Source organism: Mastacembelus armatus, chromosome 20 (genome assembly GCF_900324485.2).
Source record: "Mastacembelus armatus chromosome 20, fMasArm1.2, whole genome shotgun sequence".
NCBI classification, from domain to species: domain Eukaryota; kingdom Metazoa; phylum Chordata; class Actinopteri; order Synbranchiformes; family Mastacembelidae; genus Mastacembelus; species Mastacembelus armatus.
The window spans coordinates 5,704,344-5,761,585 of record NC_046652.1 but is presented as its reverse complement, the minus strand read 5'-3'; the positions used below and the strand labels follow the sequence as shown (position 1 = coordinate 5,761,585).

Here is a 57,242-nt window from a genome sequence, read left to right as displayed (position 1 = left end):
TTAATCCCAGACTCAGACGATAAATTATTAAAACATAGCCTAAATATGCTGTGGGTAGACTAATCATTGAGCTTTTTAAATTTTGAGCATTGCATCATCTTCTTTTAATCCTATTTAAAATGGTCTTCAGGGTTAACATGTCTCATATAGTGTACAAATACTGTATTGTGTGTGGCCTCTAGGAGTTAACATTGTACATTGTACAACACTGCCATCATGCTGACAGAGTCGGTGGTGGTGGTGGGGTCTCTCCTCGCTGCAGGTAGGAGACTGTCGAAAGGACCAACGAAGTACAAACATTTGGTCACATGATTGACGAATGCAGCGAAAGTTGGTGGTCAGCTCCCTTCATAGAGACATGACCTACTGTGCACCTGCATATGGGTCCACATTAGTTTGAGACTTCAGTCTTGGATTTTCCTGATGCTGAATGAGTTTGATATTTGATCATTAACCTACGTTGGGTGTGTCAACTACATGGGGACAGTGTTTTATAATTTCTGCCAAACAGGACATCACACTTTCAAAACCCACAAACATACAGTTGCCAACTAAAGCACAGAACAGCATATTGTGCCTTTGACACAATTTCTAACCTTAGCTTGTGTGTCAGTTCAGATTTATTGGGAGAGCTGATCCAGTAGCCTACTTAATCTAGACAGGCCCTTTAACAGTAGATTTATACTTTTGGTTTATTTTTTAGCTTTTATACTTTTTAAAATTAGAACTTGTTTTTATGTGTTTTGGGAAATTTTGGGGATAGACACTTTGAACTTTTTGGCTTGATAACTATTATACTTACTGATATTAGGGAGTTGATATTTTAAGCTTTTTTGTTGTTAATTTTCAGCTTTTTATTGATATATATTGTGGTGCGTTCATGAGCCTATTGGGTCTACCTTTCAACTTTTTAAAACATGCTTAAACATACACTGACCATCCCCTTCACAACATCCTGATGGAGCAGAGAAGCAGCTGCAGTGGACGACTCACCTCACTGCACTGCAGGACTGAACGATATAGGAGATCTTCATCCCCACTGCCATCAGGCTCTATGACACCTTAGGCACCTAATGGCAGATGATGACTGACCAACATGAACTGCACTGTTACTGATTTATTTTTTAAAACTACTTAAATTTCCATTCAGGGAATATTTCGGGTTTATTTATCGATATATCTATATATTCATTTAGTGGGCTAAGGCAGAAGCTTAAACATTAATGTGTTCATGTGTTGTTAGCAGTTGGCAACAAGCATGTGACAAAGAAATAAAAATAAGACTAATATTTTGTCCAACCAAAAGTTATGAAAGAGAATCTCTTTGGTAGAAAGAACAGAGGAACAATCACTAGGTTAAAAAAGGATTAGATTTAATTAGATTTTGATTGGATTTTATTTCATTAGAAATAATTTCCTCCACACTCCATCATGGAGGGCGCGAATGTGAATGTGGAGGAAGAAGAGGATGAAGAAGAAGAAGAAGAAGGAGGTGGAGTAGGAGAAGAAATTTATTGGCTGAGAGTGCTGTGATGTCACTTCCTCTACATGACTTTCCCCGGGAAGGAGATTTGGCGCGTATTGTCTTGTTGTTGTACTGACCCGCGGTCGCGTTGAGTTGTTATAAGTAATCTTTAGAGGGCAAAGGTTCGAGTCCTGGCTCCGGTATCAGACCCAAACAAAGACATGGACGGTCCGGACGTTGGTGAGTTTTATTCCGCGTTGTTTGCTGGCTCACTTTAACGGAGTTGCATAGGTGGTGGTGAGGTGACATATTAGCTTTTACTGCCGTGCCACAACAGCTGTAGGCCCTTAATACTGCACATATCTTTGAGTTCGTCGACGAGCCAGGGAAGGAGAACACATACAGACGTAGCTAATGTCAGCTAACAATGCGCTGATACCGCTGTTTACCTTCTCAACTGCCTCTGCCATGTTAAAGATACAACTTAGCTATGTATATATATATATATATATATATATATATATATATCTAGATATATATATATATATATATAGATATATATAAGTTATATCTCTATATATAACCTAATCCTCGTGTCATTTACAGAAACAAAACTCATTAACAAGTTACTACAAACCAGCAAATGCTGCTAGGTCCACTACAAAGGTGAGATTAGATGAGTGCAAACCTGTTTCTGGATGGTCATGTCGATGTGTCTCTCTCAGATGATGCCTGTGGTGTGGCGAAGTCCCGATCTAAACGGGAGAAGAGGGAGAAGGTGGGGAGGAAGTCTGCGTTGGAGCAGCTGAAGAAAGCGAAGATGGGCGAGAAGATCAAATATGAGGTCGATACACTGATTATGTACACTGATTATTTCCAATTAGTGCAGTACAGTGAGTGACGAGCCAGGATTTCACAACACACACAGACTTATAAAACTGTTTCAGTGGTGATAATATTTGTTAGATCATGAACATAACTTTATCTAACATTATATTACTGTTAAATAGTGTTGTCTTCCTTCCTTTACATGACAAAAGGTTCCTTTTCTGAAACACAACTCAATTTGTGATAATTACTCTTCCAGAGCATTTCAAGGACATGTTACTAAAAAGTGTTAGACCATCTTAATATGATGATAATAATGTTTGATTTTGTTTCTACTGGTTAGATATTATGCTTATAATTCAGGTTCATACCAAACTACAACACAATATTTTCTTGTGCTGACCATTATAAATATTATACAGGAAAAAAAAAATGATGCAGGCATGCAAGATAAATTCCTTTAATTCAGAGATGTCCACATCTCAGTTGAAGGTCTGGCAACCTGAGCCACCTGACTGCAGAAATCTAGTGTATAATATTTTGGAGCTATCTTGTCCTCTGGATCCACCAAGTAGCCTCTGGTCCAGCAACATGTTTTTGATTTCCAATGTTTCTGGAAAACAAATTGTTGTAATAACAGATGGAAGCAGTCATGTGGGTTGTGTCTATTAATGACAGATTTATTTCAAGTATGAGCTGCCTGCCTTCATTGAATTATGCAAACATTTTCAGTAATTCCATAAACAAGTTGTTTTCCAAAAACAGATGTAGTTTTATATATTGTTTAAGAGCAGAACAGAGCAGTAAACTCATTAGGTTATCTACAAAGTATTAATCAGCATTTTCAGTTGTTATTTGTAAAGCCAGTCAGTCATCTGTATAACAAATCCTGGCTGGCTCCATCTCTGCAAATGTAATCCATTCAGGGTTTTGTGCTGTTGGTTGGATGAAATGGGCTATTTCAAGATGCCATCTTTGGCTATGATAAATTTTAATTTCATAAGTTTTTAGGCATTTTTGGCATTTGTGCAGTTCTCTAAAAGAGAATAGTGTACACTACATGTATCACATATTTATCCATTCATGCTTGTATTGTAGTTGATGGTCAACCAGTGTTAGTTTTTTTCCTCCAGGTGGAAGAGATTACCAGCGTGTATGAGGAGGTGGATGAGGAGCAGTACTCAAAGATGGTACGAGAGAGACAAGAAGATGACTGGATTATTGATGATGGTAAGATGCAGTTTCCTGGATTCACTGCATGAAAATGTGTGATGAGCATGTCTGATGTTTATTTTCTCATCTCTTAGATGGAACTGGATATGTGGAGGATGGAAGAGAAATCTTTGATGATGATTTGAATGATGATGTAGTAGAGAATAACAAAGGTAAACCCAACCACAATTGTGCATTAGAAAACATTTAATATATGAATTTGGACTTGAGAGTGGAACAATAGGTAGTTCAATTGTGTGATTATGTTGTTTGGCTTTGCAGGCAAAGCAAATGCTAAAAGTGCAGACTCCAAAAAAACTGTGAAGAAATCTGCTGTGGCCAAGCCCAACACCATTAAGAGCCTCTTCATGAACAGTAATGTCAAAAGGCCTGCTGAGGTTTGTTTTTGTTGGTGACATTGACTTTCATGTGTGTCTGCTTTTCCCATGCTGTGCCCTGTGCATGTCTACATGTTAATATTCGTTTTACTATATTTAGATAATATGCCTGATCATCTACATGTTGCCCTTTTGCAGCAGAGTTTAAAATAAAACACCAGAAATTGTTATTGCCTTAGCTCCTGCTTTGCTCATGTGTTGGTATAATTTTGTCTCATACAGAAAGATGTGGACCTTTCCAAAGATGACCTATTAGGAGACATTTTACAGGACCTACATGCTGAGGTTGGTACCATACCATCTAGGTTAGTGTGGAACCTCAGCATAATTAAACACAATCCAGTCCAATAAAGTGATTTGCTTAACAATAGAGATGCAGTGACAGCACATTAGAAATGTTGGCAAATGTAATAACAATCAAAATCTTTTGCTTACTGCAGTGTTCAGAATGGGGTTGCAAATGTTTTATGTTTTTCTTAACCTTTAGTTGAGAATATTAATAATTATCAATTAAACATGAAGTTACCCCTGGAGGAAATCATGTCTGTCTCGGTATAAGCCTTGAGCTCATAAAAGTCTTCACTGTCTGTCACATTCATAGACATCTTGTCCTTTTCAGTCAGAGTTTGAGTAACTGTCTGACACACACGATAGTTTGTTGAAAGGACTGATTTCAATTTTCATCTTGTACTGCCGCTGTGGGGTGTTGAGTTTTCAGGTGGTAAAATTACAGCATTGACTTGGTACTTAAATGCATTTTAATATAATTTGGCCTCTCCATTTCCCATGGGCAGCTTGTTCTGTCATTTCTCTCAGCACCAGTAGCTTGTCTGAATTGTGTGTGTGTGTCTTGTGATGTACAAATTACTAGACATGTGAGCTACAGAGAAGGGTTATATAAAACAAACATTGTGCATGTTTTTTTTTTTTAATCTGTTAAATTATCAGAGATTAATGATTATTCATTAATATCCTTCATTCACACCCCTTTCTATGGCTTTCAACATTGTGGTCATGTGCGTTCTGTTTACTCAAATCTTGCTTGAGTTGTGCCTAGGACTTGTTTGGAATTCTCCTGTGGCAAATTGAGCTTTTGATCATTTGGCAAAAAAGTTTAGAAAGGCACACACCTGTGCTAAAAGGTCTCGCAATTTACACTACGTGTTAAGACAGACAAGCCATTGAGTACACAGTACTCTCTGTAGACCACAGTTATTAAATAAAGCAAGCCATAGATTGGGTGAGTGTCTTTTCAATCAAATTAAGCAAGAACATACTTGGTCACAGAAATAGTCAAGAACCCATTTTAAAATTTACAATACAAGGTAATTTGTGTAAAGGACAATGTGCCTATGCAAGAAATAAACCTTTGGCTTTTTAGTTACAGTTGTTTTTTTTTTTTTCTTTTATTTGATATGATATTAGCTTTTTAAAAATTTCTCATTTCTTCTTAGAAATCGGCTGTTCTGACTCCTCCACCAGTGGTCACTTTGAAGAAAAAGAAGTCTCTTGGGTCACCCATGAATCCCTTTTCTATCAAACCTCAGATGCCAAAGGTTTTCTTTGACTCAGTAATTTTATAGTATTTGAAAGTGTTCTGTTAAACTTATGTTTCAGATATTGAGATGATTTTCAAACTGTATAATTGACACTTTCTACATTTTGAATTAGCTGATTTTAAAATATGCCATTCTTTTATAGCACGAGTCACCCTCAGCAACAGGATTAAAGGCCAAAGTTATCAAGCCACCGCCTTCTCACCCACCTCGCAATCCTCCCAATCCACCTGCTTATCCAATGGAGAAGCAAAAGGCTACAGTGGATGAACTGGCTGTAGAGGAGGGTAAGGATGGCAGATACAACATTTTGAAACTGTGCAAGGTTTAACTCTTAATCTATTCTAAAGAAAATGCAAACCAACCTTCCATGATAATGTCTTTCTCAGTGAATGGTACTATGGTGTTTGATGGGGTGGACTTTGATGAGCCAATGGAGGTTGGACTTGAGGAGGAGAAACTTGTATTAAAAGAGGATGCTAAGCCTGAACCTGAAACAGCAGCAGCAGAGATTAAAGTTGAGCCCAAATCAGAGCTTCGGGATCCTGTCCTCTTGTGAGCTCCTCTTATTAATTTGCTGTTTGATTAGGATATATATATTCTGAAGACTTGGGTGAGAGACACTTCTGTAAATTGTCTTTTGCCAGGTCCAGCAGGATCGGAACCTCTTGGGGACAAGAGGAGGAGGGTGGAGCCAGTGAGGCACCAGCAGAGGTACAAGTTGACTCCAGCCAACTTCCACTGTTTGAGGGAGCAGGTGGGGAGCAGGTTTTCAGATTCTATTGGTTAGATGCATTTGAAGACCCTTACAGCCAACCAGGTAAATCACATTTACACAAGGAGGTGAAAATGTAGAGGTTAACATTATAAACCCAATACCCTGTTCAATGCTTTATAACATTTTAATGGAACTGTGGCCCAGGTGTTGTGTACCTGTTTGGGAAAGTGTGGATTGACTCTGCAAAGTCTCATGTCAGCTGCTGTGTTACTGTCAGAAGCATTGAGCGGACCATGTACATCTTGCCTCGTGAATATGTAAGTCTGCCAATATCATTCTGATAGGACAGTTTGTCTGATAGGACAGTTTGTCAGTTTCTGTTGTGACAAGAGCAAACTCTAACCAGAGATATATAATTATCCTTGTGTAAACCATAGGTGTTTCTATTACCAGGGGATTATTTTCTTTTCTGAGCATGTAAAATGGGATAGGAAACCTTTTATATAGAGCTAGATGAATCATTATTTACATGTTGAGATTCTTAGTGTTTCCATCATAAAATTGTAACACTTCAGAGTATAATTTTTTTTTTGTTTGTTTTGTTTTGTTTTGGTTTTTTTTGTTGCTGGAATGTGAAAAGTAAGATCATAATGCATTTACAGTATGTAAATCCATGCAATAGCCAAAATGGTATCGTAGCAGCAGTACTAGATATCGTTCTGCATTTGTATGAGTCAGGTGTGTGTGCACACAATCTTTTAAGGAGTCCTGTTTACAAGGTTGTATTTTAATCACCAGAAAGTCAACCCCAAGACTGGGGAGGTGTCAGACTGTCCTGTAGGAATGATGGATGTCTACCAAGAGTTCAATGAGCTCTCTGAGAAATTCAAGATCATGAAGTTCAAATCCAAGGTCAGTTCCAACCCTAGTTAGACTGTATAATATTTTTGCTTTGATTTTCGGACAGGTGATCTAACATACTTTTAAGTGGCGTTTGTTTTCGGATTCTGCGTTTCTCTCTGCAGAAAGTGGAGAAGAACTACGCTTTTGAAATACCTGATGTGCCCAGTCAGTGTGAATACCTGGAAGTCAGATATTCAGTGAGCATAAGTGGATATACACCATTTCCAGGTTTTCTTGGCACATCACTGCTTTTGTTGAAAACACATGTAATAATCTGGTAAATATTGTTTTTACAGGCTGAGTTCCCTGCACTCCCGTCGGATATTAAGGGGGCAACCTTTTCTCACGTTTTTGGAACCAACACCTCAAGTCTAGAGCACTTTCTTCTCAGCAGGAAAATCAAAGGACCATGCTGGCTGGACATCCAGACCCCACGTAAGGAGGGTGTTCACCCTGTATTTAGTTCATTCTCATAACATAACAAGAACAGGTTCTTTCATATTGCAGTACTAAGATGTATACAAAATTAAGCCTCCTGTTTGACATATTGGAACAGTTGATATGAATGATTTATAACTGTGCAAACAGCTGAAAAACCTCTTATCTGATGAGTCCACTTTGTCTTGTTAGAGCTAAATAGCCAGCCGGTAAGCTGGTGTAAGGTGGAGGCTGTGGCCTTGAGGAGCGACCTGGTCACTGTGGTCAAAGATCTGTCACCGCCACCTTTGACTGTAATGTCCATCAGCCTCAAGACTACCCAGAACCCTAAAACACATCACAATGAGGTCAGAACACAGTCATACACTATAACACATACTTCTTTAGCAAGACATGTGTGGACAGTAATACACTGATGATGCATTATTATTTAGTCATGTTACTTTATTGTGTGCTAATCATATAACTGCTCCTCTATAGATTGTCTCTCTGGCTGCACTTATCCACTACCAGTTTCATATGGATAAAGCTCCACCTAAACCTCCATACCAGAATCACTTCTGTGGTCAGTCATTTCTTCGTCTGTTTTTGCTCTGTTCCCAGTGGTGTTTTATAAATTGAAAATGTACAGGAATCTTTTACATGCAGGAATATGTAATAGAGCTCACTTCCACATTTGGTTCTGTTGAATATTCTTTTGCCATAATGTGAAATGGATATCAAGATGTTCAGTCACTCTGAACACTGGTTGAATGCAGCTATGTACATTTACTCAAATACTGTAAATAAGTACAAATTAGTAGCATTTGTGCTTTACTGCTTCACATTCAAGTTACACCTCTACTTTAGTATATACTAGAGACAAAAATTGTATTGACATCTGTGCTTCATAACTGTGAAAGGGCTCCTGGTAATTTGTCTCACAGCTGTAGTTACATGTTACTTTTCAAATTAAAATTTTCAGGGACTTCTTGTTCAGTGAAAACATACAATTATATAAGATCTTGCAGAATATGATGAATTGCTGCAAATTAAATATCCAGTTTGTCAAGTGTTTAAAACTGGTCCAGTCTTGAAGTTGTTTAAGTTTAAACTATATGAGTAAAGTTCAACATATAATGCATTAATGCTGCAGTAATAGTAATCCAAAACATAATACGTAATAGTATTAGCATTAAGACGAACCATTTTCCTTCATTACTAGTACTTGAAATACATTTTGCTGATATTACTTTGTTTTACGAGGAAGTCCTGTTGAGATCAGATATTGCCGCTTTTATATTTGAATACCTGAGCATGTTGAACACTAGACAGAAAAATGGTATTCTTCGTTTTTTTCAGTGGTCAGTAAACCAGCCGACTGTATCTTCCCATACGACTTCAAAGAGGCTGTGAGAAAGAAGGTGAGCGACTTGTTATAGAGCACAGAAAGAGGAGAAAACCTGTATTGTGCAGCTAATATGTGTTTAGATACAGCAAGAATTTGTCAGCTCTCAGTGTGCTGTGTAGGGACCAAGATAATTATTAAAAGTAAGAAAACTCAAGAGACAAAAACAAGCATGTACATGTAAGAATAAATGTGTTTTTACTGTCTGTGATTTATAACTGTCAAAAACCTCCTGCTAATTTGTAAGAATTTTTGTTTGTTTGCTGCTTTCTAAGAATTTAGTTTTAGTATTTTCAGAAAACTATAGTTTTTATATTTTAATTTGTATTTTTCATTAGAATTCATGTAAGGAATTGAACAGATTTTATTTAGGACACTGATGATGTGCTTCCTTCGCTCTGTTAGAATGGAAAGGTGGAGATCGCTGCTACAGAGCGGACTCTGCTCGGCTTCTTTTTAGCCAAGATGCATAAGATTGATCCTGATGTGCTCGTGGTGAGTAGCAGATGTTGGGAATAATTTTGTTTAAATTTATGAATTAAATTAAAAAGCAGGACCATAGGATTCATATAAAGCAGAGAGCAAATTAAAAGCTACAAAGATAAAATCCAGCATGCACTGTCTTTATTTCCTATAGGGTCACGACATCTTTGGTTTTGACCTTGAAGTGATTCTGCAGCGGATTAACGTGTGCAAGGTTCCACACTGGTCTAAGATTGGACGCCTTAGGAGGGCCAACATGCCCAAATTAGGGGTACAAAAAACTAACATCACCTGCAATAAATCGTGATTGTTTTGCTTCTAAATCATACTGCATGTCACTAAGCATTTCATATGCATTTTGTTTCTTTTAGGGCCGTGGTGCCTTTGCCGAGAAGAATGCAACATGTGGCCGCCTGGTGTGCGATGTGGAGATCTCAGCCAAGGAGCTGATTCGCTGTAAAAGTTACCATCTGACTGAACTGGCTGCACAGGTGCTGAAGACGGAGAGAATAACAGTTCCCCAGGAAGATATAAAAAATCTCTACAGGTAAATACATTTAAAGGGACATTTCATTTAATCTGGAAACAAAGAAAATATGTTAATTAACGGAGAAGTAACTCCCTTGATCTGCTGTAAATGTAAATTTCCTGTTTGTTTTCAGTGATTCTGCTCACCTGCTCTACCTGTTGGAGCTGACATGGACAGATGCTAAGCTGATACTTCAGATCATGTGTGAGCTCAACGTGTTACCTCTGGCCCTGCAGATCACCAACATAGCTGGGAATGTCATGGTAACACACATTACTATTTATGTATTATATATAAAACACTTGTACATCGCTGCAAGAAAATCTGGTTCTAAACAACTACAAATACATGACATATGCACAGGGATGGAAAATCACTGGGTTTTAAATGCTTTGCAAGGTATATTGTACATTTGGAGTAAAAATTCTGAAAACTGAAGTCAAGCAAAACAGTTTACAGACAAAAGAAATACTTGATTCTCCTTTGATTGAAAGAATAATGTAAAGCTTTAAATTATAAATGCCGTTCTAAAGTCTTAGAGTCAGCTTGTTTCAGGGTAAAAACAGTCTAGTGGGGTAGGTTGCCTTTTCAGACTTCACAAGCAACGGGGCATAAGGTGGTATCCTTATACACCAGTGATGCTCAGGCTGGGTCTTACAGATGGTCATGCTTTTTTCCCGTTTGTTAATAGAATTTGCCTTCTGTTTCAAGCACTTTCCTTCATGCTTCTTCTCTGCAGTCTCGCACTCTGATGGGCGGTCGCTCAGAGAGGAATGAGTTCCTTTTGCTTCATGCTTTTCATGACAAAAACTACATTGTCCCTGACAAACCTTCCTTCAAAAAGGCTCAGCTGGAGATGGTAAAAACACACTCATACACACACAACTTTGCTTTTTTTTAATGTACTGTTACATCGTAGACATTTCCTCTTTTTTTTTTTTTTTTTTCCTGTCTCCCAGGTCGAGGGGGAAGATGATGTGGATGCAGGGAAAGGCAAGCGGAAGAAGAAAGCAGCCTATGCTGGCGGTCTAGTGCTGGAACCTAAAGTTGGTAAGTGTTAGTTTTTTAGGTTGAAGTTGTCTTTCTGTCTTTGTTTTTCTCTTCTGAGTGTGTCAGGTTTCTATAACCGCTCTCCATCTTTCAATAGGTTTCTATGATAAGTTTATCCTGCTGCTCGACTTCAACAGCTTGTATCCATCAATCATCCAGGAGTTCAATATCTGCTTCACCACTGTGCAGAGGGAAGTGCACAACTCACAAAAAAATGAGGTGTGTTCAGATATATTTATAGGAGCATATGTAGAGTAACAAACCAACCTATCCAAGTTTCCAGTCTGTTTTTCTTTCCTCACAGAAAAGTTTCCACTCGTTTCTAACTCTCATTACAATGATAACAGGAGGGTGAGCCGGAGGAGATTCCCGAGCTTCCAGATTCCAACCTGGAAATGGGAATCCTGCCGAAGGAAATCAGGAAGCTGGTGGAGCGACGTCGACAGGTCAAACAGCTGATGAAACAGCAAGACATCAATCCTGATCTCTACTTGCAGGTATATACCCATTTGCACATACACACACAACACCCAGAGGTTTTACCTGCGGTCTTAATTTTATAGTTATTTCATTTATGTTTAAAAATAATAATAATAATATATATATTTTGGTGCTGTTTTGACAAAATGGTTATACACCATACATACACCAAACATCAATTTAAAATCTTTTGAGCCCAGATGAATCTTAGGTGAGAAAGTATAAAAATGGTTTCTACACACGGTGATAAGCTTTTCGATGATGTGTGTGGGTAACTGCCTGTCCTACCCATGGAGATAAACGTGTCATTAACATATTACCAGTGACATGTGTAAAATTATAACCCTCCTGTTGTCAACCATTTTTATTTACAATTGAGACACTTTCCAACCTATCAAATTCACGTACCCTAGGCCTTTTCATGGGAGTAGAAAGCCTTAGTCCTGTTTGGTCTGATTTGGTTCTTTCTGTCCTTCAGTACGACATCCGTCAGAAGGCTCTGAAGCTGACTGCTAACAGTATGTATGGCTGCCTGGGGTTCAGCTACAGCCGCTTCTATGCCAAGCCGCTCGCTGCACTGGTCACACACAAGGGTAGAGAGGTGAGTCAAATGCACATCTGCACATTAATGACTATGTAACCTTTATGGATCAGCACTGAGGAGGTCCAGCAGATATTTTCTGATTTTTATTGTCTCTTACATTTATCTGAGAGTCAGCAGGAGAGTATAGTGCATATTAAAATACTTCTGTTTTCATCCACAAGAGGGCACTGCTACATCAAATAACGCACTCCTTTCTGTATCTTCTCATCTCCTGTTACTTTCTATTTACCAAATTATATTTCTCTAACACCCTGTGCCCTCCCTTCTCCTTGAAAACATAATTTCTTCAAGTTTGTTTTGTCTGAGTAAGAAATCTGTTGTATTTTCTGATATTATTAGTTCTGTTTAAGTATTTTCCACTAACAAAATACCACAAATGTACACATGAAACTTGAAAAGTCTGACTAAAGTGTAAAGTCTGACAGCAACACCTAAATAGTACAACATCAGCGTGCATGCTCAATGAAGTGGTGTGAAGAGTTATGCACACTGCATGACTTAAACAGCTAAATCTGGTATTGTAACTGAACACTGTGCACTCACGCACACACACATGCATGCTCTTCCACCATGTCAGTGGTAGTACTCATGTTCATTTAATGAGCTCTAACAGTACACATCCTCAGCACAGGCGTCAGGCTTTGCCTCAGGGGAGTCCTTCATTAAGATCCTGTTACACATTCTTTGTGTTCCCTAATAGAGGGCAGGGCTGTAACTCAGTGTGTATGTTTGTTATTTTGTCAGTCTGTTAGTCTTCCTCGTTGTTCGGCTGACACAGCTACATTGTAAAAGGTGGGCATTTGATTTGCAGGTACAGGTGGGGTTTCCATCCCTCCAGACTTACAGCTTGTGTCTTTGTCAGCCGGAGGTGGATGGGTTAATTACATTTTACCTCCTTGCTTAATTTAATTCAGCTAGCATCACCAGTCTCAGGCAAGTAGGGTAAATTTCCATTTTCTAGAATGGTGCCGTTTTAGCACTTTGCAAGTTGCGTGCAGTAGATTATAATAAATGATTTTGATAGAATTTGCATTCTTGGTTTAAACGATATAGCACAAGATAAAATGATGTTTCATTGCCATTTTTTCCAAATCAGTCAAAACTCCCTTTAAATCTGTGGGGTTTTCCTCTCAACCTTCCCTGAAAATGATTTGCAGAATTAGTTGTAAAAATCAACCAAAATAACACAATTATTTGTCGTGTCTCTAGCCAGTATTAACCTGATGTTGATTTGTTAGGAAAAACTGAACTTAAACCTACCCTTAAGAACATGCTGATGACCTGTTTTACATAAGATATTTTCTCATCCTTATTCAGTTACCCAGTGTGCCAAAGGGACAGTAAATAAATTGGATTGTGTTTTATTAGGACAGTGCATTAGTACAGTGACGAGTGATATAACAGATAGGAGAGGGGTGCGTCAAAAGGTCATCAGTCAGATATGAAGCCACAGTGTACTGATTAAATAGTATGATCCTCAACTCGCTGATGTTGCAGCAGATCCCACTTTTCATGATCTTAGTGTTTTGTTTACTTTGTATCCATGATCCTAGGCACGCATCTATTTTTACTACAGGTTGTTTGTTTGAGACGAGGACAGTTTCAGCATAGCCAGTGGTGTTGAGGATCATTTAGTCCTGTCCAAAATCTGTTTTGAAATTTGCGTTTGCCCAAAAAGTCTGAAAAATTCTGTAAAATATTTGTCATTCTCTTGTGGAAATTACGGTGTAAAATTTATTTTTACTTTATGTTGCAGTATATTTTTATTCTGAAATTATGATCCCACCAAGTGTCTAATACCATCAATTCTCTAAGCAATTTTTTCTTTGGCTGCTCTTCCAAAATAAAGCTTATAAAATTTTTCAAGTGCTCCTCCAAGTGTACATGCACTGACTGGTGCAGGAAATGTAGCAAAGAATGGTTTGGCAAAAAAAAAACAAAAAAACAGTTTAAACAAAACAAAGTAGTTTTATTTAAACTGTTTAGAGCCCTAAAGCTAAATGGCTGTAAGCCAGGTAGTTCTTGGTAGTTTCCGACTGCGGCGAGCCAGAAAGGCCAGCAGGCATTCATGGAGGGGTTTCTAGTGTATTTGTGGGTATTGCCATTTGCACCCCTGCCCCCATTTTAATCGTCTCATTTGCACTCTACTTTCATATCATGATTTAGGAGGCTTTTTATTTTTGTAATTGAAACACGTACACCGACCACTACTCTGTTTGAAGTGTAAATCCACCTCCACCCCCTACACCAACACCTCACCACCCCCCCCCCCCCAACCCCCAGCTTGTTCCCTTCGTATGTTTGGACCAGTGACCGGGTGAATGTGCATGTGTTCTGTGTATTTATTGATTGGCTTAGCTCTCATCTTTCCTGTTGTAATTGAGGCCTATCCCCCCTCCCCTCTACAGTGGTTTCACAGCCGGGGAGGATTCAGGCTTAGAGGGGGATGACAGACCCTTGGCGGGGTCTGTTGTGATCAGATTTGCCAAGACAGGATGGGAAAGCCCCCATTTAGCTCCTCTCCTGACTCTTATGTGTGTTTCCTGAATATGTCATCTATCTGTGTCTGAATTAATGTGTGTCTGTGTGTGTGTGTGTGTGTGTGTTAGTGCCCATTTGTTTGTGTGCACAAGGGCTACTGGCCGAACTCTGCCCTTTGTCGGGGGACCATTTGTTGTGGCCCTCTTCTATCCTGGTATGCATGGGTATTAAGGGGGGGGATGATGGGTATTAAGGGGAAGGTGAAGGTTTAGGATTACATGGCCGAGGGTCCACCACAGATTGATGTCCCCCTCAACCCCTCATCCTTATTTTAGGTTCCTTTGTATGTTCGCCAGAGAACAGTTGGGTGCAGAGAAACCAAAATATGAAACACACCACAACTTACACGCATGTGGTTATAATGGGCTGATAAATGCATTTGTCACACCAGGAGAGCTTTTATTGTCAGTCGACCACTGGGCTGTGGATCCCTGACTTCATCTGACTTCACCCGACAAATTGAGAACATTAAACTAAGAGAAGAATTTTCTGTAAGTGGTGGGTAGATGAGGAATCAGTTGCAGGCAAATCCTTCAACATTTGACTGGTTGTCGGTGTTGATTTCTCATCTTGGTGCTAATGTTGGTAGTAAGAGTAGTTCATCTTTCTTTGTTGTTTTTTGATATAAATTGGGTCACAGAATGAATAGTTTTTTAGTTTCGCCACTCTTGGGTGGGCTTTGTTTTTTGAAAAAAGCGTTTCTCTGGTCTCCACATACAAAATGTGCATGTGTGTTATTGTGTGTCCTCGTAATCAAGTGATGTTAACAACAGTGGCCAGTGGAAGCCACTGATTGTTGTGGAACGCAGATTGGTTTGACCTTTCACCCCTTTGCCAGCAAATCTGACAACCATTAGCAGGTGTGTGTGTGTCTCAGGTTGGAGGATGACTCTTGAAAGCCATTCTGCTGTAATTGAGTCTCTGTCCTTGTGTTTAAAAACAGCCTGACAGGAGCTTGTAGTTGACATTATTGAATGGCACGCAGAGTGAAGGATAGAAGTGGGCTTGGGTAACTGAGCCGAGGGTGTGGACAGGTCAAAGTTTGGTTTAGGTTAAACCCCTGTATGTACATGTGTGCGGCTGTAATGACGCCTGAGTAAATATTGTGGCCCCTAGGGTCCCTTATTCATGTTCTTTATCATTCCTCTGGTCTCAAGAATCACAAATCATTTCCCCGAATTTGACACACGACACTGTGACACTGTTCGAGAAAATATTGTTGCCCCCATTTCTTTCTTACAGGGTCTTAATTGCTCTGGCTGTCTCAGTCATGGCAGTCATTTTTACATTTCCCAGAATTAGACATAAGAATACATAAGCCTGCCTGCACTGGTGTGTGTGCGTGTGTGTGTGTGTACATAAATGTATGCATGCTCGTGTCTGGGGATATGAGGGCTGTGTGTTTCCATGGCTCTGTAGTCCTCTTAAAGAGCTGGCTTTACTCCTGATAGGAGTGGACTTAACAAATAGTCACATGGGAGCAGTGCTGCTATTTTAGCTGCATTAGCTTGACTGTGAGGGCGGACAGTGGACAGGGCACAGTTTCAGCATCTAAACTGCAACTTTAGTAACACCTACTAATGAGGCCATGTGAGACCGGGCTATTGGCACGGATTATAAATGAGAATAGCTTGATCTGACATCTGCTGTCTTTATCATGGTCACTAATAAAGAGTTGTAAATGAGAGGATAATTACTAAATGGTTTTAGTGACTTGTCAAGTAGGAGATACACATGTTCACTTGTGTTAGACCATTTCAACTTCATGATTTATGATCTGATCATTTTGATCCTCTAGTCTTTTTTACTGCAGTGTAGGGCATCAGAAAATTGTGTCATTTAGTTTTGTATTCCAGTTTTGCAGTTGGTTTAAGGTTGTAATGATCAATATCAACTGACAGAAAGTTGATTATAAATTTTTGAGTATTTTGATAATTACATTTTTAGAGTGTGATTTGTCAAGTAAATATACTATTTGTTGTCTGTAATTTTGTTCAATTAGCTGTTTAATTGATAGTTTCAGTCGTGGACAGACTTTAAATGTTTACGTCCAATGTTTCGTTCTGACTGCTCATATTTGTGGTATACTTCCTTAACCCTTAAGAGGGATGGAGTGAAAATACTCTGAACTTACTGTTATAACCGTTATGTGCTGTTATAGCCACAATAGTGGTTAGGTGTTCTATGATGTACAAAAAATACCAAATCATAATCTAAATAGGGTTTTGGCCAAAAATGGTTTTTGGAGCTTTTGGTCAAGTATTTGATTTACATCTGCAATATACTCTGCCTTGACTTTACGGGCGGTAGAGTTGCAACTTACATGAAGGACTTCTAAATTTTAACATAAGTGTCATACATAAGGTACAGTTAACATTTTTATAAAAAATCGCTCTGTATGTAATTGAAGCTGATGTGTGACGGCAAATGCTGTTTATTCTTCTTGATCTACCTGTCTAGCTACATGTTCATTTACCTGACAACATTTTAACTTGGCTTTGGTACATCATGATGTGTCCTCTCCAGTTATTAAAGTACAATATTTTTAATTGGACAGCAGAAGGATTGTTGTCATTGTCAAGTTATTTTCAATGCCGGCGCTTGTGATCTCAGCCGGTTGTATTAAATCAGACACAGCTTTACAGCAGATTGACCCTCCCAGCAGCAGACGTTAGAACACAGTTATGGCATCCACCAGGACAGGTGTGTGTGTGTGTGTGTGTGCGTGTGCGTGTATGTGTGTGTATGTATGTGTGTGTATGTATGTGTGTATACATAAGTGTGTGTGTCTTTGCACTCGTGCTTTCTTGCATGCAAGTGAAATCATTTTAGTGAAAGAAGATTTTCCATTCTTTGTAGGTGTGTGTAGAGGTGTGTACACATATAAGGGCTCACACTAACAAAGGAGAGACTATAAATCTTTTATGCACCTTTGTATGTGAGATTGTGTTAGGAAAAGAGGTGGTCTTTGAGTTTGTTCGTCTATGTGCATACATATTTGTGCTTCTTGTGTACGTGTTGTGTGTATGGCACCCCCCACCTCCAATAGCGGTGTGTTCCTCCACAGGTGCTATTTCAGTCAGCCGACTGTCATTCCAAAATGCTTTTCAGCTGAGTGCTTTTCAAAACAATCGTCAGTGATGCCCCAGGCTCTTTTTTATAACGGCCTTCTGCCGCACTAAGGTTTAACATGCCGCCTCTGATCTGCTGATCGGCTGAGGGGTGTATGGTATGTGAGTACTCGGGTTCAGAATGGGAGCTTCAGGGGGGGCTTGGATGCCCTTTTCTATGCTTATCATTAAGTATGCTTTATATTTATTGGTTCCCTTTAAACTATTAACCATTTGTCCCTTATCCAAGCAGTTGAATTAACACTAATATTCTTATTTAAAATGACAGCGGGTAAAAGACAGGATATTTTTATGTGGAGGTGGGACATACAGTGGGTACGGAAAGTATTCAGACCCCTTTAAATTTTTCACTCTTTGTGTCATTGCAGCCATTTGCCAAAATCAAAAAAGTTCATTTTATTTCTCATTAATGTACACTCAGCACCCCATCTTGACAGAAAAAACCAGAAATGTAGAAATTTTTGCAAATTTATTAAAAAAGAAAAACTGAAATATCACATGGTCATAAGTATTCAGACCCTGTGCTCAGTATTGAGTAGAAACACCCTTTTGAGCTAGTACAGCCATGAGTCTTCTTGGGAATGATGCAACAAGTTTTTCACACCTGGATTTGGGGATCCTCTGCCATTCTTCCTTGCAGATCCTCTCCAGTTCTGTCAGGTTGGATGGTGAACGTTGGTGGACAGCCATTTTCAGGTCTCTCCAGAGATGCTCAATTGGGTTTAGGTCAGGGCTCTGGCTGGGCCAGTCAAGAACGGTCACAGAGTTGTTCCGAAGCCACTGCTTTGTTATTTTAGCTGTGTGCTTAGGGTCATTGTCCTGCTGAAAGGTGAACCTTTGGCCCAGTCTGAGGTCCTGAGCACTCTGGAAGAGGTTTTCTTCCAGGATATCTCTGTACTTGGTCGCATTCATCTTTCCTTCAATTGCAACCAGTCGTCCTGTCCCTGCAGCTGAAAAACACCCCCACAACATGATGCTCCCACCACCATGTTTCACTGTAGGGATTGTATTGGGCAGTGATGAGCAGTGCCTGGTTTTCTCCACACATACCGCTTAGAATTAACGCCAAAAAGTTCAATCTTGGTCTCATCAGACCAGAGAAATTTATTTCTCATAGTCTGGGAGTCCTTCATGTGTTTTTTGGCAAACTCTATGCGGGCTTTCATGTGTCTTGCACTGAGGAGAGGCTTCTGTCGGGCCACTCTGCCATAAAGCCCCAACTGGTGGAGGGCTGCAGTGATAATCTCCCTACTGCATCTCTGGAGCTCAGCCACAGTGATCTTTGGGTTCTTCTTTACCTCTCTCACCAAGGCGCTTCTCGCACGATTGCTCAGTTTGGCTGGACGGCCAGGTCTAGGAAGAGTTCTGGTCGTCCCAAACTTTTTCCATTTGAGGATTATGGAGGCCACTGTGCTCTTAGGAACCTTGAGTGCTGCAGAAATGATTTTGTAATCTTGGCCAGATCTGTGCCTTGCCACAATTCTGTCTCTGAGCTCCTTGGACAGTTCCTTCGACCTCATGATTCTCATTTGCTCTGACATGCACTGTGAGCTGTAAGGTCTTATATAGACAGGTGTGTGCCTTTCCTAATCAAGTCCAATCAGTTTAATAAAACACAGCTGGACTCCAATGAAGGAGCAGAACCATCTCAAGGAGGATCAGAAGAAATGGACAGCATGTGAGTTAAATATGAGTGTCACTGCAAAGGGTCTGAATACTTATGACCATGTGATATTTCAGTTTTTCTTTTTTAATAAATTTGCAAAAATTTCTACATTTCTGTTTTTTTCTGTCAAGATGGGGTGCTGAGTGTACATTAATGAGAAATAAAATGAACTTTTTGGATTTTGGCAAATGGCTGCAATGACACAAAGAGTGAAAAATTTAAACTGGTCTGAATACTTTCCGTACCCACTGTAGGTTGAAATAAAGAAATACTTGAGAGGGTTACAACAAGAAGTTGCACAAATCCCTAATAGAGAGGCCAACATATGTCTGAAGAACAGATGGGAAAAACCGATATCACCAAGCTAAACCAATTACCAGTTAGCATGACATGGTGCACCAATGCGTAGCAAAAGGGTAGAACCTGTGAACAAGCACGCTGGTGCACATGCAACGACATGAGCCATTTTTAACAGCATTACCAATGTCTCAATCTATGTGATACATCTGTGAAAAGTCAAGTCAGAGACAGTGGGAAAGTGCTTTACCATATATGTATTTACTAGTTAACTTAGAAAGATTTATTTATCTTGGACATGTACTGCTGTAGTTGTCGTCTTCCATCACTTTTGTGGCAGGTCTGAGTGATCCAGACTATGGTACTGTTGGTGGGTACTAAAGTTGTAGGTCTGCAAAAACTGCATCTACAAGCTATAGTTTCTTGAACCTGATGGTGATCTTTTAAATGAAATGTGATTACCCCAAGTGTGTCACAGGGATGGAGTATATCAGACCAGAACTAAAAGGCAACTAGTTCTTCAATGTCTACAACAAATGAGCTGAACTACAGGTGTAAAAGCACTTTAACCAGTGCAGTTTTCTTGATGCATTAATATAACAAACCTAAATAGTAGTTGTGCTCAAGGAAATGGTTGACTTTTTGCATGAATTTGGTGGTATGTGGTTGGTGAACTAGCACAAGTGCATCTTTAAGGTTTTCTTCTTTGCATTACTCCTCCACACTGTATTTATTGTACAGCAGTTATGTCTTTTTTCATTTGAGTCTGAACATTACAAACTGACAGCTGTGCTCTCTGTATACTGTGACATGAAAACAAAGGATAAGTTAGCATAGTGGTTATGAATGTAAAAAAACCCAGTCTTTTCTACCCACAAATCTTCTATCCTGATCCTTTGCTCTGCAGGAGCACTTGTCAGTGAGCTGCTCAATTACTGCCCAGTCTAATTATACTGTATTAACACCAAGGAGTCAAGAAATGAAAGAGGCAGGAACATAAGAAAATTAAGTGATGTCTTACGGTGCAAAAAAGAGAAGAAAATATTAATAGGAAGACTTTAACTGATTTTACAAATTTACTCTAATAAAAGGACGGATTGACCTTTACCATGCTGTAGATAATGGACAATAAAAGTTAGACTAAAAAAATGGTTCATAAAATCTAAAAGTCTGGAAGTCTGTCTAACTGTATGCCACAAGGATGTGGAAATACCAAATCTTCACAAATAGGTTGAAGTTTGGTTAACAACCTGGCCTGTTAAATGTCAGCAGGTACTGAGTAACGCCTATGAAAAGTTCCCAGAACTCACTGACATTTTCAGAATTGTTTTTTTCCCCACCCCACACATGAAATCTTAAGAATAACCCTAAAAATTAATAAATAAATAAAATCAAATTGTGCACTGTCAAATAGGTTCAAGTGAAATAAATAAAATATCATTGGTCAAGCTGGAACCAACAAATTTTTTTTGAATCAATAAATGAGGGTAATTTTCTGTTGTTGCAACTCATGTTAAGCCTTTTTGAGAATTTGCTTGATGCAAAGGATGCAGTTGGTTTACTGAAGATAATTACAAAATCTTGGTATAAGATTAGGTAATACAAATCCCATTAAGCTATTTCAGTTGTTAGTCCCTGCATGAGTGGCATGCATGGTGGTGACTAGTGTAGTCATCAGAGGGAAGACAGACACTCTTTTTACACCCTGAGGGTATGTTTTTGCATTGGTTCATATAGTATGTGTGAGCTGGTATGTGTTTTATGAACTGCACTTGCTCACCCACACATAAACACACACACACAAACACACGCCATCAGTTGCACACATTCCAGCGTCATGGTCAAACGACTTGTCTTTCACACAGTTCATTCCTTAAAGCAGTCTGTCCTGCTGGAACTGACAGCATATGGAAAACTTGTCTAAATGAGTCCGCACATCAATTACATCAACGCATTCTCACCTCGCTTGCCTCCCTCTGTCGCCTCACTTTGCTTTTGCTCTGTCTCTCTTTTCCACATCTCTCTATTCATCATGTCTCTGCCCTTTCCTTCCATCTATTCTGATCATTCCAGCCTCCACTTCTGTCTGTCTCCCCTTACGACTCTTCTCCTTTAGTGTTTTATCATAATGAAAAGTGTTTCTGAAGAGCCCTGGGCTCATAATAAAGGTGAGATTTTAATGTATATTTGTTGATATGATGATGTATGCTGTGACACTATAAAAAAAAAAAATTATCAACATTCAGAGGATTTGACATACTGATTATAATGAGGCCTCAGTTCTTTTAGTATCTGCATTCAGGATGATAAGACTGAAAGTAGCACAGTGTTCAAACTGTGCACGGGGCTGTGTTGTTTAATGCACCAGTGAGACAGTGCAGTATGACACCCGGGTTGTACAGGACACCCGGGTTATGAAACCGATCTATGAATTTGAAGTCTTATTAATTGCTGTAAAGCATTACTTTTATAATATTGCACTAGTAAGTGCACAAATAATTGCACTTATAATATTTAGTTTCCACTAGAAAAATCTTGTGGCAGCACTTATTGTCTTTTATTGTATGGATACTGTGTAAACACTAACAGTACAGCATAAGAAGTAATATATATATATATATATATATATGTATGTATGTATGTACACACACATATTTTTAGTGAAAAGTTACTGCAGAAGAATTACTTTTGTTCTGGAAATTCTTCTCCCTCTACAGCCTGGTCCTGTTCTACAAATTATTTCCTCTTCCCCTTCAAACTAGCATGAAACAGACCGGTAATTTTGGCTGCTTAAAAGCTTTTCAGCACAATTCAGGACAAATGTGCTTAGACCAAGATTTCAGTGTGTGCTCGGTCGTGAATGTGTGTGCGTTTGTGGTGTGACCTTGACCTTGACTGTAGTCTCTAATGGAGAAGGCTGTACCGGGAATGACTCAAACTCCCCCTGTTGTACACTGGTATGTAGCAGCCCATAAAGCATGCTTAAGTCCCACTCTGGTTTCAGGGTGTGGAACGCGCCCCCCCCATCCCACCACTGCCCCTTCCTCACACTCTGAAATAGCCACGTCCTTGTCCCCACATGGGGAAATGGTGTAAGTTAGGGTGTGTATATATGCGGCCATAGCTGATTGAGGAACAGATTGCTGGTGACAGGTCACACTGCGTTCCATCCCTCTGACCCATCAGATTAGCGACCCATAGCCCTCAGCCCACCCTCCCTTCCTCTGGACCCCCACCTGTTAGGATCCCTCTGCTGCTCAGATCGCTGCCTCTCACACACTCGCGCAGTGGACAGCCTGCGTTAACAGAATTCTCTTATTTGTCTGTCACTCACTCTGCGGGTGATGAAGGCCATTATGAGTCATTAAGGTGTGCATGTGTGTTCGAGTGTGTGTATTGCCCAGCTAGGGTATGTGTGGGCTGAAAAGACGCCTGTCACAGCACGCTCTCATAATTGCCCTCTTAGCCAATTATCCCCCATTTAAAAGAAAGTCAGCTGTTCCGTTCCCATGTCCACACAAGTGCATTCAACACACACTGAAAAAACAACATACAAACGTAATATTTAATCATTGTTTGTACTTGTAGTTTGTTTATTCTGTTTCTTTGTGCTGTAACACTTTTTGTTGTTGGTATTTGTAACCCTTTTATACCAGTCTGCTCTTTTCTTCAGATTCTGATGCACACCAAAGACCTGGTTCAGAAGGTGAGTTATTAGCTAGTTATTAGTTATAAGTGTTTTGTTGTTTTAATAGTTACATAGATATTTAATGTGACACGTGTGGACTCAAGGGCAATATGATGTAAAGTCTTATAACATTAATAACTGTAACAGTAATGTTTTTTTGTTTGTTTGTTTTTTGATTTACTTGTGTCTATGTATTAGTTATGTTTGCTTCTTCTGTAGAGGGCTGTAGTGTCCACCTACTGTATGGCCAATTTAGAGTAATCAATATTCCTAACCCCAACCTGCATGTGTCTGGAGTGTGGGAGGAAGTTGTAGTACCTGGAGAAAACCAGCACAGACCAGGAAAGAGCTTGTAAACCCCAAAAAGAAAGGCCAATGTTGACTAGCTGCCTTAGATCCAGACAGTGCTAACCACTGCTCTCCACTATACTACGCTTCTGATTTGTTTTTCCTATTTAATGTAAATGCTAATCTGGTGATAAATTGAATAGATAAACCTATGGTGAAATGTCATTGGTTCTTGCAGCTACATAAGATGCAGACAATTTCTATTTTAGAAAATGTGATATAAATAAATCAAGATGAAGAGATTCATAATGTTTATAATACAGTACTTTTAATCTATTGTCCCATCCTAATTAGAAACCTTACCTTCCATACCTTTAACTCCTTTGTCACTTAGATGAATCTGGAAGTCATCTATGGAGATACTGACTCCATTATGATCAACACCAATAGCAGGTCTCTGGAAGAAGTCTTCAAGCTTGGGAATAAGGTCTGGTGTGAAATTTGGTTATATCTCAGTGCTTTGTCCACATAAATATCCATCAATCAACAAAATTGTACATTTCATCTACAGTCCAGCCTTTATGTATTTGGCATTTTCACAAAATTTGTATCTGTGTTTCTTCTACTCCAGGTGAAGGCCGAAGTCAATAAACTGTACAAACTGCTGGAGATTGACATTGATGGTGTGTTCAAGGCACTTTTACTGCTGAAGAAGAAGAAATATGCTGCACTGGTGGTGGAGAACCATGGCTCAGGAGGATACACTGTTAAGCAGGAACTCAAAGGCTTGGACATTGTACGCAGAGATTGGTGTGACCTGGCCAAGGAATGTGGCAAGTATGTACCGATTACAACTAAGGCCTATATGCAGTACCTTTATACAAACTATACAGCCAATCTGGACAATCACTATAAGCAGAAGTGACGGTACTGGTTAAATGCCTTAATAATTTTATTGTAGACAAGAGAGTTTCCTAGTGGGAGACTAAGGGCTAAACCAATAAGAAGTAAAATTCCAAGATGTTCAGGTAGTTATATTTGCCACTATAGGAGTGTAATTTTGGTTCATGTGGGGTCAATGATGCATCCCAGCCACATTTGTGACTTTAAGGAAAACTGGGATCTTTAATGAACAGTATATCTAAAGTATTTAGAGTTTCTTTCCTCTCTCAGCTATGTGATTGGGCAGATTTTGTCAGACCAGAATCGTGATGTAATTGTGGAGAACATCCAGAAACACCTGGTGGATGTAGGGGAGAAGGTCTCAAGTGGAGCCATACCACTGAATCAGTATGAGATACACAAGGTGAGAATGTGTTTGTTCATAATATGTTGTGCTTTCTCTTAAATAATAATATTTAATAATTAATTTGAAGCTTAAGAAAAACAGCTTATGTGAATGTTTGCCTTTTCAACCAGTGATTGTTTAAAGCCCCTCACGTGCACTGTGTATAAGTTATACAGAAAGTGTATTTAATAGTTTTTGTCTTTTAGCAAAAAAAAAAAAAAAAAACTCATTGGGAAGAAACAGCCTCCTTAATGAGGCTCTAGTACATGTCATGTGTGTTCTCATCCAGGTCTACTTGTTGATGAGTCTTCTCATCTCTTTATTGTGACTCTTGTCTTTCCACTTCCTCCAGGCATTGACCAAGGATCCACAAGACTATCCAGACAGGAAGAGCCTCCCTCACGTCCATGTGGCTTTATGGATCAACTCTCAGGGTGGACACCGTGTCAAAGCTGGCGACACAGTCTCTTACATCATCTGCAAGGTATGTGTATATGAAGGAAGCATGAGCCTTTTATGAGCCAACACATTATCATGATTAAGATGCTAGCATGCACTGAACATCACAGAATGATGTATACGAGCGTGAGAATATCCAGAGGCAGATTTTTGGCATATTGACCTTTTCACATGTACAGGACAGTCTGTAACTCACACCACTGTCTTTTCCTTCTCCCCTAGGATGGCTCCACACTGGCAGCCAGTCAGAGAGCCTACGCTTTAGAGCAGCTTCAGAAGCAGGAGGGTCTCAGTGTAGACACTCAGTACTACCTGGCCCAGCAGATCCACCCAGTCGTGTCTCGCATCTGCGACCCCATTGAGGGCATTGACAGCGTGCTCATAGCCACATGGCTGGGTAATTTAATTATAGGTTTTGGTAGACTGCAGAAGACTTTCATTTGAGGAAGGGTGGGTGGTCCAACATCATGCACCTATCAGATTATGACTTGAGGAATTTCAGGGTGCTTTGGGCCTTTAAAAAAGGTAAAACACAGAAAAGGAAAAAAAAAAAACAAGTAAAATGTTCATTTATAGTATTATTAAAATAAAATATTTTAAATTAGTGGTGATTACAGCAACTTGTGTAACATTTGGGAGTAAATGACTTTTCAGAATTGTCATTTGCAGTTTATAGCCAATATAGCCCCCATATAATTTAAGAACTAAACACTGGCCATGAAGTGTTTATAGGCTACAGATTACTTCCTAGTGATGCCATTAATCTTCTTTAGATATATTACCGTTAAGATTGTAATTGTTACAGACAGAACATAGTCTGTTGGCAGGTGAGACAGCAAAGCTTTAAAAAGTTATCCTACCTAATATCAGAATACAATAGAAATATAAAATAGGTGTTTGTTGTTTAATAAACGGAATCCTAACAGGTTTGAATGGGATTCTGTGTTTTCCTCATCAGTCCTGTCTGCATAAACATTAGTTCTACTTGTTGTAGATTGACAGTCCAGATTGTAAATATTCAGACACTAATGCATTCTTTTTAGTCCAGGCCCCTCAAACTCTGAATTTTGAACAGTGCATTCAAGTTGTAGTTTCATCTTGAATGTGCTGAAGTACATAACCTGAACTGCAAATCCTAACTGTCTGGGTTGTCTGTGAACAAAGAGCTGTTGTTGTCTCTCCCAGGTCTGGACCCCAGTCACTTCAGGGCTCAGCAGCAGCACCAGAGAGAGGAGGAGGCTGATGGTTTGCTGGGAGCTCCAGTTCAGCTGACTGATGAGGAGCGCTACAAAGACTGTGAGAGGTTCACGTTCACCTGCTCTGAATGTGGTACTGACAACATCTACGACAGCGTCTTCCAAGGAGCTGTAAGTAAATATATGCTGGTAGCCATCATGCAAGTGCCACAATCATGTTACATTACATGATTTATGTGAAAATGGAATAGCATTTCATTTTTTAAGGCTTTAATTTATAAAAAGCTGTAAGCATCCACAGGAAATTTTAGGTCTGGAGTGTAAAATGGTAACATTTCACCTCATTTCTAGTCCTTGTGCTAAGCTAACTGGTTGCTGCACCCATCCTACACAAGGGTGATATCGATATGCTCATCTGACTCTTTACCACAAAGTGAATATAAATTTCCCCAAAACTTGAGATAAATATAACTCTACATTGTTACTAAAGAGGAGCTACTAAATATAATAGGGTGCTGAATCCTCAAAAAATGCTTTGTTATCTTTATGGTTATGAATTTCTCAAGCAATAGAATGTTGAACTGTTCCTTAAATCACAATTTATACTGTATGTGCCTGGGTGACATCACTTTTGCCACCCCTGCAGCTGGACATTAACATATTATGGACCCTCACATATGTATGGAAATGTAAACGCTGTTGGTTCAGGCCACACTGTTAAAATCCTTTACGGATTTGAGGTGCCACAGTACAAATGCAGTAAACCTGCAAAGCTGTAACTTGAGCTGCAGCGGAAGAACAACTTGTACAAAACCAATAAAAAACAAAAGATTGCTTTAGCATTTGCTGGATTTAGCAATAACTAATGGATTAATCACTAGAGACACAGATGAAGGGAGTGCTTCTGAAGACATTTCTAAACATCCTGTGAAGGATTTATGGTTTAGTCATCCTCTATGTTGTGTGTCTGTATTTTTAAACAGCTGCCCGGCTCTAATAAGGACTATGTTATCATTGGCATAGTTTGGACACAACTTGAAAAGCCTTTCCTTGACCCCCGCTGCTCTATGGCTATGCACATACATACACACTCCTACCATTTGTTGTGCCAAGGTCATGTCTGTGTGTGTTACCAGCTTCTAATGAGGAGCAGCGTATGCAGCTTTTTCTTGTCTGGAAGACACTCATAAAACTGACAACCCTCTGTCCTCTGCAGACTTGGAGAACTTTCATTCAATTAAAAAAGGATTATTACACGCATGAGTCATGAAAGGATGGTATCATTACACACTTCAACAGATACACTAGACGTATACTGACACAAAGGTTTGAGATCCAGTTAAAGTCAAATTCTTCTGATGGAGAAAAATGGAAAGTTATGATTAACAAGGAAACAATCTACTTCCCACTTCAGTGATCTAACAGTAGAATATGGTCTTGAAATGTTAGTTGATTATCTATTAGATGATCTCCAAGCTTTAGACTAAACTAACTGGGATTCTTTTACTGGTGTTTATTTTCCAACATGTGTCAGAGGCTGCTATGCACGCACAAGCAGAGAAACTGATAAGACAGCGAGTTAATTAGGGTGGTGGACATGGTCTAACAGCCTCTTGTTAGACCATGGAGTGGAGCACAGTTGGGCCTTGACTCGAGTTCTGACACAGAGCCAGAGATAATAGGAGGAGGTGGTGATGGATGATGGAGGACAGACAGGGGAGGAAAGTTGTTTGATGGGGTAGTGGGAGAGTGGGATGAAAAGATAAAGTGTGGAGGGGAAAAAATCAGTGATTTCCCTGAGTTCAGTTTTATAATAGCATTAGGTAAACACACTGAATGCTGCACATTATCAGTTCAGTGTTTAATTAAAACAGTCAGGGTGGACAGTTGACATCATAAACCTTTAGATTTTCTTTTTTCTGATTTGCAGAAGTCTGTTTAAGGATGACGGTTGTGTTTAAGACACAACTCCTTTAGAGGAGTGAACAGTGTTTTTGGATTTCTCCATACTTTCCTCACAAACACAAGACCTAAACTATTTTGGGCATTTCATATTTTGACTTTACTGGCAAGTAAGTGGTGTATAACTTTAGTAGAAGGGATGAGATCATGAAGTGAGGAGAAAGGTTGCTTTCATCCAGAGCAGACTAGAAAGAAAGAAAAAATCAATAGGAAAGGACACTTGAAAGGAAAAAGGGAGAGGTGGCAATGGAGAGGGTCAGGGTATGAATTAAACTAATCTAGACAAGACTATGTATCTGTCATTCAAAGCCAACTTTTTATACTGGACCCCACGCTGCAATTCCACAGACAGTTAGTTTGCACTATGTCCCAGCACTATGTCAGAGCTTGTCCTCTCTGTCAGCGCATTAAACTGCACTTCAGTGCAGGTTGCCAAATAGACTGTATACATTACTGGAGCTTGTTTGTAATCACAAATGTGTGACCCTGAAAAAGTTGTTTTTGCCTGATTGCTACAGTGAATACAGTATTTTATGTGTGTACTGATTGCTTTTGATTTTATCTGATATTTTGCTTTATTCAGAAGTGACAAACCTATTCTGTTTTTCAGGGGTCAAAGGTGGAGCCCAGCTTATGGCGATGCTGTCACATCGCCTGTGGAAACAACCCCATCAAGGACACTGTTAAGATCAGCAATAAACTGCTACTCGACATCCGTCGTCACATCAAACAATACTACTCTGTAAGCATTTCTGTTTTTGTATCCCAATTTGTAGGTATAAATGAGGTTTTGCTATGTAAGAATTTTGCAGATAAAATGCTCCTTTTTTCACCACCTGCAGAGCCACAAATGGACTTCATTTTTCTTCATTTGGTGTCTAATGCTGCAGCTTGTTAGACTGGCACAGCACAGCTGGCCAGCTGACAAGTCACGTTCTTTCTTTTTCTCTTCTGTTTTTATGTTTTTCTCCAAGCTACAATTTGACATTTCAGTTAGTTCACAACCACAACATTCTGAGAACATGTGCTTCATTTGATCAAAATGCATACAGAAGGTAAAATTTGTGTGGTCTAAAAATATTACGTTTAAACTTTACACAGAATTAAGCATTATGTCTGCCTGCATCCCAGTATAATGCATTCCTAAAACAATGAAATTGTTTCTGCTGAAAACAATACAAACTCATGTCAGTTTATAATGAAAAAGTCAAAACTTGACCTTAAGGAACTGTGTGCTGCAATAGATACGATATGTAGCAATGTAGTGGACTACCAAATGTTGGCCAAAAGAAGAAAGAACATGGCACTGACATTTTCAACCAAAGAGCAACAAAACTATTTGTAGTAGCATGATCCATTAACATGCTTAGATGGCAATGGCAATTCACACTTAGTTTATCATGCACTGTGCTGAGGGTGAGGTGGAATTTAATTGATACAATCAGGAATCAAGAAAACCATAAAATACAACAATTTGAACATATTTGACCTTAGAATTTGGAATTAATATCAATTGTTATTCCTGACTTGAAAGAATACTTAAAATGTTGGATTTTTAACTTTACAGACTAAATTATTTTTATGGTGACATATGAAGAGAACACCTTAAGATCATGTATTGAAAGTGTAAAAATGAGAAGCATTTTAGATGAATGTGGCTCCTTGTTATGTGACAGAAAAATATGCTATTATTCGACAAGCTGGCAGATTTTGTGCACCCCATGATTGCACACAGGATTTCCAATCAGAGGCACAAAGGTTTGAGTGCTACTGTACAGTGACCAAATCTATACAGTTATTTTTATCTTTTCCCTCACACATTTGGCTTTCATTCCTTGTGGTGTTAAGCTTTCTGCATATTAGTATGTTCAAGTAATATCATGGTTGATTGTCTTTCACTTGAATCAAATTGTGATGACAATTTTGTTTCATCATTTTACAAATATGTACAACTTTGCTGCAAACCGTATCAGTCACCCGCTTTTATCCATCCAACCACATTTGGATGTATTTCCATGAAATTTAGTAGTGGCATTTGTGTTGGCAGACAGTAAATTATCCTGAGTTTGGCAGGTATGTTTTCCTTCTCACCTTGTAATGAAACAGTATGTTGACAGATTTAGTATTTAGTCACTCATTAAATATGTAGAGCTCAGTTAGATGATTAATGGATCAACTACAGAACATTATTACTTTGTTCAAGCTTCTTAATTTGCTGTTTTTTGTTTTATGTAATTGTAAACTGTATATTTTTTTATCTTGGGCTGTTACTTGGTCAGAATGAGAGATTACATCACTGTTTGTTTTTGACATTTTACAGCACAAACGAATGAAAAAAAGTAATTGGCAAGATTGATACATTAAAAATAGTTAATTTGCAGGCCACCGTGTATGTCAGTGACATACCGTCTTATTCATAAGACAATAGAGAAGCATTTACTAACTGGGAGAGGAAAGTTCAGTCAGAGGATGCAAAAATACAGAGGACAAGTTGTCACCAATCCTCTGTGCCTGACAAACAGCTTGAGAGTGAATTAAACTGGATTCCTGTGTTGTCTTTGTCGAGGGGACTCTCGCTCCCGGTAGCTTCTAACACCTTGGTCTTGAGTGAGTGGAATGCACGATCTGTAAAGTGTGGGTGTGTGTATGTGGGGGTTACTCTCCCACAGTGCTGAACAGAAATCAATTAGTGTGCTGAATGTGTGGGGAGCGAGTTCCCCTCTAACCCTTTGTCACGATGTGTGAAACAGCTGCTACCACTGAATACTTACACCTCACACAGCAACACACACACACTCGCGCGCACACACACACACACACCATTGGAGGCTGAGCAGCAGTGGACACAGCACACACAGCGGGGCAATGAAGAGGGGTAATATTGTGTAATTAAGGATTCCTTTCAGGCCGAGGGAGAGTTCAAATAGAGCTGTTTGTCTGGCCAGATAGAGTGAAAGCTCCACACCTCTGTGTCTGTGTCTGTGTCTGTGTCTGTGTCTGTGTCTGTGTCTGTGTGTGTGTGTGTGTGTGTGTGTGTCTGTGTGTGTGTGTGTGTGTACACGATATGTACATGTACATGTGTGTTGGTGTCCACAGAGACATTAATCATTAGTGAAATTACCTCCTGCCCCCCTTACCCTCATCCCCACCATTATCAATAAACCAGCACCCTGAGAATGGGCAAACACTTGTTCATGCCTGGCTTTCTGTCACACACACACACACACACACACACACGCACACACAGGCTACACTGCTGTCATCCTTTCCTCCTTGCGTCCCACTGTCTTGGCGAAATGAGAGATGTGGTTGTTTCCTGAACCACCCAATTCTTCTTTTTCTTTTTTCTAACCCCTCCCATCTAACCGCCGTTGCCATGGCATTTAACAAATTATTGCAATTACCCTCGTCATGCGGGTCGCTCCTGGAAACGGGCTGAGGGGCAAGAGAAGAAAGGGGGAGGGGGAGAGAGACAGGGTGAATGAAGACCAGAGAAGGTGATAATCCTGTTTTGAACAAAAGGTCAAATTGTTGAATAGGGAAGCTTTGATTAAGCGGAGGAGGTACAAAGTGGAGCCGTTTGAGCTCTATTCACTTTGTGTGTGTGTGTGTGTGCGTGCGAGTATGTGTGTGCGCATGAGTGTGTTTGTGAAGTGCACCGATTTTTAGGTCTATTCACTTCAGAACTGGTGTTGACTGCTGAAGCACTAAAAACAGGCATGTGTGGCAGGTGGATTCCTCTGGTACAGGAGTCATGTCAGCTTCTCTACCGTGTTAACAATAGAGCTGAAGTGATTAGATAATGAATTAATAGAGCAACAAAACAGTAATCTGTAACTATTTTAAGCAAAAAATTCCTATTCACTTATCCGAACTATATCCCTTATCCTGTAATGGCTTGCAGCCAATCCCGGCTCAGTGAGATGATGGACAGGTCACCAGTCTGTCACAGGGCTGACACACAGATTCAGAGGATCAGTCAGGGCATTTTTGAGTCACAAATTAACACAACCTGCGAGTGTTTGCAGGAGCAGCTTGAGGGAACTTATGTAGGCACAGGGAGAACATGAATACACTTATTAGATTTTAATATTTACGAATTAAAATGTAATTATTTTTTCTTTTATTTTTTGGACTGTTGGTTGCACAAAAACAATTTGAAAACCTCACCTTGGGCTTAATGAATTTGCAAAATGGCCTTTTTTTAAATTAAATATTTGAGTAATTTGCAAAATATCTATCAGATTCATTGATAGTGAAAATATCATTAGTTATAGCCCTAAATAACAAGACTAACTACAGATGTAAGTTGATGATAGATTGAGAAAATATGGTTCCAACTAGGGCTGTAACTGAGGTTTGTTTTATTTTATTATGATTTTACCTGGGCGGGCAGTCAGTCTAAAACTTTACCTGTTGCCAAATATCAGCTGGGATCAGCTTCAGTCACCCCTGTTTCTCTGATTCCCTCCTGTCACCCTAAATAGTAAGTGCTATAGATAGTGGATGGATTAGTTTAGTTTATTACTGTTTGTCACATTTCAGAATCCAGTAAAAATGCCGACTGGTCACATGGGGGTGAGTAACCCCAGCTGAATCCCAAAAGCTATAGGTGTTGTCTTCAAACTGCTTGTTTTTTTTTGACAGTACAAAGTGAATATTTTCTTCCACAAATGGCTTCAATGATTGATAGTGGATTCAAATTTCACTGATTGACAGGCCATGTAAGCGCCACCAAGAAGACAGATTTACAAATATAACTCTGTAGTACAGTAATACAGAGGCTGTAGTAGAATTGCAGGCCAGACTGTAAGAATGTAATAGAGCAAAAAGGGAACAATGATATGGGTGTTAAAAACAGAACAAACAAAGAAGAAGCTGCAAAGAGAGGGTCTATTTCGTGATGGTCCCTGTTGTGGCCTGGTCTTGCCTCTGTTTGGTTAAATTATGTGGAACTCATTTGACGTCTGCATTCAGTGTGTCGGGTATCCACTGCTATAATTATGCAATTATGAGCCTTTATTCTCTCACGTCCGACTGTACACCCCCACTCCCCAACCCTCGCTCTGGCGAAATGCCTCAATTAGATGTTTTTTTTTTTTTTTTTCTTCCTGCCTCGCTCCTTGTGTTCTCCCTGTTTTTAGTCCTTTCCGTGTGGCTCACTCAGGTCTGCTACATTTAATCTCAACTTTTTTGTATTTTTTTGCTGTGTGTTTCTCTGGATATGCTTTGGGACACATTAGCTAGCTGCCCTCTCCTTTGAATCTTCATAGTTATTTATATATCTGGGCAATATAGAGCCTATTAATTCATGTTAATGCAAGTGAATTGGAAACGATTAATATGTTTGTTTACATTCACTGTAAGTGTGTCTGTGAGTGTGTGTTTGTGTGTGAGTCCCATGGGAACTACAGTGTGTGCCAAAGCTGGTTTCATAAGATGTACACAAAAAACTGGAGATCAAACAGCCGCCCACTCTCACTCCTTATCTCCCACCTCCATGAACCATTGTCCTGCACACATCTTTATCAGAGGCCTTGAAGCAGTCTCCCATGATGCTCAGCTCTTTGTCCAGTTGTTTAGATAATTAGTCTTCGAGCTGGGATTTGTGGGTAAAGCTGTGAACTCTGGGACTTTCTAATTGATTTGTGACATATGTGTGTGTTTGGTTTTCATTACCACGAGATTGGCTGTGTGTGTATGTGTCTGAGCCTGTGTGTGGTCTCTTCCTGTCTACTCCTATAACTCCTTTTTAGTAAGTTAGTTTGTTTTAAATATACGCATTTTGTGCAACAAAAAATTCTTTCATGCACAACGCAGAAATCATAGACGAAAAGGTAGGATTTTATGTAAGGAGGTTGTTTACACAAAACATCTGTGCAGTTGTTCAGAAAAATGATCTGTGTTTCCTGAATGTATGGATATTGTCACGTCACACACGACACTTATTTAACATTGACATAACTCAGGTCACAACTACCTAAACCAACAAGTTCAATGTAAGATTTTGTCTCGAAAATCTGAGATCTGAAAGTGAAAAGGTCCAAAATATATATACACTATAGACAAGATAGATAAAGATGATGAAAGGGAATGAAAAAATAACCAGAAATAGTGTTGTGTTCTTGCAGTTCACCGGTTTTGCAATCAGCAGGAAAGCTCACAGAAGCTTGTTAGTGAATTAACTTTTTTTTTTCAACCCAGGAACTTTTCTCAATACTTTTGTTGGATCGTTGGGCAGCTTGTCTGCTTTAATGGCTTAGTATTTCCAAAGATTACTACTATACCGGACCAGCTGTAATTGCTGTGTGATTCCTATAAGTATCATAAAACAAATGACATATTTCATGTACATCAAATCAGAGTAAATTAACAAAAACAAAAATTTTACTTCAAAATAAACATTCCCCAAATTTGAAGTGCTACTATAAAAAGAATTTATTACACAAAACCAAATATGATTCTGTTAAATATTTAACCTGCAGCCAGTTGATTTCAGAAATCACAAATCAAATTAAGTTAATCTGCATATAATCAATATCTAAAATGATGAGACGATTAAGGGGGCAAGCTTGTCCATTTACACTCAGAATATACTGTATTTGTGATTTATATGTATTTGTAGAATTGAGTGTAGTTGTGTTGAACAATGTCAAAGTTTAATCACACTCTTTATTCAGAGTTGTTTAAAAAAAGAAAAGTCCAGTTTAGCAACTTCACTGAGCTGATTTGTGTTACTGCATGAAGAGTCAAGTGTAGCTCAAAGTGACACAGGTAACACTTTCCATGTAAGTTTGCTGTGGCTGGTTCTCCCTGTGAAAAGATTAATACTGTAGAGTTCACTGTAAACAAAACTCCAGAGACTAGACAGCAAAAAACAAAAATCAATCAGAGAAACAGTGCACACCTGTGTTGTGTGTGGGGAGTGGGGATAGAAAGACAGCTGCTTATGGTTTTGAAGGGGTTTGTTTTATGTGACTGGAATGAAGAAAGGATAGGTAGATGCAGGGAAGAAGCAAAGGCGTTAATAGTGGTGGGTCTGTCATTAGTTGGGCATTAACCCCCTCTCCTTTAAACCTTTCTCAGCAATGACAGGTCATAAGAAGCAGACGGGGTATGGGGGGTCTGGAAGAAAAGAATACAGGGAGATTAAGAGGGTTAGACAGCAGCACCTGCCCAGGGTCACTACCTCATCCCAGGGGGTCCTAACTACTGCCATTTTGGCTGTCCGCTGCACTGCCTGGGCAGGACCCTAATACAGCAGCTGAAGATACATTCAAATGTAAAGAGAGAGGGAAAGGACAGTAGAAGTCTGATGTAAACCTCTTTTCATTCTTTCTTTGCCCATTTCTCACAGTTGTTTGTTTTACAATGCCTGTTTTTTCTTTCTCTACTTTTCTTGTCAGAGTTTTGTGCCGAACTAGAGCAGCTAAATGGAAGCAACAATTTTCAGCAAATTTTCCTCATTACCAGAAACTGTTTATAAAGTGTCTTGAGGCGACAAAAGTTTTTTGGTCAATTTTTAAGAACACCTTTATCGACAAACTAAATGGCGACACAAACACATTTTATAAGTAATCACGTAGGGTAGCAAAGGCTGCAGTGAATGTTTTTTGATGCAAGGCCTGCTATGTTTATCAGTTTGATCAAGACGCACCTTAGTCGTGGCAGAAACGAATGAGCAATTACTGGAAATTTGGGTTGGTTTTCCAGAGTGTATTTTAAAACGTGTTTTCCACTGTATTGGTTGATATTGTGGTTTTCTTCAGAGCAGCCAAAACCTGCTGCTGAAACCAAACTTTGTAACATTATAGCCAAAGCTAAAGATCATTTGCAGTATTACATTACTCTACACTTTTAATATTAATTTAAGCAAATACCTATAAAATGTCATAAAATAGTTTAAAAAAAAAAAAAAAAGTCACATTTTCCCAGAGCCCAAAATAATGTTTTAAGTTGTTTTTATCAGAAAATCCAAAACCCTGAAATATTTAGGCTACAATGATACAAAAGCAGAAGAATGCACTCATAAGAAGCTGTATCTAAAGAATGTTTTTAGTTCTATCTTAAAAAAGTAACTTAAATGAATTAATCAGTTATCTTAATACTTGCTCAATATAGGCCCACTAATTTGTTGCAGCTCTATTAAAGTTTGGAACATTAAGTGTAAGTGGGGAAAAAATGTGTGTGTGTGTAATGTGTGTCTTATAGGGCTGGTTGGTGTGTGAGGACCAGGCTTGTCAGAACAGGACCAGACGTTTGCCCATCGCCTTTTCCAGACATGGACCCATCTGCCCTGCCTGCACCAGGGCAACTCTCAGACCAGAGGTAACAAAACCAAGTCTCTCAAACACAAAATCAACATTTACACTTGGACTTTCCCTAGACATACACACCAGATTCAGGGTAGGATACTCAAAAACACACATCGCACTGCTACATCGCACACTCGCAGGGCTGAGGTTGAGAAGAGTCCACACAGCAAAACGGTTTGTTGAATTCTGTATGTTTTGTCCAGGTGATGGTGCTATGGAGCTGAAGTCTCCACTCACATGTGCTGTATATTCAGTGATTAGTATCACGTTTTAGCATACACAAACTGAGAAAAGCGATCGTCTCTTTGTCTTCCTGCATCTTTGTGTGTGTGTGTGTGTGTGTGTGTGTGTGTGTGTGTGTGTGTGTGAGACAGTGTGTCCATGCACACACATGCCTCTCTGCCTGCATGTGTTTGAAGGCACTAAGAGCTGGATGGTAGTTTAGCCATTAAAAGCATCTGTCTGTCTAGCTCCTGTAGCCGCCTTATGAACACTTTGTTAGCTTGACCACTGGATTTAAAAGAAACACTCTCCCTTTCAATTTAAGCCTGACGGTTCAATCTTTTTTTTTTTTTTGTCCCCTTTCTCTCTCCCATTCTTACAATTTCTATTTCAACCCTTGCCTTAACTCTCTCTTGTCAATTTTATTTCTTGCGTGCTCTTCTCGTATCTGTCCCCCTGGCTGCTTTGCTGTGTCTGGCTCTGTGGCGACAGGTTGTAAACCAGAAGGCCAATTTTTGCTGTCACTGTAGCCACTTAGACAGCCATTGCTGTGCCTGAGGGCCATGGCACTTTAAACTGCTGGCTGAATAAAACATTTAACTCTGTGCTCACTCATGCACCCTTTTCTACCCTAAACCTGTAGCCTGTCTTCATTTTACCTGGTTTCCACCACACTGTATGACTCCCCACTCTATCATTATGCTGTCTTTTTATTTACATCACCTGGAGAATAGGTGATGATAATGACAACAGACTTGACCTGCAAAGTGTACAAGGTACTTTGCATAAAATGAGAAAATTAAGTCAGCATAAATTTAATCAGCAACATTCAAAAGAAAATTGTTTAAATACATAATTAAAAACTGGAAAAATCTAAAACATAAAAATAAGCAGCTTTTCTCTTCAGTTGGAGGGGTCTGAGACAATCAGCTGCTCAAACTTAGCACTTTCAATACAGGACATGGTGTAAAAGTGGCTCTGATGTGACAAGGAATTATATTTGAATGCCTCCTATCAGTATGGAGTAAACACTCCAGTGCTTTTGTATTTCTGTGGCAGAGTCTGCCTATTGAATATGTTTGTTAGTTTAAAAAAAAACCTGTACACTTTCTGTTTCAGAAACAAGACAATTTTAAGCAATTTATCATAACAAACAATATAACTTAATGAAGAATCATTTTTTTCTAACTATGTCAACACAGTTGCTCATTTTAATTGAGTATGGACCAGCTACCACACAGCACTGACACTATTAGAAACTGCAATAATTATCAAAACTAAATTGTGGACACTGCTGTATCGAAGGGCTGTAGAGCTTTCACCATATATTTTATCACTGCTTTGTCACATTTATCAACTTGTCCTCACTCATTTGCTGTAACACCAGCAGTAGATTGAGGCTAAATGCTGACTTGAAGTTATCAAAATGAATACAAGCTGAGTTTAACATGTTAGATGCAAGGTAAAAATTTAAACAAAAAGACCTGTTAATTCCCCCATCAGTGATCCTGTATGTGTATGTCAATTGCTGAGAGAACAACAGTGATAGATTAAATAAGGGATTTGCTCTGCTCCAAATCTGTATATTCGAACATGAAGCCAAAATAGAGCTGGCTCTTGGACTTCATCCCTTTAGGAAGGTTGTTCTGATTACTGCAGGTTCACAAATAGTAGTAGCATAATACACTGGTTTTTTTTTTTTTTAAAAAGTGCTTTAGTGAAAGTGCATTAAGATCATATTCACTTTGTTACTCTAACACCCTTGCAATCCTTAGTGCCAGCCAAATTCAAAGATGCATTCAAATATTTTAAATTTCTTTCATGGTCATTTTTATTATCTTCTCTAATCTTGTAAAAATGTAAAAGAAAATATTGAATTCCCCTGCATTGTCAGGACTTCCTTTTGTTAGCGATAAAACATTCATGTACCTCTATCACACATTGATCAAGCCTCGTCTTTAGATGATCTTAGAAAGCCTGACAGATCTAGTCTGTTTAACTCTGCTGGCATTGTGCAGGAATCAGACTGCTTCTTTCACAAATGAGCCTTTGTGTCAATTAGTCATTGAAAATATTATGTTAAATGTGATTATTGAAATTTATTTTCCTATTGTAAATGTTTTACTGTATTTCTTACACCTAACAAAATTGTTTTAGACATCATACCCAAACAGGTGGCATGCATTATTTCCCCCCTACAGTTAAAAGCATAGTGTAAAAGTTTGTTGGCAAAAATAGTAAGCATAGTGTGCCTCCATTGAAGGTGTTTCTGTGATGCTCAACATGTCATAAATTCAACAAGTGTGACATTTAAACACAGAACAAGCTTTGAAATCAGTAATTTATACAGCTGCTGTCGGAATTTAGAGTGCTATTCTTCTGGTGTCCTGATTTTCATGCTTGCTGCCATTTTCCAGTGCTACCTGGGGTTTGGGGGCAGGTAACCTGATTTATCTTGTCTTGTCATATGGTCACAAACTTGACTTAGAACAACTTAAGCTACTCTCCCAGTAAACAGAATAACCTTTAAATATATTTTTTTTACAAAAGGAGTGGACCAATGAAGTATTAGATGAAATTGGAGTATTGTTAAAAAATAAAACAGCTTGTATAAATTTTCTGTATATAGTGTGTTGTTTTGAATTGATTTGTTTTGTCTTGTCCATTCAGGCATGCATTACAGGCTCTTTAAAAACCCTATTAACAGAAAGGGCTGTCACGTAGCAATATAGCATGCGTCTGTCCTGCTGTGGTGCCCTTAAGTAAGACTTTTAAATCCTGATTGTCACTGACCATAACCACCGACTCTGCTGGGAAGAGATTTACCTCCTGAGGATTAAGTATTATATGATTTATATTACACTGACTTTTTCTCAGTGTTAGCTAACACTGTCTGTATCAAGCTAGTGCATGGAGATTAATAGCCCAGCAGCTTACATATTAAATTGCTGCCAATCATGCAAGCTATCCAAGTACTCAATAGTCATTCATGGCTATTTGAGCTGGTAGCAGATCATCTCTGCTCAAACAAGTACAGAAGACTGTGAAGCATCCACCAGTCCCCAGAGATGTGGTTTTTTTGTCTTTTGTTTTTTTTTTTTTTGTTTTTTTTGGAGGCTTCATCAGTTTTCAGGCTGGATGCTGGAGTCTCTGCCTGAAATCTGTCTCTGCCTGCTGGATCTCCCTGGCTGCATTCCCTTTATGCTTTTTATCTGCCAGTATCATCATAGACTATTAAGCCAATATCAGCATCAGCCAGGATGACAATCAGGATTTCTTCTGTGTATGCTGCAGTAAAAACACTTTGTTTGTGCCAGAGCTTTTGTAAAGGAGCACCTTGTTTGTGACTCTGCATTCCCTTTTCTCTCTTGCATCATGGTACATTTACCATCTCTGTGGGTGCTGCTTGTCCTCTCTTCTCCTCCCTTCATCCATCCATCTCTCACTCTGCCTTTTCCCATTTCTCTCTCCCTCCCTCTCTGGACACAGATTCAGAGCGTGATCTGATCTCCATGTAATGGGAGAGTAATAGGCACTCTGCCTTGATTGGTTGGTAATTTGGTGGAGTTATGCACAGGTGCAATTTGTAATATTTTCAGTAAATTAAATTTCTTTCTCTTCCTCTCTCCCTCGATCTTCTTCTCTCCCTCCCTTTTCTCCCTCCCTCTACAGCGCTTAACTCAAATAGGCAATTTTTTTTCTCACCCTGTTTCAAATCACTGTCCTGACTTTTCTTTCACCCTTTTATTCAATGCTTTCTTCCCCAGCTTCATTCTTTTCACTTTCTTCCCTTCCCCTCCCTCCCTCCTTAGCTCTTACACTCATTCTCTCTTCTCTTGGTTTGCCTTTTCTCTCCTTCTTTCACCCTCCCTTTCTGTCTCTCTCTCTTTCTCTCCTCGTTTTATTGATGTACGCTCAGGCGCCCATTAGAGCTCCCTTTTTCCCTCTAGTGGAAATTGCAGCATGTTAATTTTCACACAAATTACGGCAATAGCAGGTATCTCTATTTGATACATTATAGCGGGAGCAATCAGAGATAATTGAGTGCCTTTCAGAGGGAGACGGCTGCATTCACTGCCGGCTCAAAGCTGCCCCATTATCGCCTAATCGCTCTTTAAACACTGAATTTTGCCGAACAAAAATTCTTGTCATAATTTTGCTTAAGTGTATTTGGAAATCACAGTCCTTTGAGCGAGGATAATTGAAATCAAATCCCTTTCACTGGAGCTGACATTTCTACATTTCCCCCCAATTGAAATTAATTTCAAAAATTGAGCATGAATATCTTCAAATAGCAGGCAATTATGCCTTTCAATGGGGAGAAATTACCGGTGCTGAATCGTTGGAGGCTTGCGGGCGAGAGCACCAGTTAAATGCCTTTGTTTCCTGCCGTGTTTGCCTAGTAAAGATTTACATATATTGACTCATTATGGTGTCTTGTGAAGCTGATCGGCGTGACTACCACAACCGGCAATAACGTTCATCGCATCTAAAAAGCTCAAGAGTTTTAAAGCCTTGTGGCCTCACAGCTGAGAGAAAATGTATGTTTGTTTCTCTCTATCCCCATCTCCCCCTTCTTACTCCCCCTCTCTTTTTGCAGCTGCAGTTGTGTGGAGGCTTAGATATTGTAGCATCAGTATTTACCGTGCATGTTTGCAGCTAAACTGAGTATGAAGAGTATGAAGAAAAGTGTGCAACACTGTGGCCTTGTTTCTGTCACTGATGCTGCAGTATTTTTCTGAATCCATACATAACAGTATGTCAGTGGATTGAGTAATTGTCTTTCAGCAGTTTGCACATTTTCCATCCACTGTAAACTCTTTCTCGCTTTGTTTTTGGCTTGCTGTAATGCCTTTTCTCCACGAATACAGACATACTCTTGACTTTCCACCTTTTTTAATTGGTGTACATGAGCAACAGCATGGTGCACAAAAGTTTTTTTTGAAGGTCAGATGTGTGTTTCACTACATATGCAGTACACCCCCCCTAAATAATAGAAAAAGGGTCTTTTTTAGTGCTGTGAGGAAGCCTTGAGTGCTTCTCTTAATGTGTGAGCTATTATAGATGTGTTGCTTAGTGATTTGGATCAATTTGTATGATTTAGCCTCTTTTGCTTGTTACTTTTTTATTTTATTATGCATACTGCCTTGATCCTCTCTTTCTTATCTTACACATACACACGTCTTCCACTTCCTTTTGGCTAAACTACGTTTGCTTGTGTACATGTGCTGAGATGTGTATATGTGTGCCGGGAGGGGTAGCCAGTTGGGGAAGAGGGAGGCAAAGGAGCAAGAGGTACGAGGTGGGGGCTGGGGGGTCCTACACTCCCGGGAGAGAGGCAATTTCACAGCTGGTTTGCTCCTTAGGCAGTCAGGCTGAAAATGCTGCAGATTTGTGGAGCAAATTGAAATGGTGTCAGTTCAGGAACAAAGCGCCGAGCTGAATGACGAGATAGGCGTGTGTGTGTGCGTGTGTGTGTGAGGAAAAGAGTGAGGTGGGGTTGAGGGGATCTAAATTCAATAACAACCCTGTAACATTTTAGCCACGCCTTTCTGACACCTGTCAGTCAATCAGTATGCAGTAACTGGCCCGCCCACAATCAGCATTATATTGTTTGAATGTGCTGCTGTGTGTGTGTGTGTGTGTGTGTGTGTGTGTGTGTTTTATTTTCAAGAGGAAGAAGCGGTGTGTGTGGTGTTTGTGCTGACCGAGCTTGTTCAACCTTGGCAACCGTAACCGAGGCACCATTATGGGATGTGCATGGTTTGGTTGTTGACTAGGCAGCGCATCAACGGTCAACAGCTGTGCGTGCCATGTGGGCAGCCATAGAAAACTATTAAACACACATACACATGCTCACATTTACACATCGCATAGTTTGCATTTAGTTGCATTAGATACTCTTGCCACTTGATTATGCCACAGCAGTAAAAACTGAAATTACAATTACGCACATTGCCGATTGGCAGGTATAATGGGCACACACAAACACACATACACACACAGATACTGACACACAGGAATTGTCAGGAGATTCTTCCTGGTGTTAATAATAAAGCACTCTGCGCACACCTGATGGCAGTGTGGGGTCGGGGCTTAGCATGCCCTCTCCAGCGTAGCAGGGAAATGACGAGCCAATAACTGCAATTAAACATGCAGTATAATGGCTAATCAAATTGACAGCCTCGGCTGTTCGCATGCCTCTCTCACAATGGCTTATCACAACAAACTATTATGAGGGAGGGTATTTCAGGCCTGATCCCCTCTTTTCTTTCTCACTCTCTTCTACACTGTCTCTGATTCTCTCCATCACTCACTTCTCTCTGTATTCTCTCTCCTTCTCGCAATCTGTCATGTGGCTCCGTTAATTGCAGTGGAGATTAACAAAGCAAGCAAATTTGTTTTCCTGCTTTACTGTGTCACACAGAGGAAGGAAGATGTTTTCAGCAAGGTATATTTGGACGAGTGGCATGCACATTTGTGGCGTCACATTCATTGTGCCCTCAACTGGTAAATGTGGTTTATTAATCTGTTTTGGATGCTTTTATGCCCGGTTGTGATCTCAGCTGTCACGCTCACATTTTCAGGGTTTATAACTTTCTTCATGCTGCATTCGTGCAATGTTGGCAGACTCAAACGAACAGGAAAATCTTACTTTTGCTGGAGTTCATATTAGCTTCCATCTGCTGATTATTTTCCCAATGAATTGATGATTGATTTGTTTGTTTGATGTGAGAACGTTTTTAAAACAGCACTGCTTAAGACCAAATCTACCATCTTAAGCTGTCTTTGTGTGACCAGCAACCCAAAACATAAGATTTTGAGCAAAAAAAGTTAATTAATATTGACACCTCTGTTAGACTAGATCATGCACTGCCTGAGGCCATGATGTAGTCAGTCCCAATTAAATAAGTTCCCTTGCTAGTTTGTTAGAGTGTGAAGCAGGTTTTGTCTAGTCCTTGTTGTAGTAATGTGTTTGTGTGTTTGCTCTCTCTACAGTACTCTGAGAAGGCCCTGTACAACCAGCTCTGCTTCTACAGGTTCATCTTTGACTGGGACTATGCAGTTGCCAAAGTACTACAGAGTGATGAGAGAAGTAAGCCTATACGCACATACATATCATACATGGCAATGGCAGAGATGGTTATATAATAATTATTGTCTGAGGTTGAATAAACCATCAAACATGATTATTTAATTAGCCGTGATGTCATCACATTGCTTGTTGCTCTGTTTTTACTGCTGAAACTCAACATTTTGTGGTGACATTTTAAATTACTTCATTACTTCACTAGTCATGCTGACAAAACCTTCTATCTCCTCGCTCTCTTAGCTCCAGGCAGGGTAACTTAGCTCATATCCCGGCCCTCTTCCCTTTCAGCTTCACTAACTTCTATACTACAACCTGAGCTTATCTGCAGGTTTGTGGCTGAGTAAAGTAAAACAACTACCACCAGTTATTACTAAAATAAAAAGTCACTCAGTCTCTCTCCCTCATTCGTGGTGCTGAAAGGTGCACAGTAATGGTTACTTTTCACCTGGTGTCTAATTTATAATAGACCTAGTCATATTTTTATTGAAAAGATTGGTGTTGAAAAAAAGTTTAATCAAATTCGTCCTTTATACTGTAAATGTATTAGTCATTTCTGATCATGAAAAAGTGAAACTAGCTAAGTTCAGAGTCACATACACAGCTGTGTTTTGGCTCTGGTTGTGTTGTTGAGTGAAGCACTGGAGACAGGTGAACTGGAATTAATTTGGCAGCCACTAAAAAAAATGTAGATTATAACTCACTAAAAAAAAAAATCTAGCCTTTCTTTGCTTTGTTAGTTTACCAGCACAGACAGAGGACACATGGATTAGGAATGGATGATAAAGAATTCAATAACTAATTAAATACTACATGGTTGCTTGTCATTGTGTTTTACAGTATTGAACACAACTTTCAGAAGTCTTGAGTCTTGCATTACATATTTATAAAGTTCTCAGATGTGTATTCATTGTAAATACACAGCTTGTATTTTTTGTTTGTTTTTTTTTTTTTTAATGTTATGGTGGTTTTTTTTTTTTTTCCCCTCTGTTTTGTTATTATTACACAGTACCACCTTGGGAGCTGAAATCAAGTTACTAGAACTGCTACTGAAGTTTGAATTTTGATGTCTTAACAATGCTTCCTCACAAATACACGTATAACATAGCATTAGCAATCAATGCCACAACATAAACCTTTTATCCAGGCTGCACTTACAATATTCACCAATGATGTGCCACACACACACACACACACACACACAAGTAGCAGAGCATGGGCATTGGATGTGGGGAGGGGGGTTAAGGACATTCAGCTCCTCGAGTCGACAGCCCTAATTTAGGAGACGGATTCAATCACACACACATACAGAATGCAAAATGCTCCAATCACTGGAAGAAAGAAGGAAAGAGCCCTCCATCGTTCTCCCTCTACCCTCACTGTCCATCTCTATTGCTTTCTGTCCTTTGCTCTCTCTCTCCTTTCTCTCTCTCTCACTCTCCCTCTCTTGGACAGGCACTCGTTTGGCTGTGTTGATTGAAAACAGGTTTTAGATTTGGGGAAATGATAGGGGGAGTAATGGGCGAACTGACGAAAGGATAGCCCTTCTCCTATAATGGGACATGGAGCGTATATTTCCCCCCTTGGACTCAAATAGACGCTACTCCAGTGCTCTGGGTGCGCTCAGTAGGCGTCAGCCACAAGGCCTCTTTACCCATAGTTCTCCCTGATTGATGTCACTTGATTAGAAAGGGCCACTGGGCCGAGTGATTTATTTATTTGATTAAATATTTATGTATGTATGTTATTTATGTATGTATGCCTGAATGCTGTGACTGTGTATGCCACGCTGGACCTGAGTGAAGCAGTGAAAGAGTGAGACAGCAAAGGTAAATATAACGTGTAATCAACAGATGACCACTCAGAAGATGGAGGGAGCTGAAATAGAGGGATTGGACCGGTGTAGAGGAGGAGGGGAAGGGAAGGAGTACTAACATGATTATAGCCTCCATTTTTGCTTTCTTTTATTTCTGTCTTTGCTCAGATGCAAGAAATCATCGCTCATTCTTGATTCTCCTCTTTTCTTTATGTTCCTGTGCTTTGCAATGTTTTTGATTTGCTCTGTGCTCTCTCTTACTGAGTTTCAATCGTATATTGTACCTCAAAATATAATACAACACAATGCAGTACATGCATTACCTTGTAGTGAAGTTTTGGAAATGTTTGCTCATGGGTGCTGTGCATAGAAAGACATTATATACACTACTGTTCTAAACTTTGAATACTCCTCAAAATCTTCAAGTTTTGTAGCTTTGGTTTCGTTCAACTTTCTTGATGTACAATAGTGTTTGGAATGCTACACCATGACTTCTCAAAATAACAAGACAAAACATGAATTTTAATCTTACAGTCATTAGATCTTTGATTCCTGAAAATATCCATTTTCCGGATATTTTGGTGGAATCTCTCTGTTATAGTAAATTTCAGGGTAACACTGCCGTGCACTTTATTTTAGTGTATGATAATTATGCACTGAATCTTCGATAAATTGGATCATCAAAATTGTTTGTCAACTCAGTTACCAATATGTGATTATATCATATCATATCATATCACGATGTCCTAAATAATACCCAGCCCTAATTGGTATCGGGATACCAAGTACTGGTATCAAAGTCACAACTTTGGTATTGTAATAGCTAGTTGAAAGGACCTCAGGTTAGTTTAGAATTACTTTTAAGAGGAACGTCTGTGTTTAAGTAGAAGACATATACCTTTCCCTACAATATCTTCAGTCTGTCATATAGCTTCTGTAACACCCGGTACTGTTCTGCTACTGGTGTTGTTCAGCACTACCCAACACTCTGCAGTTAACATTCACAGCAAAACCCGTTTGTCTGCTCAGACTTGACAGAGCCACAGTGACAGCCATAAAAATGAGTAGCACAATCTGACTGATTTTTCATTTAAACATGTTTTCAATAATCAAGCTAATAATTTTTAGTAACATGCTTAATTATGTTGGTAGTTCTTCATGTTAAGTGATTGCTGAGGGGGGTGAAGGGTGCAGAACTCTTAAATAATGTAGTGTAATGCAAATATCGCTGCCATAATAGAGAAAATTAACAGGATGATGTAACATTGGTGAATAACACAGGAGTTTTTTTTGTTCTGCTTTGAGGTTGGAGCTGTGTTCATGGCCGGTGAGACTGTATCTATTAGAGCTGTGAGGCAAAATTGATAAACCAGTGTTTCCGTTAAATGTTTAATATCCAGCACAACGTATTGAATAACTCAGGCAGAGGAGAATGCATTTATACACACATTCATGTTGTTATAAAATATAGGTTTAAGGTGTTATCCCTCTGTCCTAGGGAAGTAATACCCCATATTACTCCATTACACACCCAGGGACCACACTGCTCAGATTACAGGGAGACGACATACAATCCCATACACTCTGCACTGGCTGTGGCCGTGTCTGCATATATATCTGTACTGATTTATGAGCACTTTGTGTATGTATACCATCTCATATCTTTGTATTAACTTTCTGGCAGCTATGACACAATGTAGTGGTTGTTGATAGCTTCAACTGCTGCTAGAAAAGCTAGACAGACACTGCTGATGGTTCATACATGTAATCAGTGGTCTTTTTTTTAATACAGGGGAAAAATATGCTGTTGTCTCAGCTACTTTACATTTTTTTCTTACTTGTATCAAATCTAGTGAAAAGGAGTAAAACCAACACTGATGTGGATCTGATATAGCCACTGCCTGATAGTTCCTCTGTGCCAGAGAGTTTTATTGTTGTTGAAAACACATTAATGTGGCACATATTTCTTCATTAGCATTAGTCAATGGTGTATTTATCTGCTTTTTACTATAAAAGTGTGGAGGGTAGGGGATGAATGCGATGTTGCCTTTTGCCTTCCTGAATTTCCCCTCAGGGATTAATAAAGCTTATCTCATTTTATCTTATCGAGTCTTCGCTAAGAATCAATGGGCTTGAGAGTAAGAGGGGAATCTAACATGATGTTTGTTGTTGGTCCTTTGAGGACATACCTGGATTTATTAGAAAAGAAATGCTTAACTTATCCCTTTATGTTTCCAATCTCTAAAAGTGTGTCATAATACTTGTACTGCCATATGTATTTCTGACAATATCTGCATGTTTCTTTATGGTACACCCAGCCGTTCGGAAGTTTAATGTGCACTGAACGCACACAGTAATGGCACATTCAGGTAAAATCGCCTTACATCAAAGAGCTGTGACTCACTGCTAAATGTAATTTGATCAGCCTGAATGTGTGTGTATTTTTTGCAGTACTACTGTGTGTGCGCGTGCATATCTCAGCGTGCACCGGTCTTATCTACATGTACATTGCATTTTTGTGCCTGATTGCAGCGACTGAGTAAAACATGGAGGTAATTTCATCCGCTGCAGGAGATCTCTAATAGATAATACACATAGGCGCGCACACACAATGAAAAAAAACATGCTGTCCGTTCCTTAGCTGGGAACATCCCATATCAATGACTTTCAAATCATTTCATGTCACTTTTCTTCTCTCCATATCCCTGCTCTCCCTTTTTATCGTCCCCCTCCCATCTCAGTCAGTCTGTTGCCTTTCTCTTCCCTCCACCACCCCTCCCCCTCAAGGTCTCAACCTTGAGTGTGGGCAGTATGATTGCGTGTGTAAGCAATAATGTAATTTTGCTGCATTGATAAAATATAAATTGTGCTTGAGCTGCGCTTTTCTAATGATCCATTTAGCGACAGCTTCTCTGCCACCTCTCAGCGCTCTCTGCATTTGGTCCTCTTCTACCCTCCCACTCCTCTTCCTCTCACTCTGTCTTCTTTCTCTTCTTCTCCTCTCCCTCTCTTTCCTCTCCATTTTCTTTCCTCTTTCCTCTCTCTCTTCATATTCCACGCTCCCCTCCCTTTCTCTGGTAATACAAAGCGGGGTGGCAAAATCTGCGGGTGCGATTGTCAAATCAATTATTCATTCTGTGCAATTACACTCACACAAAGAAGTTTCCCTGTGCTCCGAGTGGTGATTAAATTAACTGCTATTCCAGCTGCCCGTCGCCACCAGCCTAATAGAATATTCATGGAGGCGGCCGATGGAATGGCCGATCTCCATTAACTTCATCATGCTCACTTAATTACAGGCTTGTTATTGTATTTACACCTAGTTAGAGCGTGCAGAGCCCCGATCTACTCGTGCCCAGCATTGCCAGAGTGTGCACGAGTGTGTGACAACACCTAGTTAGAGCAAAGATAACCCCTGATACACGCACTGTGCGCATGTGTGTGTTGGAATCAGCATGAATGTGTGTGATGAAGAGAAAGATGTTATCTTGGTTGACAAATCTCTGCCCCATGCTATTAATTATGCAAAGTTTTCAGTATCTAAAACTACATTTGTCTACTGTATGCTTTGTATCCACATGCCATTTTCTGCCTTTCATTTCAGTCAGCATGTCTTTCTTTGGTGTTATTTCCACTTCTCCCTTTTTCTTCATATCTCGGCCTTCCCAACAACGCCGTCTCCCCTCTCTTCTCTTCTTCCATTCGCTCTTTAAGGGAGGCTATTTATTTGAACTACACTCCCTACTGTGCTCCGACTTGCAGCAAGGTCTCTCCCTCTTTCTTTCCCTCTCTGACTCTTAAATCATTCTTTTATCTGTTCGCCACACAGTGATTGAGGTGGAAAAGAGAAAGGAGTGGAGTAGAGGAGGGGGAGAATTATTTTCTCCTACCTTTCAGAAATGATGACATGATTGCTTTCGCTTGATCATGCATCATCACCCCCCTTCTATTCCCCAGATAAATAGACTAGTTTGTCTCTTGCAGCCTCTCTTCTCCCCTTTTCTCCCTCCATCCCTGTCCTTGCTAACATGAGGATTATCTGGTAATAGTTGCTGCTGGCGTTTAAGTCAACCACACTATCCTGTGTGTGCGTGCGTGTGCACACGGGTCTGCGTGTGTGTGTACATCTGATTACTGTTTGTCACATGGATGTTTTTTAGTCGCCATGACTGAGTTAGTGTGCTTTTTAAGTGTTTAACTACCATCAATCATCTGTGTGTATGTCTGTGCGTGTCTGCCTCACTGTTGATCTCTGTGTATCTAACCTTTGTTCCCTTGGGCAGTCAGTGGGATGGTATTTATCCAGCAGCCACTAATGTAGTGGGCAGGAAGGACAAGACAGGAGATAGGGCTGTAGAGATGGCGAGGACATGACAACCGGCCATATGGGCAATGTGTGTGTGTTTATGTACAGCATGTGATCTCAATAAATAAGACATGCACACAGATATGTCACTGTTTGAAACAAGTTTTTCATTTGTAGTCTTGGGGTGTTGACTGAAACCATTTTTAAGGATGTCTTAAAAAATGATGATTGCTTTTCCTCTTATTTTTGATGGTCAGTACTTGTGGTACTGCTGCAACTGCTGATTTATAAAGTAGTTTATGGACAAAAGCATAAATTGCCAACAGTTTTAACAGTCAATCAGTCAGTTCATCTGGAAAGATTTTATTTATTGTCAGAAAACTGAAAAACTCCTGTCCAGTTTTCATAAGCCCATGGTGAAATCTTCTAAGTGTTGTTTTGTGTGAGGAGCAGTCCAAATGTCAAAAACTTCACTTTACTTTCAACATTTTTGCTCTTAAAGTCTTGAAGACCTGCACACTGTTCATCCTTTATACTCATAGACCTCCATAGGTCTATATATAATAAAACTGTTAACACCATGTAATTGTCCTTTGACATTTAAACTATTGTGCCTTGTGCCGATTGAGTTCACCCATTGACATCATTTTATCCCGTTTTGTCCGATTTACTCTAAACCTCTATACAGGAATATTTTATCAAATGTATCTATTCAGTTTATATTTTGATATTTATAAATGTACTTGTGTTGTTTACAATTCGACAATCTTATTGACCTCAATTTGCTGCTGTCACTCTCGGATTGATGTTTTTCCCTGGGCTCTGTGCACTTATTTATGTTACTGATGCTGTTTGTCTATAATTTTACTTGAAAAATGGCGGAGCACCAAAAAATTGCAGATTAAGTGAATATAAGTGAATTGTTTGGGTTTTTTTTTTTTTTGAGTGTTTTTCACAATTTTTAACATAAAAGGAAACGGCTGAAAAACACATGATCAATATGAATGAGAATGGATTAATAATACTGATTGCGTTCATTTTTCTCCCTCTTCACCAGTGTGCTAGTCAACTTATTATTCCAGGTATATTTTTCTGTACTCTTTGGTGTGATAGTGTGTTATTACTTGGTTTCATGATACTTTATCTACACTTGACCCTCAATATAATATTGTAAAGATTTCATTTTGGTGGCTGCCCAGCCCAGGACATGCTTCTCTCTGGCCTTATCACAGCCCACCTGAAGGGATAACAGGGACAAGCTATTGACTTCATGCTCTCGATGGGCTTTTTTATTGATTTTACGATCTTCTGCGTGCATGTGCTGCCATCGACCCATCAGTCCAATTCTGCGTAATCCCCCTCCCAGCCTTCAAAGTGATAGCATTACTTGCAGATAGTATTGGACGTGTTTATTAGTGACGAGACAAAGCCGGTGTGCGTACGGCACAGCAGAACTTAGTCATAGGGATGGTGTGGAGCGATGAGAGTCATCCTGGAGGTAGGGAATTACTCAAACGTTTTCATGGGCATGTCACACTAACCTCTTGTATTGACTTTAATGCACTTGATGAGAAGAATGTTCTTCCATTGAGCTCTGGCAATGATAACTCTTCTTTTTTTCTTTTCCAGAGCTTGTCGGCAAAATGAATGCAGAAAAGGATGTGTATCGGAAGCTGAAGGAAGTGGCAGACAAAGCCTTGGCCACCAGTGGCTACTCGGAGATTAACCTGGCCAAACTCTTCCAGGCTTTCTCCTCATTCAAGTAAAAACAACACACACATGACTCAAGGCTGGAGATTTACACATTCATCTACATCAACTTTCTGTTTTTGGGATAGGCTTTGACCTCTTAACCTTCACATCATCTTCCCTGACCCTAATGGGCTTGTTTTATAGCTTAAAACCCAATTACCCCCTGCTCCTGCTCCAGTTTCCTCACAGAGTTGCTCTGTGCAGAGACACACACACATGATTTGACCCCCTTCACCCTGACTGTATGGTAAAGGGGAGCAGCAATCATACCTAAATGAAGGTCTATTGTATGTGTGTGTGTGTGGAGGCTAGCTGTGCCCAGATGTGTGTATGTGAGTGTAAAAATGTCTTATCCTCAGAGCAGCCAGTATACTCCAAAAGACGCTAATTAGCCAATGATAGTGACCTCGGCTACTAAAACCACTGGATGCCTGTAGCGATCGGACACTTAGTCTGATTACTACCATTCATCCTGTGTGTGTGTGTGTGTGTGTGTGTGTGTGTGTGTGTGTGTGTGTGTGAGAGAGAGAGAGAGAGAGAGAGATGCAGGAAGTGATTTTGTCTGTATTGAACTGATCTCCTCCACTGCCTCTCTTTAACTGATGTCTTTTGACCTCTCTCACTCCTTTTTTTCATGTCCTCCCTCTGTGGTGAGATTGTAATGTTCTGTGTATCTGAGCATTCAAGCTCAGGTTGGTTTGTGTAATGATTTTTGTAATGAGAATATTTCATGTTTCATTTTGATGTAAACATTTTGATACTGAAACCCCAATAAAAAGCTGAAAAATATAGAATGTAAATCTTGTCATTTGCACTATGGGGGGAGACAGAAGAGTGGATGAGCATGTTGTGTTGTCTTAAAGTGTGCTGTGTTACACTTCAACGCAACAAACATGCCATGAGAGTGAGGTTTGATAAAATAGCAAAATGAAAAAAGTTGAGAAAATCTTTCTATTTCAAAGTGGTGGGCATCTGGTTAGGTTTTACTTTTTCTGTCAACTATTCTAAATAGTTGTGATTGGAAAAAGATCAAATCTTCCATTATGGTTTATGTCATTTTATTTGACAGTATCCTATTATACTACATTTGTCATTAAGTCCATTTAAAGACATTACAAAAAAAAACATTTGACTCATTTTGAAATAAAATACCTTCTAAATCAATGTGCTGTTTCTGCTTATGCTAGATTGTCCTCATACAAACAGGTCTGATATGAATAATAGAAAAATCCTTACTATTTGATAAATGTATTTTGCCATGGTATGTAATATGGCACTGTACTACACTTCTTAAATGCTGTATTTATGTACTCTGCTAGGTAATAATGTTCAGTCTCTAACCTGCTACATTTTCCCCCAAGACTTTTCTTTTGTGTTAATACAGTCGAGGGTTTTTTTACTTCATCCTGCAGTGTGCATTTCCATAAACACTGCATGCCTCACAAATCACTTCAAACCACTGTGACTTGTGAAGGCAACCTTAAGTGGGCTGAACACTTAAACCATGATTCACTATGCAATGGTTAGAACATGCTGTGTGCAAGAGGAAGTGCCTGGGCGCATTTACAGACTATTGCTCGTACCTCTACATATTTATTAAATCATATCAGCTCCACCACTTCTCCCACAATTTCTAGGCTCTTTTTACTCAGCGTTTTCCTTAGATTTAATCAAGCTCAGCTCACAGTAGATGTGCTCAGGCCTGCTATTCCCACTGCCAGGCTCCAGGTTTTTAAGTGAGGGCCCCGTTTTGTCCTCCCAGTTTGGAGTAAGCCCAGTCAAATTGAGTCCCTGCATTAATTCGACCCTGCTAAGCTAATAAGGTCGAGCAAGTCTCTTTATATTGTCGTGTTAAGCTTTATTGCTTGTCGTTTTGACCAGCGATGGACAAGGTAGGCTTTGATGAGGGAATTAGCCTCCTATTCTGTCCCTGTTATTCATAGCGCGGTGGAACATACAAGCACCAGAGAGGGTGTCAAAAGGAGAGCTGGTCCTATTGCAAAGTGTCTCCCTTGTTGGAGCTGAAAGGGCGGTTATGAGACGATAAACCGCTTAATACACTGAGCTAATTGGATGAGAGCAAGAGAGACGGGGAATTAAGGGGCTATCCGAGAGGGGAGCGGAGTGCTATGGCCCTGCTATTCAGGTCTTTCATCTGGGCCGCGGTTCTCCGCCTGGAGAGGAGAGAAGGGGGGTCTGTTCATCAAAGCGCCTTTTAGAGCTCTTCACCCGGGGACTGGGTGAGGACTGATCCGGCTGAGGCTGTAGAGTGATTGGGTCTATTCTCTCAGGCAGGGACGTGGTGGGAGAAACGAGGCCCCGAATAAACCAAATCACGGGCCAAATCAAGTCCAATAGTTGGGGCAAGGAATAGAAACGGGGCAATGGTAGTGATGAAAATGGGCACGACAAGTCAGTGGGAGAACATTTTCTGGACACCTGGATTAACCTGTGAGAGGCGTGGGGGAGCATTAAGGCTAAATCCACTGACACAATCCACCAAATGATGTAGATTTTCTTCTTTCTGTGGCCAATTTCCAAGAAAACACGGCGTGATTGGGCCGCATTCACCCTTTTTATATCAACATTCATTATCATGATCACTCATGCAATAAGGAACCTCATGGCCTAAACCCAAGTACAGGCCTGACATGAATGAAAGAGCACACATCCAACAAGTGTGACTTTATAAATCGAGAGCTATTGCGCTGCCACAGCATTTCAATTTTCTCGCCTTTTTGCGCTGCAAAGAAAGTTTAAGCCTCGGTCCCAGCAGGTCATCCGCCTCCCAGCATTCCCCAGATATTAGGGACAAATTGGTTTGCCATTCATTAGTTATATTCACAATAAGATTAAAACTCCCCGGACAATCTCATCAAAACCCTTATAGGGCCATACAGGAAAAAACACACGCTCCACTGAGCTTCAGCCAAAGAATAGGGATTTTAAAAACATGGTGGATGGTGGTCTGTGCGCAGGAGAAAATTGTTTTTTTTTTTTTGTTTGTTTTGTTTTTTTTTTTTCTCCTCTCCCTTTTCTTGCATTATGCTCCGAATAGCGATTTGGTGACTTTGTATGAGCCTGTGTCTGCGTGTGTGTCTTAGGGTAAATTCACGTAGACTATAGATGTGTTTCCCCATCAGTCACTTGCCGGATCTAATTTCTGATTGTTTTGAGTAAATTGTGTGATTAGCAGGTATTGGACCTGTAGACTCAAACAAGAGTAGGTCTACTGAAGGTAGAAGAAGAGGACTCCCACAGATGCATGCAATAAAAAGAAGGACTACATTAATCCGCGAGGTAATTTCACGCGATTTGCTCGGGTAACAGATGGGTCAAACGGGGGAGAATAACCATTGATTGCTGTAATCGTCCTGCATCAGTAGTGAGAATTAACTCTACGGTGTGTGTGTGTGTGTGTGTGAAAGCCGCTTGATGAAGTGGTTTGTTACTTCATTAATGACAAAAGGGACTCGCTTCCATCGACATGGCATTACAGATGTTAAGCCCAATTTAGCGCCTTTAAAGGGTTTTAAAAGACGTTTTGTGACGCCCCCCCCAACCCCCCCTCCCGATAAATTGGCCAATCTAATTGAAAACCCCTCGCCTTTGTCGCGCGTTCACACGTTGGGGATTAGGCTCATGAATATATGGTCAGTATTTTGTCAACTACGTTGAAGAGGATAGACGCACGCAGCGCATTCAGTTATACACCTACGTGTTGTCAAATTAAAGTAAAACATTGCGCCTCCATCTCTGCGCTCTGCAGTTTTCACACTTCTCAGCTGGACTGGCCGCAGTCTGGACACCAGACAACCTGTCCGTGAGGTTGGATAAGGCTGTTCTATATGTCTGTAATATCCAAATTATTTGTAATAATTTCAAATCTTCACAAAAAAATGAGTTTTACTTAAGTATTTGTATTTTTCGATGTACGACAGAAAACACAATTTCTTCATAACACTTTTTATTCATATTTCTGTAATATTCTATTTCACATTGTTTATTTTTCCTGGTTTAGGCCTATGGGCAGGATTTTAAAATAATAGAAGATAACTCATTTGACCAACGCAAGTTATTCAAATGATCAATATTAAACCAGGAAACTTACAGTCACTAATAGGAAACAAACTGTTCTCCACGCATTTCATTGGGGAAAGTTTTGACATAAATAATCTAAAAACCTATTAATTAATAAACACAGGTCAAATTCTACACAGGGCGACGTTCATTAAACACTACACGAAGTGCAAATTATCAAAACACGGTTTCCTGAAATATACACGACCTTGTTTTGAAAATCATCTTTTTTGTTGTTGTTGTTGTACTTCTTTTTTTACACAATATATACAATTTTCTTTCACACAGTCAGGTATTTGGACAGGCTTGTCGAGAAGGCTATGGAAGGTCTATGGAGAGTTTTCCTTTGGTTGTGTCTGGGGGTGGGGGGGGCACCTTCTCCAACTCGCCTTTAATATAGTCTAGACGCAGACTGAGCCCACGTCGCTGCATACAGATTAGGCAGTGTTAATATCGAGCACTCGTGTTGTCCACATTTGAAACAGCACAAGAAACCTTTCTAATTTTAGGCTTCCCCAGCGGTTCTTCGTGTGTGTGTGTGTGTGTGTGCGTGCGTGCGTGTGCGTGTGTGATGACAAATCATTTATTAAATTAAAAATAACCAAACACAACAAAATACTACATTATAAGTAAAAGTTATTTTTTTAGGTTGGTGAATAAGGGACAGTACAGACATATTACCGACAAAATGCATTTTAGCTTAAGTATTCACTGTGAAACAATGCCCCCTGTGAGTGTTATATTTTACTATAGACTATATTGTTGAATTATTATTTCTAATGCATTCATGTGTAAGTAGCATTAGGTATAATTTTCTATACTGTTGTCTTGTTCGAGTTATAAAAATCATTCATAATTTATAAAATCATCAGGTTGTATATAAAATCTTAGTTTCTGAAGTAACTAAATTAAAAGCACAATGTGAAATTTTCTCTGGAAGAAGTATATAATTGCATGTAATAGAGATAGCCTACTTAAACATACTCCATATAGAAAGGCTGTGTGTGTGTGCATGCGTGGATGTGTGTGTGTGTGTGTGTGTGTGTTTGCGTATGTGTGATGATTAAATAACTAAGTATCAAGAAATATTTATT

At 39.6% G+C, this 57,242-nt stretch overlaps 2 protein-coding genes across 3 annotated transcripts in view; one reads left to right on the top strand and one right to left on the bottom strand.

Annotated features, from left to right (window-relative positions):
* Positions 1 to 1,555: 1,555 nt before the first annotated feature.
* pola1 (polymerase (DNA directed), alpha 1) lies at positions 1,556 to 52,868 on the top strand. Its single transcript, XM_026292610.1, has 37 exons — positions 1,556 to 1,705; positions 2,191 to 2,309; positions 3,427 to 3,523; positions 3,601 to 3,678; positions 3,788 to 3,903; positions 4,126 to 4,188; positions 5,358 to 5,459; positions 5,605 to 5,746; positions 5,849 to 6,014; positions 6,107 to 6,279; positions 6,382 to 6,494; positions 6,976 to 7,089; positions 7,203 to 7,277; positions 7,377 to 7,515; positions 7,711 to 7,865; positions 7,999 to 8,083; positions 8,860 to 8,921; positions 9,311 to 9,400; positions 9,543 to 9,659; positions 9,760 to 9,935; positions 10,051 to 10,180; positions 10,657 to 10,776; positions 10,877 to 10,967; positions 11,065 to 11,186; positions 11,315 to 11,464; positions 11,926 to 12,048; positions 23,360 to 23,392; positions 24,057 to 24,149; positions 24,294 to 24,499; positions 24,836 to 24,968; positions 25,303 to 25,434; positions 25,632 to 25,806; positions 26,595 to 26,776; positions 29,178 to 29,309; positions 36,779 to 36,895; positions 44,104 to 44,200; positions 51,946 to 52,868. Exons 1-37 carry the CDS (start codon positions 1,687 to 1,689, stop codon positions 52,080 to 52,082), a joined length of 4,374 nt encoding a protein of 1,457 aa, XP_026148395.1. The 5' UTR covers positions 1,556 to 1,686; the 3' UTR covers positions 52,083 to 52,868.
* Positions 52,869 to 56,018: 3,150 nt separating this feature from the next.
* The window catches only part of arxa (aristaless related homeobox a), a 6,920-nt gene continuing 5,696 nt past the window's right edge, over positions 56,019 to 57,242 (bottom strand). For both annotated transcript variants that reach the window (XM_026291719.1, XM_026291720.1), the window contains exon 5: positions 56,019 to 57,242. This exon is cut by the window's right edge. The gene's annotated coding sequence lies outside the window, so the exon portion shown is untranslated.

What these genes read in the sequence shown, in the direction of transcription:
- pola1 (XM_026292610.1), top strand. An exon ending in CTTCGGGATCCTGTCCTCTT is followed by an intron (nt 6,015 to 6,106) that starts GTGAGCTCCTCT and finishes GTCTTTTGCCAG; the next exon opens with GTCCAGCAGGATCGGAACCT. An exon ending in ACATCAAACAATACTACTCT is followed by an intron (nt 29,310 to 36,778) that starts GTAAGCATTTCT and finishes TGTGTCTTATAG; the next exon opens with GGCTGGTTGGTGTGTGAGGA.